The sequence below is a fragment of the Coregonus lavaretus genome (genome assembly GCF_964263955.1).
Source record: "Coregonus lavaretus genome assembly, chromosome: 2".
Classification (NCBI taxonomy): domain Eukaryota; kingdom Metazoa; phylum Chordata; class Actinopteri; order Salmoniformes; family Salmonidae; genus Coregonus; species Coregonus lavaretus.
In genome coordinates, this window is record NC_139989.1 from 14,636,993 (window position 1) to 14,709,081 (window position 72,089).

The following is a 72,089-nucleotide window of genomic DNA, read 5'->3' on the forward strand; positions in this document are numbered from 1 at the left end:
CGCAACGCTGCGTATTGGTCCGCTTCCTCAGACGATCGTGACAACTATGAGCCCAATGTATGTGCTTGTAAGTGGAGAGTCCCTGGTGCAGGATCTCTGGTTCAGCTCTTTCTCACGGTCACGCACCAAATTTGCTACACACACTTTCTAGCTATATTGACCTTACATGGTTCTCTTGATTAGCTATCTGTGTCAGTGGGATTTCAGCAGGCAGCTGAAGGCATACATCAGGGTGAGGATACACATATATGATAGATAGACAAATACAGTACATCTCCTCTCCACCCACCTCACCTCCCACACAAGTCATAGAACTACCCGGTGAATCACTCCACATGAAAAAAATACCATAGTATACCATGGTACAAGTACTATAGTATTCACTGTAGTGTTTTTGTGGACTTTACTGCAGACTTTAGTCCGCAAAAGCACTACAGTGAATATTGTAATATTTACTGTAGTATACTGTAGTATTTACAGTTAAAGGTCCTGAACAGTCATTCTGAAAAGTACTTTTTCTCTCATAGCTAACTACCAGGAAGTTTGAAAAGAAATGCTGAGGGGACGCGGATCTTATATTCATGAGTTCGCCTTGACAGACAGCTCTTTGAAACACCTATGTCAAGCAGCTTGGATGCATTGAGCTGTGTTGCAGTAAAATAACCTCAAGCAAATTTGTAGTGATGTTACGTTTGATACCGGAGCTCTGAGTCATGCATCAAATTCGCTAAGAAGTTTACTTTGAAGCAGTGTGCCAATGCTTGTATCACTTTATCAGAATCACGTGAACAATGACGTCCGAAGCTTCGTTTTGTCGAACAACCACCTGATTGATTTGGTATTGCTTTCAGTAGAAGACAAAAAGGCTCCCCTGCGCATGTGCTGCGGCGTGTGTGACGTCATCTATAATAATTTGGCTGTTTCACTAGCAGGTACCACTAGTGTACAATGTGTTGATCAAAGTGTCAAGTAACAAACACATTTTTTACACAATTTGCTGGAAATGTTGATTGCTTCAGGAAGCTTCGTTTCCCCATCACTATAAATTTGGTGACGCACAAAGCAACTAAAACAACATTGAAATTGCATGAAAGATAACAGTTGTATTTTTTATTTATTTTTACACATCTCCTGTTTGACATGTCTCTTGTGATGCGGTTCACAGCAGCACTGACGGATGTGTTGACTTGACAACTGCGTCTGAGTTTTGAATGACCCATCCCCCCTTTTGTTCCATGCTGGCTGAAGACCTAAATGGTCAGTAAATATATAGCTAACACCAGACACAGATGAAAGGGGAAACATATAAGTATCTTTGCAATAGATTAATAGGGTAAACTTTTAATTATATTTGCTGACACCCTGCAGTCTAATTTTGGCACCAGTAAAGTAGTTATCGAGCGATATTTATTTATGTATTTTTATTTCACCTTTATTTAACCAGGTAGGCCAGTTGAGAACAAGTTCACATTTACAACTGCGACATGGCCAAGATAAAGCAAAGCAGTGCGATAAAAACAACAACAACACAGAGTTACATATGGGATAAAGAAAAATGTACAGTCAATAACACAATAGAAAAATAGAAAATCTATATACAGTGTGTGCAAATGTAGTAAGTTATGGAGGTAGGCAATAAATAGGCCATAGTGCAAAATAATTACAATTTAGTATTAACACTGGAGTGATAGATGTGCAGAAGATGATGTGCAAATAGAGATACTGGGGTGCAAATGAGCAAAATAAATAACAATATGGGGATCAGGTAGTTGGGTGGGCTAATTACAGATGGGCTGTGTACAGGTGCAGTGATCGGTAAGCTGCTCTGACAACTGATGCTTAAAGTTAGTGAGGGAGATAAGTGTCTCCAGCTTCAGAGATTTTTGCAGTTCGTTCCAGTCATTGGCAGCAGAGAACTGGAAGGAATGGCGGCCAAAGGAGGTGTTGGCTTTGGGGATGACCAGTGAGGTATACCTGCTGGAGAGCATACTACGGGTGGGTGTTGCTATGGTGACCAATGAGCTAAGATAAGGCGGGGATTTGCCTAGCAGTGATTTATAGATGACCTGGAGCCAGTGGGTTTGGCAACGAATATGTAGTGAGGGCCAGCCAACAAGAGCGTACAGGTCACAATGGTGGGTAGTATATGGGGCTTTGGTGACAAAACGGATGGCACTGTGATAGACTACATCCAATTTGCTGAGTAGAGTGTTGAAGGAGAGTTTAAGGTCTAACCAGACACCTAGGTATTTGTAGTTGTCAATATATTCTAAGTCAGACCCGCCGAGAGTAGTGATTCTAGTCGGGCGGGCGGGTGCAAGCAGCGTTCAATTGAAGAGCATGCATTTAGTTTTACTAGCGTTGAAGAGCAATTGGAGGCTACGGAAGGAGTGTTGTATGGCATTGAAGCTCATTTGGAGGTTTGTTAACACAGTGTCCAATGAAGGGCCAGATGTATACAAAATGGTATTCTGTGTAGAGGTGGATCTGAGAGTCACCAGCAGCAAGAGCGACATCATTGATATACACAGAGAATAGAGTCGGCCCGAGAATTGAACCCTGTGGCACCCCCATAGAGACTGCCAGAGGTCCAGACAACATGCCCTCCGATTTGACACATTGAACTCTATCTGAGAAGTAGTTGGTGAACAAGGCGAGGCAGTCATTTGAGAAACCAAGGCTATTTAGTCTGCCAATAAGAATGCGGTGATTGACAGAGTCGAAAGCCCTGGCCAAGTCGATGAAGACGGCTGCACAGTACTGTCTTTTATCGATTGCGGTTATAATATCGTTTAGGACTTTGAGCGTGGCTGAGGTGCACCCATGACCAGCTCGGAAACCAGATTGCATAGTGGAGAAGGTACAGTGGGATTCTAAATGGTCGGTGATCTGTTTGTTAACTTTGCTTTCAAATACTTTTGAAAGGCAGGGCAGGATGGATATAGGTCTGTAACAGTTTGGATCTAGAGTGTCACCCCCTTTGAAGAGGGGGATGACCGCGGCAGCTTTCCAATCTCTGGGGATCTCAGACGATACGAAAGAGAGGTTGAACAGGCTAGTAATAGGGGTCCAGATTGTCTAGCCCAGCTGATTTGTAGGGGTCCAGATTTTGCAGCTCTTTCAGAACATCAGCTATCTGAATTTGGGTGAAGGAGAGGGGGGGCATGGAAAAGTTGCAGCGGAGGGTGCAGAGCTGGTGGCCAGGGTAGGAGTAGCCAGGTGGAAAGCATGGCCAGCCGTAGCAAAATGCTTGTTGAAATTCTCGATTATCGTAGATTAATCGATGGTGACAGTGTTTCCTAGCCTCAGTGCAGTGGGCAGCTGGGAGGAGGTGCTCTTATTCTCCATGGACTTTACAGTGTCCCAAAGCTTTTTGGAGTTAGTGCTACAGGATGCAAATTTCTGTTTGAAAAAGCTAGCCTTTGCTTTCCTAACTGATTGTGTATATTGGTTCCTGACTTCCCTGAAAAGTTGCATATCGCGGGGCGTGTTCGTTGCTAATGCAGTACGCCACAGGATGTTTTTGTACTGGTCAAGGGCAGTCAAGTCTGGGGTGAACCAGGGGCTATATCTGTTCTTAGTTCTGAATTTTTTGAATGGGGCATGCTTATTTAAGATGGAGAGGAAAGCACTTTTGAAGAACAACCAGGCATCCTGTACTGATGGAATGAGGTCAATATCCATCCAGGATACCCAGGCCAGGTCAATTAGAAAGGCCTGCTCGCTGAAGTGTTTTAGGGAGCGTTTGACAGTGATGAGGGGTGGTCGTTTGACCGCGGACTCATTACGGATGCAGGCAATGAGGCAGTGATCGCTGAGATCCTGGTTGAAGACAGCGGAGGTGTATTTAGAGGGTAAATTAGTCAGGATGATATCTATGAGGGTGCCCATGTTTATGGATTTAGGGTTGTACCTGGTAGGTTCCTCGATAATTTGTGTAAGATTGTAGGACGGCCGGGTGTTAAGCATATCCCAGTTTAGGTCACCAAGCAGTACGAACTCTGAGGATAGATGGGGGCAATCAATTCACATATGGTGTCCAAGGCACAGCTGGGGACTGAGGGGGGTCTGTAGCAAGCGGCAACAGTGAAATACTTATTTCTGGAAAGGTGGATTTTTAGAAGTAGAAGCTCAAACTGGTTGGGCACAGACCTGGATAGTATGATAGAGCTCTGCAGGCTATCTCTACAGTAGATTGCTACTCCGCCCCCTTTGGCAGTTCTATCTAGACTTACAGAGGAGGAATAGAATAAGGATACGGCTAAAGGCTTTAAGAACTGCTCTTCTAGTGCGTTGGGTACAGAGAATAAAAGGGGCAGATTTCCGGGCGGTGTAGAATAGATTCAGGGCATTATGTACAGACAAGGATATGGAAGGATATGAGTACAGTGGAGGTAAACCTAAGCGTTGGGTAACGATGAAAGAGATAGCATCACTTGAGGCACCGATTGAGCCGGTCTCAGCGTGTATGGGGGGTGGGACAAAGGAGCTATCTGAGGCAGGTTGAGCGGGACAGTGAAATAGTACAATAACAACTAACCGAAACAGCAATAGGCAAGGCATATTGAGAGAGGCATAAAGCAATCCCAGGTGTTATTCGAGAGAGCTAAGACAACAGCTGGTAATGGCGACGAAAATTTGGGCTGAGGCTAAACAGATAAACAGGATGGGGTACTGTATAAAGGAACAGTCCAGCAGGCATCAGCTGTGTAGCTGAGTGATCATAAGGTCCAGTGAACAGCAATAGGTGAGTCCGGGAGCAGTCGGTGGCTGCTACAGCACAGGCGAGCAGTAGGCACGGCTGTTGATTGCGTGTGCTAGAGGGCCGAGGCTAGCAGATGGATCCTCGTGGTCGTCGCAACGGGAAGCCCGTTGATACCACATCAGACGATTACATCGGCAGACCAGTCGGGATGGATCGGCGGGGCTCCATGTCAACACTAGGAGGTCCCGTCCGGTTGACAGAGAGGTAGATAGCCGGGAGATGGGCCTCGCTCGAGGCTAGCTCAAGGCTAACTGGTGCTTGCTTCGGGACAGTGGTGATTAGCCAACAACAACAACAGCCATTTGGTTGCAGCTAGCTAGTTGCGATGATCCGGTGTTAAGGTCCAGTGATTCAGTGATTCCAGCAGAAAATCCAATATGCTCTGGGTCGATAGCGCGCTGTGCAGACTGTGCAGACTGGCCGATATTTGTCCAGGCTAGAGCTGGCTGGTAGGTAGCGTGGGCCACTGACAATGGTGGCTAATAGCAAGCAGCTAGTTAGCTGGCTAGCTGGCTAATTTCAGCCGGAGGTTCTAGATAAAAAGGTATAAAGAAATAATAGAATCCGTTCCACATTGGGTGAGGTGGGTTGCAGGAAAATATATTTAGTTAAAAGATGGAAAGTGAAATTGAGAAATATATACGTAAAAGACAAAAAACTAACAAAAAAAAAACAGGCTATTTACCCGAGGACACTACAGAATACATGACCGCACTGCTATGCCATCTTGGATTGCATATATAGACCCCGCCCCTCGGCAAACACGCCTTCTCCGATTTTACCATTGGTGTATTAAAATGAGAGTTAAGGTGATGTCATCTTGTCGTAGCTCAGCTGGTAGAGCACGGCGCTTGTAACGCCAAGGTAGTGGGTTCGATCCCCGGGACCACCCATACACAAAAAATGTATGCACGCATGACTGTAAGTCGCTTTGGATAAAAGCATCTGCTAAATGGCATATTATATTATTATTATTAATAATGAATCCAAGTGTTTGACATGAGGGTGGGTACCAGTAACTTTATGATCAAACTTTATCAATGTAGAAGCAACAGTCATTTTTCATACTTTGGTCATCATACCATCATCTGTTTTCCTTCAAATATCATCCTATTTCATGAAAACAAGATTTTTACTCTTCATGACCTTTAAATATAGTATACATACTGTAGTAAAAGAAAACTGTAGTATATACTATAGTGATTAATGTAGTGTTTTTGCGGATTGTACTATACCATAGTATTTACTGTAAAGTTTTTGCGAACTGTGGTATACTGTAGTATTTACTGTAGTGATTTTGCGGACATTACTGTCTTATTTACTAGTGATGTTACGTTTGATACCAGAGCTCTGAGGCATACGTCGAAATCGCTAAGCAGTTTATTTCAACGCAGTGTGCCAATGCTTGATCGCTTTATCAGAAGCACGTGATGAACGATGTCCGAAGCTTCGTTTCGTCGAACAACCACCTGATTAGTTTGCTATTGGTTTCGGTAGAAGACAAAAAGGCTACACTGCGCATGCGCTATGGCGTGTGTGACGTCATCTATAATCATTTGGCTTTTCTAAATTATTTTGATAAGCAGGTAGCACTAGTGTACACTGTGTTTAGCAAAGCATCGTGCAATGAAGCTATTTTCAACACAATTGGCTGGAAATGCTCAATGCTTTAGGAAGCTTCATTTCCCCATCATTAGGACTTACAATACATAGTGTTTTTCTTTAATAATCTTTGACAGAAAATAAAAAACATATCCCATAACAGATATGTTAGTAGTGTGAATTGATAGTTCAGCACGTCTGCTCTTATTTGTAAGCTGCAGTGAACACAATATATGTTCTATACTTTGAATGTACGTTTCTGACTTATTGGTGGCAGAAATTGGGAAATGGGGGAGGGGAATGGGCAGGGTATATGTAAATCCAATACAGTAGCTTTTATTATAGTTTTTTAAAAAGGGTAGTGTTTTTACGGACTGTAGTGTTTTTGCATACATTATTGTAGTATTTACTACAATTTTTTGGGGGGTGGATAATACTGTAGTATTTAAAATAGTATTCTACAGTATACTACAACATTATGTAGTAAGTAGTACACATGTTAGAGGGATATGACAGAGTGTAGTATAGTATTCTACAGTATACTACAGTTCACTTCAGAATTCTATGGTAACTACTGTAGTATTCTATAGTAAACTGTACTATTTTTTTATGTGGGAAATAACACAATGGCCTGATGTAAATGACTTATTCAGACTGGCATTCATAGCTTGACTGTTTGCATAATCAATTCACTACAAGCACATACTGTACATTGTAATAGAATGTATAAACCCCCTGACATATCCGGATTGAGAGTCTGATGTACTGTTGAAATTCATCAACAGATGATGAACATAGGGGTCTGAACACTACTCCCCACTGATACAATGTCTCTGTTTTGAGTATGTGTGAATATGGCCCGAGGATATGCATTGAAATGTTGATGTGTAGTAGTGTCTCCGTGGTCTGTAGTAGTAAGAGCACATAGATAAAGAAACATACCGAGGGATAGACAGGGACTGACAAAATAGACTGACTCTAATAAGATGAATATTGAAGGCAACTCATACTCTCATTACCAAACACACCTCACGCCCCTCTTTTTTAGCATGCCCTATCACCCCTTTTGCTGAAGGAATTAATTATTAATATCTCTGCTAATTAATCTGTCTGACAGTGACCTCGTTCTGAACCCTGTACTCTCTCTCTCGGTACCGGCTGTACTCCTTAGTGTTTCATGTGAAACATTTCTCACCATGACCTTTTGTTCTGCCAGTGATAGGTAATGGAGTTGCCATTTGGTTCTCAAATATAATTTGTTGTCTCTTAATCTGTTCCCATATGCAATGTATGACTCCAGATGATATTGTGATGATATATAACTATCATTCCAGGTGCATCCATTGTTTTATAGTACCGAAAAAGAAAAACATTTGCTCATTATTGACCAAGGTTACAGGGCGTTAACAAACTGAGAAAGAAGCCCAAAGAATAAACATTTATTCTCCAGGTCCTTTCAAAACTTCCCAAATCATCTCTTTCTTTCTTGCTCAGGGACTAGTTCATTTCTTTGCATTTCTTGTACAACATACTGTATTTCCCCCCTTTTGTATAAATAAACTACATGACCAAAAGTATGTGGACACCTGCTTGTCGAACGTCTCATTCCAAAATCGTGGGCATTAATATGGAGTTGGTCCCCCTTTTGCTGCTATAACAGCCTCCACTCTTCTGGGAAGGCTTTCCACTAGATGTTGGAACATTGCTTCCATTCAGCCACAGGATCATTAGTGAGGTCGGGCACTGATGTTGGGCGATTAGGCCTGGTTCCAATTCATCCCAAAGTTGGGGTTGAGGTCAGGGCTCTGTGCAGGCCAGTCAAGTTCTTCCACACCGATCTCGACAAACCATTTCTATATGGACCTCGCTTTGTGCATGGGGGCATTGTCATGCTGAAACAGGAAAGGGCCTTCCCCAAACTGTTGTCACAAAGTTGGAAGCACAGAATCGTATAGAATGTCATTGTGTGCTGTAACGTTAAGATTTCCCTTCACTGGAACTAAGGGGCCTAGCTCCGACCATGAAAAACAGCCCCAGACCATTATTCCTCCTCCACCAAACTGTACAGTTGGCACTATGCATTCGGGCAGGTAGCGTTCTCCTGGCATCCACCAAACCCAGATTCGTCCGACGTACTGCCAGATAGTGAAGCGTGATTCATCACTCCAGAGAACGCGTTTCCACTGCTCCAGAGTCCAATGGCGGCGAGCTTTACACCACTCCAGCCGACGCTTGGCATTGCACATGTTGGTCTTAGGCTTGTGTGCGGCTGTTCGGCCATGGAAACCCATTTCATGAAGCTCCCGACCAACAGTTCTTGTGCTGATGTTGCTTCCAGAGGCAGTTTGGAACTCGGTAGTGAGTGTTGCAACCGAGGAAAGACGATTTTTTCACACTACGCGCATCAGCACTCGTCAGTCCCATTCTGTGAGCTTGTGTGGCCTACCACTTCATGGCTGAGCCATTGTTACTCCTAGATGTTTTCACTTCACAATAACAGCACTTAGAGTTGACCGGGGCAGCTTTAGCAGGGCAGAAATCTGATGAATTAACTTGTTGGAAAGGTGGCATCCTATGACGCTGCCATGTTGAAAGTCACTGAGCTCTTCAGTAAGGCCATTCTACTGATAATGTTTGTCTATGGAGATTGCATTGCGGTGGGCTCGATTTTATACACCTATCAGCAATGGGTGTGGCTGAAATTACCGAATCCACTAATTCGAAGGGGTGTCCACGTACTTTTGTATATCTAGTGTATTTTAGCAATATATATGGAGTACTTCTTGCTTGTACAATTTGAATTATGTTACAACAATCACTGAAAGGAATATATAGTGTATATTACAATATTATTGTATCAGTGTAAGTAGAGCACAGAGGGGTGTATTCTCCCCTTCTCATCTGAGCTGTTAAGCCTTCTGTACTCTTCCTGAACTTGCTCAGTAATCTCAATACTACAGCGTACGTTCACGGCCAGGAAATCATTCCTGCTATGAGCCAGGTGTGTGTGAATGTGTGTTTGCTTATGTGTTTGCCTATGTGGGTGTGTGTGTGTACATGTGTGCGTGGTGTGGGAAGGAGAGAAATATGAGAGAGTCAGGGGGGCATGGAGGAGTGCGAGAGATGCAGGAGAGTGTGAAAAAGAGTGAGCAAAAGAAAGGGGGGTTGAGAGGAAGACAGAGGACAGGATGCAGTCCAACTCACATACAGTATATGGCGAAAATAGCTATCCATGTAGCAATACAATACAATAACAAATGAGAATTTCTCTTCATAGGAGGTGATCTATTAGGTTTAAGTGTCACAATTCGACTTCTTCGTCAAATGACTGTGGGGGAACAGGGACCCTCTGGAGGTCCAGGTCCATTACACACCAGATTGATACAGTTACAGACAGAGTACAATCCATAAACTTAGGTCAATGATCAGGTGCTTTATCATTCAAAAATAGTTTCACATCTGGCGAACATGTCCAATGATGCAGATCTAGCATTGCACAAATCCATCAACACCGTCTTTATAAAATGTAAGAAGCATCATTTACTGTAGTAGCACCCATCCAAGCGGACAAATGAGATTCTTATGTACAGGAATCATCTGTGTCCTCAGTCAATACAGAAGGAAGCCAATATAGTCAAAGGGCTTTTCAAACTTCTTTCAATCAACACTTTGGAAACACATTGGAACCTCGTAAGCCTCATGTTTTTCATATTTTTTGGAAGTTATGGTTGCTTTAAATGTCTTTAGAAATAATTTAGACACCATGGCAATAAATAATTTTCCTGTAGCGTTTTATAATATCTTCAATATGCAACAGCCCTTCACTAATAAACAGCATGTAATGAAACAGAACGTTTGTTTGTTTAAAAACACTGCTGTTTAAAGAGCCGTGCATGTTCTTTTATTAGTTTTAAATGAAGTTCTCGCATCCTGACACTCACATCCAAGGATTAACATTTAGATGGTTATTATTCATTGTAGCATGCATTAGCCTGTGGGCACAGTGTCAAAATTGAGTCAACCGTCCAAATATAAATATAATTCCTAGCAAACAAAGCCTCTGTTAATCCAGTTTAGTTAGCTCTCGATACAAATCTGACTAATTTCCACTGTATTGTATTGAGAGGAATAATCAAATGATCCACCAGACACAGAATCAGTTCTCAATCCTTTTCAACACATTTATTTGACTGAGTGATCAGAATGTGTGTGCCTTTTGTATTTATAGTTTATACAGTAGCGGTACACAGCAAATTATCCAGTTCTGACAGTGTTAACTCAACACTGTTGAGTCTGTGGACCTATATAGACACAGGAACAGTGTTAAATTAACACACTGCTTAGTGTAAAGCCTTATTCAAATATTTCCCAGAGTGCCTTGCCTTTTGAGTACATTTTAGAGTTACCACCCATGACTGTATTCATCAATTTTCGGTACTAAGGACTTCACCAAGTGAGCTCCTAGGTGAATATGTTATAATAAAAAACGTGTGTATATATACAGCACGCATGCACGCACGCTACATGACCAAAGTATGTGGGCACCTGCTAGTCGAACATCTCACTCCAAAATCATGGGTATTAATATTTTGTTGGTCCCCCTTTTGCTGCTATAACAGCATCCACTCTTCTGGGAAGGCTTTCCACTAGATGTTGGAACATTGCTGCGGGAACTTGCTTCCAGTCAGCCACAAGAGCATTAGTAAGGTCGGGCACTGATGTTGGGCGATTAGGCCTGGCTCGCAGTCGGTGTTCCAAATCATCCCAAATGTGTTCGATGGGTTTGAGGTCAGGGCTCTGTGCACGCCAGTCAAGTTCTTCCACACCGATCTCGACAAATCATTTCTATATGGACCTTGCTTTGTGCACAGGGGCATTGTCATGCTGAAACAGAAAGGGCCTTCCCCAAACTGTTGTCACAAAGTTGGAAGCACAGAATTGTGATTCATCACTCCAGAGAACGCGTTTCAACTGCTCCGGAGTCCAATGTCGGCGAGCTTTACTCAACTCCAGCCGGCTCTTGGCATTGCACATGGTGATCTTAGGCTTGTGTGCGGCTGCTCGGGCATGGAAACAGATTTCATGACGTTCCCGACTAACAGTTTTTGTGCTGACGTTGCTTCCAGAGGCAGTTTGGAACTCAGTAGCGAGTGTTGCAACCGAGGACAGACAATTTTTAAGTGCTACGCGCTTCAGCACTCGGCGGTCCCATTCAGTGAGCTTGTGTGGCCTACCACTTCGCAGCTGAGCCATTGTTGCTCCTAGACATTTCCACTTCATAATAACAGCACTTACAGTTGACCGGTGCAGCTCTAGCAGGGCAGAAATTTGATGAACTGACTTGTTAGAAAGGTGTTATCCTATGACGATGCCACGTTGAAAGTCACTGTGCTCTTCAGTAAGCCAATTCTACTGCCAAGGTTTGTCTATGGAGATTGCATGGCTGTGTGCTCTATTTTACACACCTGTCAGCAAACGGTGGGGCTGACATAGCCAAATCAATTAATTTGAAGGGTTGTCTACATACTTTTGTATATATAGTGTATTTAAAGGTCAGGAACAGTCAAAAACATATTTTTTATAAAATTGGATGATATTTGGATGAAACCATATCAAAGTATGATGACCAAAGTATGAAAAAAGACGGTTGCTTCTACATTGATTGGTGAAGGTTGATCGTAAAGTTACTGGTCCCCTCCCCCATGTCAAACACTTGGATTCAGGAGGCGGGATTATTAAGGGGATAGGGTGACATCACCCTAACTCTAATTTAAATATACCAATGATATTCTCTTACCTAAATTAAATAAGTACTGCCTTGCAGTGGTGGAAAAAGTACCCCATTTTAATACTTGAGTAAAAGTAAAGATACCTTAATAGAAAATGACTCAAGTAAAAGTGAAAGTCATCCAGTAAAATACTACTTGAGTAAAAGTATTTGGTTTTAAATATATTTAAGTATCAAAAGTAAATGTAATTGCTAAAATATACTTAAGTATCAAAAGTAAAAGTAAAAGTATAAATAATTTAAAAAATCCTTATATTAAACAAACCAGACGGCACCATTTTCTAGTTTTTTTAATTTAGGGATAGCCAGGGGCGCACTCCAACATTCAGACATAATTTACAAATGAGTGTTTAGTGAATCTGCCAGATCAGAGGTAGTAGGGATGACCAGGGATAAGTGCGTGAATTGGACAATTTTCCTGTCCTGCTAAGCATTCAAAATGTAACTAGTACTTTTGGGTGTCAGGGAAAATGTATGGAGTAAAAAGTACATTATTTTCTTTAGGAATGTGGTGAAGTAAAAGTAAAAGTTGTCAAAAATATAAATAGTAAAGTAAAGTACAGATACCCCAAATAACTACTTCAGTAGTACTTTAAAGTATTTTACTTAAGTACTTTACACCACTGCTGCCTTGTAACCATCATCGGAGAAGGCGTATTTGAGTAGGGTTTATATAGCTAGATAGCTACTCAACTGGTGCCAAAATTTGACTGTAGGGTGTCAGCAAATATAATTAAAGGTTTACACTATTCATCTATGGTAAAGATACTTATATGTCTCTCCTTTCAGTTGTGTCTGGTGTTAGCTAGTTACTTGCTAGGTAGGTCTTAAGCCAGCATGGAAAAAAAGGGGGAGAAGGGTTGTTCAAAACTCTGACGCAGTTGTCATGTCAACACATGCGTCAGTACTGCTGTGAACCGCATCACAAGAGACATGACAAACGGACGATATATGAAAGAATTTACGTCATTGATGCAATTTCAATGTTGTTTGAGTTGCTTTGTGTATCACCAAATTTGCTTGAGATGATTTCACTGCTCACTGCATCCAAGCTTCTTGACATAGGCTTTTAAAGAGCTGTCAGTCAAGGCGAGTTCATTAATATAAGTTCCCTGTCTGTTCAAACTTCCTGGTAGCTAGCTTTGAGAGAAAATAACTAAAATGTTTTGCATTTCTATCCAAAACAAATATTCATGGGTGATATTTTAGTTAATCAAAAGGCTATTTTAAATGGAAATCAGAATGACTGTTCAGGACCTTTAATACTGTTCCGTTGTCTATACAGGTCCACAGACTTTGCTGTGTATATGCATCCAGTAGTGTAGGAACATATGGATAGGAGGCAATGTCACATATCTGTTTACTTCCATGTAAATGTTATGACCCCAATTTGTTTTAATGCTTCGTACTGCCATGACAGAGTAGTCCAAATAAGTCTAGCTACTCTCCGAGACGTCTTCCCAGACCAGCACCTCCCACGTATTTCGTTGGGCCTCCCTCTCCTGACAGACTGATCAGTACTGGAACATCAGTGCCAATCTGTTAGGGTTGTCTGTCAGACATTCCTCCTCACCCAGTTCCCTGTTATCTGTTGTGAACACATGTCCACCAGCACTATTACACACTGACTGCTAATGGAGGAGAGGACTGAGGACCTTCCTCTCTCTCAAACGGACATATACACACACAGGGATGGAGCTTCAATGTGAGGGGCCCCTAGGAACGTTTGTCATGTCATTGAAAAAATTGTCACAAGCAGAATACAATTATATTATTTTTGTTGTTGATTGCTACAGTGGGGAGAACAAGTATTTGATACACTGCCGATTTTGCAGGTTTTCCTACTTACAAAGCATGCAGAGGTCTGTCATTTTTATTATAGGTACACTTCAACTGTGAGAGACGGAATCTAAAACAAAAATCCAGAAAATCACATTGTATGATTTTTAAGTAATTAATGTGCATTTTATTGCATGACATAAGTATTTGATCACCTACCAACCAGTAAGAATTCCGTCTCTCACAGACCTGTTCGTTTTTCTTTAAGAAGCCCTCCTTTTCTCCACTCATTACCTGTATTAACTGCACCTGTTTGAAATCGTTACCTGTATAAAAGACACCTGTCCACACACTCAATCAAACAGACTCCAACCTCTCCACAATGGCCAAGACCAGAGATCTGTGTAAGGACATCAGGGATACAATTGTAGACCTGCACAAGAATGGGATGGGCTACAGGACAATAGGCAAGCAGCTTGGTGAGAAGGCAACAACTTTTGGCGCAATTATTAGAAAATGGAAGAAGTTCAAGATGACGGTCAATCACCCTCGGTCTGGAGCTCCATGCAAGATCTCACCTCGTGGGGCATCAATGATCATGAGGAAGTTGAGGGATCAGCCCAGAACTACACGGCAGGACCTGGTCAATGACCTGAAGAGAGCTGGGACCACAGTCTCAAAGAAAACCATTAGTAACACACTACGCCGTCATGGATTAAAATCCTGCAGCGCACGCAAGGTCCCCCTGCTCAAGCCAGCGCATGTCCAGGCCCGTCTGAAGTTTGCCAAGGACCATCTGGATGATCCAGAGGAGGAATGGGAGAAGGTCATGTGGTCTGATGAGACAAAAATAGAGCTTTTTGGTCTAAACTCCACACGCCGTGTTTGGAGGAAGAAGAAGGATGAGTACAATCCCAAGAACACCATCCCAACCGTGAATCATGGAGGTGGAAACATCATTCTTTGGGGATGCTTTTCTGCAAAGGGGACAGGACGACTTCACCGTATTGAGGGGACGATGGATGGGGCCACGTATCGCGAGATCTTGGCCAACAACCTCCTTCCCTCAGTAAGAGCATTGAAGATGGGTCGTGGCTGGGTCTTCCAGCATGACAACGACCCGAAACACACAGCCAGGGCAACTAAGGAGTGGCTCCGTAAGAAGCATCTCAAGGTCCTGAAGTGGCCTAGCCAGTCTCCAGACCTGAACCCAATATAAAATCTTTGGAGGGAGCTGAAAGTCCGTATTGCCCAGCGACAGCCCCGAAACCTGAAGGATCTGGAGAAGGTCTGTATGGAGGAGTGGGCCAAAATCCCTGCTGCAGTGTGTGCAAACCTGGTCAAGACCTACAGGAAACGTATGATCTTTGTAATTGCAAACAAAGGTTTCTGTACCAAATATTATGTTCTGCTTTTCTGATGTATCAAATTCTTATGTCATGCAATAAAATGCACATTAATTACTTAAAAATCATACAATGTGATTTTCTGGATTTTTGTTTTAGATTCCGTCTCTCACAGTTGAAGTGTACCTATGATAAAAATTACAGACCTCTACATGCTTTGTAAGTAGGAAAACCTGAAATATCGGCAGTGTATCAAATACTTGTTCTCCCCACTGTATATTTAGTTTAGAAAATAGGTATTTTGGCATTGATTTATATCTGTATTTGTTTAAGATATTACCACCCATATCATTTAGGGGGTTCGATTAATCTAGATTTGGAACCAGGCTGCGTCCCGGCGTGAGCCAGGTGCCCCGCTCTGTCTGACGGCGACGGCGGCTCAAAACAAAAGTGATGTTATTAAGCATGTGTAGTAATTAGTAGGATTCTGTGTTTTTGTGTGCAAAAGTGATTGCTTTTGATAAAAACGCAGTATCTGTCTTCCCAATGAAAACTAGTTATAACAATTCTAACATTTATTTTATGGAAAAGAGATGTTGTATGTTTCTGGACGATGATTCATGCTGCCTTGGTGACAAAATGACAAAACGGCGCAGATTACTGTTCGGGTTGAGAAGGGTGCTTCTCCCTCCCCGCTTTCGACCGATGACGTGACGGGCCTTTGCCCGGTTCAACCCCGGCAAACATAAAATAACTCCCTCACTGGCACATTTGTCCATTGCCATGAATTCACATAATGCATTTTAGGCAGTGGTGGAAAAAGTACCCAATTGTCATACTTAAGTAAAAGTAAAGATACCTTAATAGGTAGGCATCATTTACAAACAAAGCATTTGTGTTTAGTGAGTCCTCCAGATCAGAGGCAGTAGGGATGACCAGGGATGTTCTCTTGCTAAGTGCGTGAATTTGACAATTTCCCTGTCCTGCTAAGCATTCAAAATGTAACGAGTTGGGTGTCAGGGAAAATGTATGGAGTAAAAAGTACATTATTTTCTGTAGGAATGTAGTGAAGTAAAAGTAAAAGTTGTCAAAAATATAAATAGTAAAGTAAAGTACAGATTGTCAAAAAAACTACTTAAGTAGTACTTTACACCACTGATTTTAGCTAGCTAAAAATCTGAGCTCTGGCTAAAATGGAAGGTAGGTATAAATCTGGGACTCAAAAACAAAGAGAAAAGGAAGAACAGGATAAAAAGAGAGGTTAGGCATTGCCTTGTAACTGCAGGCACAACGCTTTTATTTGTTTTGTCTTTTTTTGTTTGGGTGGGGGGATACAGGTTCAATATCCATTTCAATTAATATATTCCGTTTATATCAAATGTAGCCGTGGGCTGCCACTCAAAAGAAATACAAAAGTAAGAAATACATACAGATTTTAAGTAATAATACATTCAGTATAAACAGGAAAAGAAAACAAAAAAAGTGGGCCTCCACCCCCAACCTCTCATCCCATTCCCCCAACCCCACCCAGCCAACCATGTTTCCCACCCCCACTAGCAACTGGGGATGCTTGTCAGTCACCCCCCAGACCCCACACCCTCCCACCCCTCCAGAGAAAACCCTCCCCATACCACACCTTCACCGTGGGCCTGAAAACAAACGATTAAAATAGGTATATATATACACTACCAGTCAAAAGTTTGGACACACCTACTCATTCAAGGGTTTTTACATTGTAGAATAATAGTGAAGACATAAAAACTATGAAATAACACATATGGAATCATGTAGTAACCAAAAAAGTGTTAAACAAATCAAAATATATTCTATATTTGAGATTCTTTAATGATAGCTTTGCACACTCTTGGCATTCTCTCAACCAGCTTCATGAGGTAGTCACCTGGAATGCATTTCAATTTACAGGTGTGCCTTCTTAAAAGTTAATTTGTGGAATTTCTTTCCTTCTTAATGTGTTTGAGCCAATCAGTTGTGTTGTGACAAGGTAGGGGGGGGGGGTATACAGAAGATAGCCCTATTTGGTAAAATACCAAGTCCATATTATGGCAAGAACAGCTCAAATAAGCAAAGATAAATGACACTCCATCATTACTTTAAGACATGAAGGTCAGTCAATACTGAACATTTCAAAAACGTTGAACGTTTCTTCAAGTGCAGTCGCAAAAACCATCAAGCGCTATGATGAAACTGGCTCTCATGAGGACCGCCACAGGAATTGAAGACCCAGAGTTACCTCTGCTGCAGAGGATAAGTTCATTAGAGTTACCAGCCTCAGAAATTGCAGCCCAAATAAATTCTTCACAGAGTTCAAGTAAGAGACACATCTCAACATCAACTGTTCAGAGGGGACTGTGTGAATCAGGCCTTCATGGTTGAATTGCTGCAAAGAAACCACTACTAAAGGACACCAATAATAAGAAGAGACTTGCTTGGGCCAAGAAACACGAGCAATGGACATTAGACCGGTGGAAATTTGTCCTTTGGTCTGGAGTCCAAATTGGAGATTTATGGTTCCAACCGCCGTGTCTTTGTAAGACGCGGTGTGGGTGAACGGATGATCTCCGTATGTGTATTTCCCATTATAAAGCATGGAGGAGGAGGTGTTATGGTGTGGGGGTGCTTTGCTGGTGACACTGTTTGTGATTTATTTAGAATTCAAGGCACACTTAACCAGCATGCTACCACAGCCATCCCATCTAGTTTGGGCTTAGTGGGACCTCATTCATTTTTCAACAGGACAATGACCCAACACACTTCCAGGCTGTGCAAGGGCTATTTTACCAAGTAGGAGAGTGACGGAGTGCTGCATCAGATGACCTGGCCTCCACAATCCCCCGACCTCAACCCAATTGAGATGGTTTGGGATGAGTCGGACGGCAGAGTGAAGGAAAAGCAGCCAACAAGTGCTCAGCATATGTGGGAACTCCTTCAAGACTGTTGGAAAAGCATTCCAGGTGAAGCTGGTTGAGAGAATGAACAGGCGGTCCCGTTCTGTTGTTGCTCCTAGACATTTCCATTTATAACAGCACTTACAATTGACCGGGGCATCCATGGAATATGCACAATTATCATATAATTCAAGTTTTAAAAATGTACATTCCAATTCCATTCCTAGGATGTTTTTATTTTCCAGTACAATTCTAATTCAGACAGTCTAAATTCCAATTCAATTCCAATTCCGTTCCAATTATGAGTTTCTTCTTCAATTCCAATTCAGTTCATATTCAGACAGTCTAAATTCCAATTCAATTCCAATGCCCAGGACAATTTTAATTTACAATTCCAATTCAATTCTAATTCAGACAGTCTAAATTCCAATTCAATGTTTTGAAGATTGTTGCAATTCAAATTCAATTCCAAGTAAATTCTCCACTTTCTGTTTGAATTCCAGAATTTAATTTGGAATTTGAAATTGGAATTTACCCTGCTAGTTATAGCTAGTTCTTAAGTCGTTATTACACATTTTGGTTCATATAACAATATAATGCGTTAGCAGGCTCTGATATGAGGTACAGAGGGATCCTACTGTACTTACAGTATCCTAAATCATAGTTCTTTCTCTCTTTAAGACCACAGATTTCTCTGTTCTGTTTCTTATTCCTCGCTACCAAAGATCCTCAGGGACACAGTGAGAAACCCAGTGCCATGGAGGGTTCTGCTGTTTTAAGTGTGCTGGTGCAACTGATCTGACAGCAACTTGTGATCAGACAGGATTCAAAGTCCCCCCCCCCCCCCCCCCATCTCTCTTCCTCCCTCTCCTCCATCATACTTTTTTCCTGCCTTCTCGATCTTTGTTCTGAAGTTTCTGCCCACCATCCTCTTTTTTTTCAAAAAAATTGCCTCTCCTCTCTTCTCTACTCCTCTCCATCTTCTTATTATACATTTATCTATTTCAGCAGATCAACTTTTCATGATGTCGTCTTCAGAAGTTCAACCCAGTAACTCTTTCCTCTTAGTATTTATGTGTGAGCCAGGCAGTGAGGTAGCCAAGCCACGTTGTACTCTCACTCTGAAGTTTCTCTTCATATTCATTTCAAATGCTTTAGATATAGGACACAAGAGGGGAACATTTAGTCAAGTTTCTGGTTTAGGGCAAGCAGTCACTGTCGATGGCATCTCATCAAAGGTAGAAAAACCTTTGAATAATGTTTTGATTAATCAAGGATTAACCAATGTTCCTGAGACCCTACGCTTCCTGCTTTCACCGTCAAATCTTTCTGAACTCATGAAACAGAATGTTATGAAAATTGGCCCTTGACTTAAAAGGATCATTTAATTGAAAAAGTCCCTCTACTCTCACGTTGTTTGTCTACCATATCAGGTTATTGACCGTCTTGGAACATTGAGTCCCATTCTAATGTCGTACTGCAGTCTCCTTACAAACTTAAGGTTGAGGGATTGTTTCTGCTAAAGAAAGTGCACTGGCTTTTTTTATTGAAAGGCAGTGCATCCATCTATTAGCAATCTAAAACTGTCTTAACATTTCCAATTCACCAATAGAAAAAATAGATTGTATTATGATAATTAGTGAAACAAAGAAGGTACATTTCTCATACAATTTTAGATAATCCTGCATTATTCTCTTTGCCAATAGAGACCAATAAGCCCAAATCCATTGTATTAGAAACACAAAACCTGGCTGGGTATAAAAAAACCTTGCCCAAGCTGCTGAATAGTGAATACAATTAGCAATGGAACGTAGATCAGGCTCCCAAGCCTAGTGGGGATTTGTCCAACCGCTAGCTGAACCAGACTGACTAATACATTTGGTAACGGTTTTGCCTTAGCTATCCAATCCGCCTGCAAAGATCATAGAAGGAATGGATCAAACACACAAAAAAAACTGCAAAAAGTTACACTTTCCATTTCCCACTCAAGCCCAAAACTTTCCAAAGCTTTCCAAAGCTTCCCAAAGCATCCCAAAGGCATTGAGACTCATCAAAGTGGTGGCGAGAATGCGAGATACAAACACCAACTGTTCATTTATTTGTGCGGGTGGTGAGCAAGAGAGGCTCTGATTCTCTGTCCAAAGTGGATGTGAGTTGCCCAGATGTGATGGGGTGGATGAGAGAGAAATAGTAGAGAGCCTTGACTGCCCTGACTGCCCTGACTCCTAATTAGTGTGCTCAGAGATGTGCTCTGTAAAAAGGTTTGTGAGAGAGATGTATAGAGGGTCGGGGGAAGATCATTTACTGGAACCAGACTTAAAGGGACATAGGAAAAGGTGGTAGCACTTTATAATAACTCCAAGTAATAAAGCATTTATAATGGATTAGTAAATAGTTTATTCATAATATATTATTCATTACTCCATTCATAAAATGTTTAATATAGGTCCTTATAAACCATTTACAAAATCTTTAGTAAAGTATTTTTGCGTGGCCTCATCTAAAGTGTGGGCTATTTATACTTTATAAATACTTTATAAATGTTTTGAGTGTTTTGAGTGACTAGTGTAATTTTTCACAAAAGATAGACATGCCATTGGTAGACATTCCAGCAGAGTTTCCTTTTGCGATGGAGCAGCCCTCTCAAACCAGAACTCCCATTTGTGACACGTATGGACCCAGAACTTAATCTGGCAGCTGACCAAATAATGAAGATTTGAGTTCTGTGTTAACCGAGATTAGACTGCTCTAAGGAGTGACTGCAATCCACACTTTGGTTTTGGTAGAAAAGTAAATGCCAAGAAACATTTATGTTAGCATTTTAGGACTAAAAACATTATTTTAATCAGAATATAGTGTGTCTGAAATTACACATCACAATATTAAAACAGTGTGACTGTTTTGGAATAAAATGTTCTATATATTTTTCTTAAACATATTGTTTAACCATAATCTAGGGACCATTTTCAGACCTTAAGGCACATCAAAAACTGCTGGAATGTCTACCAGTGGCATGTCCATCTTTTTGTGAGAAATTACACTGGTCACTCAAAACAAGTATTTATAAAGTATAAATAGCACACACTTTAGATGAGGCCATTCAAAAATACTTTAACTAATGATTAGTAAATGGTTTATAAGGACCTATATTAAACTTCTAATGAATGATATCATTCATCATTATTAAATACTTTAAAAGTTGTTTATAAATGTGTGAATAACTAGGTTACTAACATTTACAAATGTGTGAGTAATGATTAATAAAAGATGAATAAACTATTTATTAATCCATTATAAATGCTTTATTACATGGCGTTATCATAAAGTGCTACTGAAAAGGCATAGTCCCACTTTCACATACTATTTGTTGAAGTATATAAGGTAGACTAGCCAAAGGACATGTACTGAAAATGAATGCCTTTGCATTGTACATATCATACATATCACTAGTGCTTCTCAGTATCCGCTACATACTGTACTTCAAAGCAATGGTACACTCTTAGAAAAAAGGGTTCCAAAAGGGTTCTTTGGGGAGGGATAGGGTTCTACCAATAACTGTTTTGATCAGAAGAACCATTTTTGGAAGACAGGGGTTCTTTGTAAGGCAAAGGGTTCTACCTAGAACCTTTAACATCCTAAGAACCATTTTTGGAAGAAAGGGTTATTTGGTGATTCTTTGGAAGGCAAGAAGGATTCTTTGGAAGGCAAGAAGGGTTCTACATAGAACCAGTGGTGTAAAGTACTTATGTCAAAATACTTTAAAGTACTACTTAAATCGTTTTTAGGGGTATCTGTACTTTACTATTTATATTTTTGCTTTTACTTCAATACATTCCTAAAGAAAATTATGTACTTTTTACTCCTACATTTTCCCTGACACCCAAAAGTACTCGTTACATTTTGACAGGAAAATGGTCCAATTCACACACTTATCAAGAGAACATCCCTGGTCATCCCTACTGCCTCTGATTTGGTGGACTTACTAAACACAAAAGCTTCGTTTGTAAATTATGCCTGAGTGTTGGTGTGTGCCCCTAGCTATCCATCAATAAAAAATAAAAAATACATTGTGCCGTCTGGTTTACTTAATATAAGGAATTTGAAATGATTTATACTTTTACTTTTGATACTTAAGTATATTTTAGCAATTCCATTTACTTTTTATACTTAAGTATATTTAAAACCAATACATTTAGACTTTTTCTCAAGTAGTACCCTTCACAGACGGTTCTAGGAGGAACCTTTACATGATAAAATGATTCTTGGTAGAACCCTTCATAGAAGGTTCTAGGCAGAAACCTTCAGAGGCTTACAGGTAGAACCATATACAGGGGGTTCTTTGAAGAACCATACAAAGGTTATGCGAAGGGTTCTACCCAGCACCAGAAAGGGTTCCCCTATGGGGACAAACTGAAGAACCCTGTATGGTTCTACTTAGTACATTTTTTTCTAAGAGTGTACAATATTTGCACCCTATTTTCTAAGATGACTCATCAAACTGGACTAAACCTGCAATCCATCATATACAATGACAGTGCCACAGGGTTTAGGTTTTAATAAGATTGAGTTATGAATCTCCAACAGCCTATCCTTGAAGGTAAGGGATGGTGGTGTGCAATACTGCCTCAGACGAAAATCACAACTCTTACCTTTTAATGAGGTCTCGAGAGTTGCTCTCCATAAAACATATTGTCGCCCTCAGATACATTTCCTACCACCTCAGCATTGTCCACAGGCTGTTCTGGGCTGTGCTGGGCCAACACTTGCGTATTCATCAGCCTCCCTCTTGGATTCATATCCTTATTTATTTGCTGAGCTCAGAGATTGCATGGGAAATGTCAGCACTTGGCTTGTTTGGTCAGTTTTACATACACTTGAAGTCGGAAGTTTACATACACTTAGGTTGGAGTCATTAAAACTCGTTTTTCAACCACTCCACACATTTCTTGTTAACAAACTATAGCTTTGGCAAGTCGGTTAGGACATCTACTTTGTGCATAACACAAGTCATTTTTCCAACAATTGTTTACAGACAGATTATTTCACTTATAATTCACTGTATCACAATTCCAGTGGGTCAGAAGTTTACATACACTAAGTTGACTGTGCCTTTAAACAGCTTAGAAAATTCCAGAAAATGATGTCATGGCTTTAGAAGCTTCTGATAGGCTAATTGACATAATTTTAGTCAATTGGAGGTGTACCTGTGGATGTATTTCAAGGCCTACCTTCAAACTCAGTGCCTCTTTGCTTGACATCATGGGAAAATCAAAAGAAGTCAGCCAAGACCTCAGAAAAACAATTGTAGACATCCACAAGTCTGGTTCATCCTTGGGAGCAATTTCCAAATGCCTGAAGGTACCACGTACAAACAATAGTACGCAAGTATAAACACCATGGGACCATGCAGCCGGCATACCGCTCAGGAAGGAGACACATTCTGTCTCCTAGAGATGAATGTACTTTAGTGCGAAAAGTGCAAATCAATCCCAGAACAACAGCAAAGGACCTTGTGAAGATGCTGGAGGAAACAGGTACAAAAGTATCTATATCCACAGTAAAAGGAGTCCTATATCGACATAACCTGAAAGGCCGCTCAGCAAGGAAGAAGCCACTGCTCCAAAACCGCCATAAAGAAGCCAGACTACGGTTTGCAACTGCACATGGGGACAAAGATCATACTTTTTGGAGAAATGTCCTCTGGTCTGATGAAACAAAAATATAACTGTTTGGCCATAATGACCATCGTTATGTTTGGAGGAAAAAGGGGGTTGCTTGCAAGCCAAAGAACACCATCCCAAACGTGAAGCACGGGGGTGGCAGCATCATGCTGCGGGGGTGCTTTGCTGCAGGAGGGACTTGTGCACTTCACAAAATAGATGGCATCATGAGGAAGGAAAATTATGTGGATATATTGAAGCAACATCTCAAGACATCAGTCAGGAAGTTAAAGCTTGGTCGCAAATGGGTCTTCCAAATGGACAATGACCCCAAGCATACTTCCAAAGTTGTGGCAAAATGGCTTAAGGACAACAAAGTCAAGGTATTGGAGTGGCCATCACAAAGCCCTAACCTCAATCCTATAGAAAATGTGTGGGCAGAACTGAAAAAGCGTGTGCGAGCAAGGAGGCCTACAAACCTGACTCAGTTACACCAGCTCTGTTAGGAGGAATGGGCCAAAATTCACCAACTTATTGAGGGAAGCTTGTGGAAGGCTACCCGAAACGTTTGACCCAAGTGAAACAATTTAAAGGCAATGTTACCAAATACTAATTGAGTGTATGTAAACTTCTGACCCACTGGGAATGTGATGAAAGAAATAAAAGCTGAAATAAATCATTCTCTCTACTATTATTCTGACATTTCACATTCTTATAATAAAATGGTGATCCTAACTGACCTAAAACAGGGAATTTTAACTAGGATTAAATGTCAGGAATTGTGAAAAACTGAGTTTAAATGTATTTGGCTAAGGTGTATGTAAACTTCCGACTTCGACTGTATCTCACGCTTCTATGATACATATGTAACACAGACAGTGCCAATGCAGCTTATGTATTCAATTCCTTATACAGTGAGGGTAAAAAGTATTTGATCCCCTGCTGATATTGTACGTTTGCCCACTGACAAAGACATGATCAGTCTATCATTTTAATGGTAGGTTTATTTGAATAGTGAGAGACAGAATAACAACAAAAAAATCCAGAAAAACGCATGTCAAATATGTTATCAATTGATTTGCATTTTAATGAGGGATATAAGTATTTGACCCCTCTGCAAAACATGACTTAGTACTTGGTGGCAAAACCCTTGTTGGCAATCACAGAGGTCAGACGTTTCTTGTAGTTGGCCACCAGGTTTGCACACATCTCAGGAGGGATTTTGTCCCACTCCTCTTTGCATATCTTCTCCAAGTCATTAAGGTTTCGAGGCTGACGTTTGGCAACTTTTAACCTTCAGCTCCCTCCACAGATTTTCTATGGGATTAAGGTCTGGAGACTGGCTAGGCCACTCCAGGACCTTAATGTGCTTCTTCTTGAGCCACTCCTTTGTTGCCTTGGCCCTGTGTTTTGGGTCATTGTCATGCAGAAAAGCAGAACTTAATATTTGGTACAGAAACCTTTGTTTGCAATTACAGAGATCATACATTTCCTGTAGGTCTTGACCAGGTTTGCACACACTGCAGCAGGGATTTTGGCCCACTCCACCATACAGACCTTCTCCAGATCCTTCAGGTTTCGGGGCTGTCGCTGGGCAATACGGACTTTCAGCTCCCTCCAAAGATTTTCTATTGGGTTCAGGTCTGGAGACTGGCTAGGCCACTCCAGGACCTTGAGATGCTTCTTACGGAGCCACTCCTTAGTTGCCCTGGCTGTGTGTTTCGGGTCATTGTCATGCTGGAAGACCCAGCCACGACCCATCTTCAATGCTCTTACTGAGGGTAGGAGGTTGTTGGCCAAGATCTCGCGATACATGGCCCCATCCATCCTCCCCTCAATATGGTGCAGTCGTCCTGTCCCCTTTGCAGAAAAGCATCCCCAAAGAATGATGTTTCCACCACCATAATTCACGGTTGGGATGGTGTTCTTTGGGTTGTACTCATCCTTCTTCTTCCTCCAAACTCGGCGAGTGGAGTTTAGACCAAAAAGCTATATTTTTGTCTCATCAGACCACATGACCTTCTCCCATTTCTCCTCTGGATCATCCAGATGGTCATTGGCAAACTTCAGACGGCCTGGACATGCGCTGGCTTGAGCAGGGGGACCTTGCATGCGCTGCAGGATTTTAATCCATGACGGCGTAGTGTGTTACTAATGGTTTTCTTTGAGACTGTGGTCCCAGCTCTCTTCAGGTCATTGACCAGGTCCTGCCGTGTAGTTCTGGGCTGATCCCTCACCTTCCTCATGATCATTGATGCCCCACGAGGTGAGATCTTGCATGGAGCCCAAGACCGAGGGTGATTGACCGTCATCTTGAACTTCTTCCATTTTCTAATAATTGCACCAACAGTTATTGCCTTCTCACCAAGCTGCTTGCCTATTGTCCTGTAGCCCATCCCAGCATTGTGCAGGTCTACAATTGTATCCCTGATGTCCTTACACAGCTCTCTGGTCTTGGCCATTGTGGAGAGGTTGGAGTCTGTTTGGAGAGCTCTTTGGTTTTGGCCATGGTGGAGAGTTTGGAATCTGATTGATTGATTGCTTCTGTGAACAGGTGTCTTTTATACAGGTAACAAACTGAGATTAGGAGCACTCCCTTTAAGAGTGTACTCCTAATCTCAGCTCGTTACCTGTATAAAAGACACCTGGGAGCCAGAAATCTTTCTGATTGAGAGGGGGTCAAATACTTATTTCCCTCATTAAAATGAAATCAATTTATAACATTTTTGACATGCGTTTTTCTGGATTTTTTTGTTGTTAATCTGTCTCTCACTGTTCAAATAAACCTACCATTAAAATTATAGACTGATCATTTCTTTGTCAGTGGGCAAACGTACAAAATCAGCAGGGGATCAAATACTTTTTTCCCTCACTGTATATGAATTCAACATGTAATACAGTGGAAGTGTTGCATCTTTGAGCAACATTTGACTGTAAAATAGAATACTGTAGAATATTTTCAGGTTCATTGAACAGTTCTCACACATCCACATAGAAACACCCAGCTTTTACAGAACAATTCTCACGTGATAATTGTGGCAGACATACTCATTGACATTCCTATCCAATGAGTGAACCACAACCAAAAAATATTGTAGGCCCAGAGTTCCAAACGCTGAATGCAAGCAGACATAAACAACACTGAAAAGTGATGAAGCTGTAATTGATCTGCAAATGATCCACTTATGATGTTCCAAATCACTCTTCATATGGAAATTCAAATTGCTTTGGGAGCGAATTGAACAGCTGCTTTATGCGTCTTCACGATCATAAATAATAGACTGAATTGTGATTATCTTTTTTCACATTTTAGCTGCTTTGAACGAAGAAAATATACTAATAAGTCTTTCATAGGGTATACAGTGCATTTGGAAAGTATTCAGACCCTTTGACTTTTTCCAAATTTTGTTATGTTATAGCCTTATTCTAAAATGGATTAAATACTTTTTTCCCCTAATGAATCTACACACAATATACCATAATGACAAAGCAAAAACAGGTTTGTAGAAATTTTAGCAAATTTATTAAATTTAAAAAACTGAAATATGACATTTACATAAGTATTCAGACCCTTTACTCAGTACTTTGTTTAAGCACCTTTGGCAGCGATTACAGCATCAAGTCTTCTTGGGTATGACGCTATAAGGTTGGCGCACCTGTATTTGGGGAGTTTCTCCCATTCTTCTCTGCAGATCCACTCAAGCTCTGTCAGGTTGGATGGGGAGCGTTGCTGCACAGCTATTTTCAGGTCTCTCCAGAGATGTTAGATCGGGTTCATGTCCAGGCTCTAGCTGGGCCACTCAAGGACATTCAGAGACTTGTCCCGACGCCAATCCTGCGTTGTTTTGGCTGTGTGCTTAGGGTCATTGTCTTGTTGGAAGGTGAACCTTTGCCCCAGTCTGAGGTCCTGAGCGCTCTGGAGCAGGTTTTCATCAAGGATCTCTCTGTACATTGCTCCGTTCATCTTTGCCTCAATCCTGACTAGTCTTCCAGTCCCTGCCGCTGAAAAACATACCCACAGCAAGATGCTGCCACCACCATGCTTCACCATAGGGATGGTGCCAGGTTTCCTCCAAACGTGACGCTTGGCATTCAGGCCAAAGAGTTCAATCTTGTTTTTATCAGACCAGAAAATCATCTTTAGGTGCCTTTTGGCAAACTCCAAGTGGGCTGTCATGTGCCTTTTACTGAGTAATGGCTTCCTTCTGGCCACTCTACCATAAAGGCCTGATTGGTGGAGTGCTGCAAAGATGGTTGTCCTTCTGGAAGGTTCTCCCATCTCCAAAGAGGAACTCTGGAGCTCTGTCAGAGTGACCATCGGGTTCTTGGTCACCTCCCTGACCAAGGCCCTTCTCCCCCGATTGCTCTGTTTGGCCAGGCGGCCAGCTCTAGGAAGAGTCTTGGTGGTTCCAAACATCTTCCATTTAAGAATGATGGAGGCCACTGTGTTCTTGTAGACCTTCAATGCTGCAGAAATGTTTTGTTACCCTTCCCCAGATCTGTGCCTCGACACATACCTGTCTTGGAGCTCTACGGACAATTCCTTCGACCTCATGGCTTGGTTTTTGCTCTGACATGCACTGTCAACTGTGGGGCCTCATATAGACAGTTGTGTGCCTTTCCAAATCATGTCCAATCAATTACATTTGCCACAGGTGGTCTCCAATCAAGTTATAGAAACATCTCAAGGATGGATGATCAATGGAAACAGGATGCACCTGAGCTCAGTTTCGAGTCTCATAGCAAAGGGTCTGTTTTTTATTTTTGATAAATTTGCCAAAATAAAAATAAAACTGTTTTCACTTTGTCATTATGGGGTATTGTGTAGATTGATGAAGGGAAAAAAAAACCATTTTAATCCATTTTAGAATAAGGCTGTAACGTAACAAAATGTGGAAAAAGTCAAGGGGTCTGAATACTTTCTGAATGCACTGTACATTGTATACACTGTGCTTGTGCATATGTTTACAAGCACTGCTGTTCTTTCCAAATTCCTCCTCTGGTGTGGCTGGATAATTGGAACAGTATATTATGTTCCAAAACTCCCCCTTCTATAAATTCTTGTCTCATTAGTACAATGTCCTTGCTACATTTGTAGTCAAGCACACCACTCCACACTTCCAGACATTGTTATGCCAGGTTGGTTTTAAGTTAGCGCTTTTACTCAGAGGTCAGTGAGGGCTTGTGAGAGGGCAATGACTAAGGGAAAAACATCCAGAGTTTGTATCGAGTGCTTATAGATGGGATCAGCAAATTAATGAGTTTGTGATTGCATTCTCTTCATTTGATTTGAAACTTGCTTGTCTTAGCTTTTTTTCCTGTCAGCGAGATCTGTTTCCACTTTGCAACTATTTTGGGTAAATTCTAAACGTGTTGGTAGTTGACAACAAAAAATACTTGTTATTGAAGAGGTGAAAGAGAAATAAACAGAACTCATTATTGATTTGATATTGCTTCCTCTCAAAATTAGAGCATAGTCACTGGAATAACAGTGTTGCCTCCGGTGGTGAAATGCATCCAGAATAACAGCAATTGAGATGTATATTGGATGCAATTGCAGAGGAACATTAAATGCCCCTCAGAACGGATAGACGAATATGGAGAATGTGAAATTACTGCTACAGCATTTTCTAAAATGTGTTTTTGTTGTTGCTGATTAAATCCTCAACTGATTATGTGAGAATGACATTACATGGATGAGCAAACAACAGAATAAATAAAAGTTTTGTCAATGTTATTCCGAATCAGGTCCCCACATGGGTACCCATATGCCTCTGCATGCCTTGGTTTTCAAGGGTGCAGTCTCTGATAGACTGTTGTTGTGAATTATAATCTGTTTTCAATCAACTAGCTGTTAAAATAATAGGCGAATAGATTAAATATATTCAGCTCAGGGGTTTATATATGTGATTTGTTGTATAACTATGTACAGATTGCTGCTGCTTAACTGATTTTCCTTTACTAATGGATTTATTTGTATTCATTTACATGTTGAATGCATCATCAAGTACACCATAAAATAATGTATTGTCGTTTTTACAGTGGGTTACTGTACAGTAGGTTACTGTACATTTACAGGACCTATACTGAAACACACATTTACAGCATATTACTGTCACCCCTGACTACAGTAACATGCTCTATTTCATAAAAAAAAAAAATGCATTACTGGAAGCACAGCCGTTAGTAAACTGTAAAGCTGTTGGAGTGGTCGGGTGAGGTTGTGTCTCTCTCTGGCGGGAGGTAAGCTTGGCTTATATGGTGTCGAGCAGGGACGGCCTGTTCAATAGGGCGATATGGGCGACGCACTGCCAAACGGGAAAAGGAAGGGATTTTTTTTCTAATCAATTATATCACGGCAACAGTAGTTATCAGTGTTGTAATCTGATCTGACTGCCACTAAATGTCAAATCAGGCTAAAGTCGTGCTTCAAATGGCCCCGCCCGTTTTTGGGCGATTTCAGTCAGGTTGAAAATCGCCCAGAAGTCTCTCATAGCCTGTCATGTAAAATCTATTTTTTTCAAATTTCAAAGCTTTCAATACATTCTCTATGGGTGTCTGTGGGCTTGCACTTACGCGCTTTCGTCATACGTGACGTAACCATGAACGTAACTAAGCAAATAGCGGCTAGCAGCGTCTCTGTTGCGACCTGCAATGTGGCGTTATTTTATGTTTTTAATTTGTACACTTAGTGGCGTTATTTTATGTTTTTAATTTGTACACTTAGTTTACAAACATTCTGCCAACCATGGATTTCCAGTGGTGGGTTTTGGACTGATCTTGTTGATCGTGTACATACCCGCTACGAACGGACTAAATAATGAAAACGTTGCTGGCAGCGGAATCCAATACAGCTGGGAGACTTGGCTGGATGACAGAGTCCCGGACAGAGAAGTGGAGCCGGCCGGCTTCACCCTGGTCGGAGCGGACCTCGATCTGACAGTCACAGGGAAAATCGATCCTGGTAAGAGAGCGACTCTGTACCCCCGAGCCCCGACATTGAACTGCTTTCTGTGTCACTGCGACCTTACTATCTGCCCCGTGAGTTCCCCCAATTGTTTGTTACCGTTGTGTACTGTTGATAATCACAAGTTTACTGGAGAACTGAGACCAAGTAGAGACTTTGGACAGGGTGGATATGGTATAATAAAGGCAGTTTATTCAGAGGTAAAGATATCTGGAATCGCGTGCACGGACTCGTTCGTCAAACTCTTAGGGAGCTATCTGAAGAGAGCCCCGAAAACATTGTGTGCTGACATTTTATACAATAAATGATGTAGGTTGAATCTAGTAGTTCTGATCTTCTGATTGGTCCTGATGAGTTGGGCGAGGTCCCCTCCACTGTTGCATTGGCTCTGAGTCGGGTTCTCTGTCTTCAAATGTTCAGCCTAAAGAGAGGGGATTTGTGTGTGTGTGTGTGTGTGTGTTTAACAGTGATGATGTGTGTGTGTGTGTGTGTTTAACAGTGATGATGTGTGTGTGTGTGTGTGTTATCAGTGATGATGTGTGTGTGTGTGTGTGTGTGTCCTCAGAGCAAGAACTCGTGAGTTGGATGAACTGAGAGACCTATGGCGTGGGTGTTGTCCTTGGCCACCTGCTGACAAGGCTGACAAGATAGGACTCTTTTGTCCATTGTTATAGGATAGGAACAGCATTGATTGAAAACAAACGCCCAACACAAAATGGGTCATGCACAAGATTTTAGTCAGACCAAGCTATAACATTATATATTTACTACGACAGTACATTCAACCAAAAGCTAATATAACAAAGGCATCAGAGATTATTTATAATCTGTCACAGAAACTGGAATCCATCTCCCCAGATCAGTCAATAAATGCTTCTGGTATTGACTTATATGCTGCCCCTGTCTTCATGTTGTTGCTGGACATATCTTTTTTAAAATGTGTGTAGGTCACCTAAATCATCAGAAAAATTGCCCCTCCTGAGAATTTTTTCAGGAGCCGCCACTGGTGTCGAGTAAAGCTTAAACCATGTATTTAGATTGTAGTTAGGTATTGTAGGTAGTTTATCTAGGTAGTTATCGTAGGTTATTGTAGGTAATTATTGTAGGTAAGTATTGTATTCGGCTGAGCCCAGTGAAGCACGAGGCTAGCTAACCCACTACCTGGACTAGCTAGCGGGTAGCTACTGGTAACTATTAGCAACTGTGGATAGTTGTTTCCAATGTTATTTCACGCTTAAGAGTACCTGTAATTATGCCAGCTAGCTGCCTACCATTCAGCTGTTTTTCTAACCTCATTATCTTGTCATGAACCCTGCGTCCTGAGTCTGTTCCTGCCTGTGTTGCCGTTTTTCTGCTCTGTTTCCCGAAGGTGCCTGAACGCACCCTGTCCGGTTGCCGGGCGACGTTGCTAGGCGGGTGATCTCTCGATTACCCGCACCTGCTTCTCATCAGCTTCGGCACACCTGGTCCTGATCATCACCCCTTCATAAGCTCTGACCTGACATCCATTCCCTGCCGGATCGTTAGCCATAAACATCATTCTCCCGGAACCTTCACCCAACCCCTGCCGTGCCATCAGTTCATCTGCCACTTCACCACCACCTACTCATCTCCGCCACCCGCTCCGTCTCCTGGACTATTCTGCATCTTTTATCTGTAAATAAACACTCACATTCGTTCAACTCACCTTGTCCTGGTCTGCTTCTGGGTTCGGCCTTAGAGAACCGTGACATATCTGAAGCGTTAACGTTAGGTAGTTAGTAGCTACTGTACTCGAAATGTAGCTAGCTTGTTGCTACCTGGATAGTGAACTAAACAATAGCTGGAACGACCTAGCGAACAGACGCGAACTGGCTGAATCGATTCAGTGGCTAGCTTTGCACTTAACTGGCTAACTGTATCTACTAAGGGTAAGTTATAACCTACATTTGTGTTTTGTTTTTACATACTGGTAACCAGAGTCGTTCAAGGGATTTCGGGACATGGGTGACTAGTTAACGTTAGCTTGGCTCTCTCTGTGTGTTTGTGCCGTTGGAGGAGGGGTTTTTCATTGGCAGAGAGCAATGGCTAGCTAGTATGCTAACTATTCTAGCTAACTAACTGGCTGAATAAGTTGACGACGGACTCACTCAAACTGTCAAAACTAACCCAAAACTTTACACAACGTTAGACACGGACACGAATGATCTGCTTGGTGTGTTAACACACTGGTGGTTTGTTGTAACCGAGTATTGGTGTTAAACCGTATTGTTGGAGGCTGGCATGCTAGTTGGCTATGGCGTCATAGGATTCGGTGCCCTGGACGGTTTTCACAGAAGAATACTGTACCAAGTTAGCTAGCTGAATAAACTAAGTTAGTCTATTCCTAGAAAACATTGAACCGCTGTAGTTTACAACAATTATCATTTCTAAAGTGGAAGTTGGGAGAGTTATATTTGAGTGTTTCAGTGAAACGTAAGTGAGGGAGGCCCCGCTCTCTCGCTTTCCCAGATGTTTAGTTCATTTCATTCCGATCTCCTTTGCATTATTGTAGCCATTTTCTGTAGCCTGTCAACTATGTGATTGTCTATCCCTGTTCTCTCCTTTCCACACAGGCTATACAAATGCCTCACACCGCATGGCTGCTGCCACTCTAACCTGGTGGTCCCTGCACGCACGACCCACGTGGAGTTCCAGGTCTCCGGCAGCCTCTGGAACTGCCGTTCTGCGGCCAACAAGGCAGAGTTCATCTCAGCCTATGCTACCCTCCAGTCCCTCGACTTCTTGGCGCTGACGGAAACATGGATTACCACAGAAAACACTGCTACTCCTACTGCTTTCTCCTCGTCTGACCATGTGTTCTCGTATATCCCGAGAGCATCTGGTCAGCGGGGTGGTGGCACAGGTATCCTCATCTCTCCCAAGTGGACATTCTCTCTTTCTCCCCTGACCCATCTGTCTATCTCCTCATTTGAATTCCATGCTGTCACAGTCACTAGCCCATTCAAGCTTAACATCCTTGTCATTTATCGCCCTCCAGCTTCCCTTGGAGAGTTCATCAATGAGCTTGATGCCTTGATAAGTTCCTTTCCTGAGGATGGCTCACCCCTCACAGTTCTGGGTGACTTTAACCTCCATACGTCTACCTTTGACTCATTTCTCTCTGCCTCCTTCTTTCCACTCCTCTCATCTTTTGACCTCACCCTCTCACCATCCCCCCCCCCCCCCTACTCACAAAGCAGGCAATATGATTGACCTCGTCTTTACTAGATGCTGTTCTTGTACTAATCTCACTGCAACTCCCCTCCAAGTCTCCGACCACTACTTTGTATCCTTTTCTCTCTCGCTCTCCTCCAACACTACTCACTCTGCCCCTACTCAGATGGTAATGCGCTGTCGCAACCTTCGCTCTCTCTCTCCTGCTACTCTCTCCTCTTCCATCCTATCATCTCTTCCCTCTGCTCAATCCTTCTCCCTCCAATCTCCTGATTCTGCCTCCTCAACCCTCCTCTCCTCACATTCTGCATCCTTTGACTCTCTATGTCCCCTATCCTCCCGGCCGGCTCGGTCCTCCCCTCCTGCTCCGTGGCTTGATGACTCATTGCGAGCTCACAGAACAGGGCTCCGGGCAGCCGAGCGGAAATGGAGGAAAACTAGACTCCCTGCGGACCTGGCATCTTTTTACTCCCTCCTCTCTACATTTTCTTCCTCTGTTTCTGCTGCTAAAGCCACTTTCTACCACTCTAAATTCCAAGCATCTGCCTCTAACCCTAGGAAGCTCTTTGCCACCTTCTCCTCCCTGCTGAATCATCCTCCCCCTCCCCCCTCCTCCCTCTCTGTGGATGACTTCGTCAAACATTTTGAAAAGAAGGTTGACGACATCCAATCCTCGTTTGTTAAGTCAAATGACACCGCTGGTCCTGCTCACACTGCCCTACCCTATGCTTTGACTTCTTTCTCCCCTCTCTCTCCAGATGAAATCTTGCGACTTGTGACGGCCGGCCGCCCAACAACCTGCCCGCTTGACCCTATGCCCTCCTCTCATTTTACATTTACATTTTAGTCATTTAGCAGACGCTCTTAACCAGAGCGACTTACAGGAGCAATTAGGGTTAAGTGCCTTGCTCAAGGGCACATTAACGTCATTTAGCAGACGCTCTTAGCCAGAGCGACTCACAAATTGGTGCGTTCACCCTATAGCCAGTGGGATAACCACTTTACAATTTGGGGGGGGGGGGGGGGGGGTTAGAAGGAATACTTTATCCTATCCCAGGTATTCCTTAAAGAGGTGGGGTTTCAAATGTCTCCGGAAGGTGGTGAGTGACTCCGCTGTCCTGGCGTCGTGAGGGAGCTTGTTCCACCATTGGGGTGCCAGAGCAGCGAACAGTTTTGACTGGGCTGAGCGGGAGCTATGCTTCCGCAGAGGAAGGGGAGCCAGCAGGCCAGAGGTGGATGAACGCAATGTCCTCGTTTGGGTGTAGGGACTGATCAGAGCCTGAAGGTACAGAGGTGCCGTTCCCCTCACTGCTCCATAGGCAAGCACCATGGTCTTGTAGCGGATGCGAGCTTCAACTGGAAGCCAGTGGAGTGTGCGGAGGAGGGGGGTGACGTGAGAGAACTTGGGAAGGTTGAACACCAGACGGGCTGCGGCATTCTGGATGAGTTGTAGGGGTTTAATGGCACAGGCAGGGAGCCCAGCCAACAGCGAGTTGCAGTAGTCCAGACGGGAGATGACAAGTGCCTGGACCAGGACCTGCGCCGCTTCCTGTGTAAGGCAGGGTCGCACTCTCCGAATGTTGTAGAGCATGAACCTGCAGGAGCGGGTCACCGCCTTGATGTTGGCGGAGAACGACAGGGTGTTGTCCAGGGTCACGCCTAGGCTCTTCGCACTCTGGGAGGAGGACACAGCGGAGTTGTCAACCGTGATGGCGAGATCATGGAACGGGCAGTCCTTCCCCGGGAGGAAGAGCAGCTCCGTCTTGCCAGGGTTCAGCTTGAGGTGGTGATCCGTCATCCATACTGATATGTCTGCCAGACATGCAGAGATGCGATTCGCCACCTGGTTATCAGAAGGGGGAAAGGAGAAGATTAGTTGTGTATCGTCAGCGTAGCAATGATAGGAAAGGCCATGTGAGGATATGACAGAGCCAAGTGACTTGGTGTATAGGGAGAAAAGGAGAGGGCCCAGAACCGATCCCTGGGGGACACCAGTGGTGAGAGCACGTGGTGCGGAGACAGCTTCCCGCCACGCCACTTGGTAGGAGCGACCGGTCAGGTAGGACGCAATCCAGGAGTAAGCCGCGCCGGAGATGCCCATCTCGGAGAGGGTGGAGAGGAGGATCTGATGGTTCACAGTATCAAAGGCAGCAGACAGGTCTAGAAGGACAAGAGCAGAGGAGAGAGAGTTAGCTTTAGCAGTGCGGAGAGTCTCCGTGACACAGAGAAGAGCAGTCTCAGTTGAATGACCAGTCCTGAAACATGATTGGTTTGGATCAAGAAGGTCATTCTGAGAGAGATAGCAAGAGAGTTGGCTAAAGACGGCACGCTCAATAGTTTTGGAAAGAAAAGAAAGAAGGGATACTGGTCTGTAGTTGTTGACATCAGTGGGGTCGAGTGTTGGTTTTTTGAGAAGGGGAGTAACTCTCGCTCTCTTGAAGACGGAAGGGACATGGCCAGCGGTCAAGGATGAGTTGATCAGCGAGGTGAGGTAGGGGAGAAGGTCACCGGAGATGGTCTGGAGAAGGGAGGAGGGGATGGGGTCAAGCGGGCAGGTTGTTGGGCGGCCTGCAGTCACAAGTCGCAGGATTTTATCTGGAGAGAGAGGGGAGAAAGAAGTCAAAGCATAGGGTAGGGCAGTGTGAGCAGGACCAGCAGTGTCATTAGACTTAACAAACGAGGATCGGATGTCGTCAACCTTCTTTTCAAAGTGGTTGACGAAGTCATCCACAGAGAGAGAGGAGGGGGGGGGGGGGGGGGGGGAGGATTCAGGAGGGAGGAAAATGTGGCAAAGAGCTTCCTAGGGTTAGAGGCAGATGCTTGGAATTTAGAGTGGTAGAAGGTGGCCTTAGCAGCAGAAACAGATGAAGAAAATGTAGAGAGGAGGGAGTGAAAAGATGCCAGGTCGGCAGGGAGTTTAGTTTTCTTCCATTTCCGCTCCGCTGCCCGGAGCTCTGTTCTGTGAGCTCGCAATGAGTCATCAAGCCACGGAGCTGGAGGGGAGGACCGAGCCGGCCGGGAGGATAGGGGACACAGAGAGTCAAAGGATGCAGAAAGGGAGGAGAGGAGGGTTGAGGAGGCAGAATCAGGAGATTGGAGGGAGAAGGATTGAGCAGAGGGAAGAGATGATAGGATGGAAGAGGAGAGAGTAGTGGGAGAGAGAGAGCGAAGGTTGCGGCGGCGCATTACCATCTGTGTAGGGGCAGAGTGAGTAGTGTGGGAGGAGAGTGAGAGAGAAAAGGAAACAAAGTAGTGGTCGGAGACATGGAGGGGAGTTGCAGTGAGATTAGTAGAGGAGCAGCATCTAGTGAAGATGAGGTCAAGCGTATTGCCTGCCTTGTGAGTAGGGGGGGACGGTGAGAGGGTGAGGTCAAAAGAGGAGAGGAGTGGAAAGAAGGAGGCAGAGAGAAATGAGTCAAATGTGGACATAGGGAGGTTGAAATCCCCCAAAACTGTGAGGGGTGAGCCATCCTCAGGGAAGGAACTTATCAAGGCGTCAAGCTCATTGATGAACTCTCCAAGGGAACCTGGAGGGCGATAGATGACAAGGATATTAAGCTTAAATGGGCTAGTGACTGTGACAGCATGGAATTCAAATGAGGAGATAGACAGATGGGTTAGGGGAAAAATTGAGAATGTCCACTTGGGAGAGATGAGGATTCCTGTACCACCACCCCTCTGACCAGATGCTCTCGGGGTATGCGAGAACACATGGTCAGACGAGGAGAGAGCAGTAGGAGTAGCTGTGTTTTCAGTGGTGATCCATGTTTCCGTCAGCGCCAGGAAGTCGAGGGACTGGAGGTTGGCATAGGCTGGGATGAAGTCAGCTTTGTTGGCAGCAGAACGGCAGTTCCAGAGGCTGCCTGCGACCTGGAACTCCACGTGGGTGGTGCGTGCAGGGACCACCAGGTTGGAGAGGCAGCAGCCACGCGGTGTGGTGCGTTTGTGTAGCCTGTGCAGAGAGGAGAGAACAGGGATAGGCAGAGGCATAGTTGACAGGCTGTAGCAAATGGCTACAAAAATGCAGAGGAGATCGGAATGAAATGGACTAAGCATCTGGGAGCGGAGAGAGCAGGGCCTCCCTCACCAAAAACTTCTACCTCAGAAACTAAAATTGTTTCACTGAACCACCCGAACAAAAAACTCTCCCAACTTCCGCCTTTGGAAGTCAGAATTGTTGTGAACCACAGCGGTTCAATGTTTAAAGGAATAGACTCAACCCACTTTGTTCAGCTAGCCAACTATGACACCATAGCCAACTAGCAGACTAGCATCCAATAACAATAACACACCGTTTAGCACCAACACTTGGTCACAACAAACCACCAATAATGTGATAACACACTAAACAGATCATTCGTGTCTGTGTCAAGTTCCTTTCATGACGCAGCATGGTCTTCTCCAGACCATTTCCGGAGACCTTCTCCCTTACCTCACCTCGCTCATCAACTCATCCTTGACCACTGGCTATGTCCCTTCTGTCTTCAAGAGAGCGAGAGTTGCAACCCTTCTCAAAAAACCTACACTCGATCCCTCCGATGTCAACAACTACAGACCAGTATCCCTTCTTTCTTTTCTCTCCAAAACTCTTGAGCGTGCCGTCTTTAGCCAACTCTCTTGCTATCTCTCTCAGAATGACCTTCTTGATCCAAACCAGTCAGGTTTCAAGACTGGTCATTCAACTGAGACTGCTCTTCTCTGTGTCATGGAGGCTCTCCGCACTGCTAAAGCTAACTCTCTCTCCTCTGCTCTCGTCCTTCTAGACCTATCTGCTGCCTTTGATACTTTGAACCATCAGATCCTCCTCTCCACCCTCTCCGAGTTGGGCATCTCCGGCGCGGCTCACTCTTGGATTGCGTCCTACCTGACAGGTCCAAGCTCCTACCAGGTGGCGGGGCGAGAATCTGTCTCCGCACCATGTGCTCTCACCACTGGTGTCCCCCAGGGCTCAGTTCTAGGCCCTCTCCTATTCTCGCTATACACCAAGTCACTTGGCTCTGTCATATCCTCATATGGCCTCTCCTATCATTGCTACGCAGACGACACACAATTAGTCTTCTCCTTTCCCCTTCTGATAACCAGGTGGCGAATCGCATCTCTGCATGTCTGGCAGACATATCAGTGTGGATGACGGATCACCACCTCAAGCTGAATCTCGGCAAGACGGAGCTGCTCTTCCTCCCGGGGAAGGACTGCCCGTTCCATGATCCTGCCATCACAGTTGACTCTGTTGTGTCCTCCTCCCAGAGTGCAAAAAGCCTTGGTGTGACCCTGGACAACACCCTGTCGTTCTCCGCTAACATCAAGGCAGTGACCCGATCCTGTAGGTTCATGCTCTACAACATTCGCAGAGTACGACCCTGCTTTACACAGGAAGCGGCACAGGTCCTAATCCAGGCACTTGTCATCTCCCGTCTGGATTACTGCAACTCGCTGTTGGCTGGGCTCCCTGCCTGTACCATTAAACCCCTACAACTAATCCAGAACACCGCAGCCCGTCTGGTGTTCAACCTTACCAAGTTCTCTCACGTCACCCCGCTCCTCCGCACACTCCACTGGCTTCCAGTTGAAGCTCGCATCTGCTACAAGACCATGGTGCTTGCCTACGGAGCTGTGAGGGGAACGGCACCTCCGTACCTTCAGGCTCTGATCAGTCCATACACCCAAACGAGGGCATTGCGTTCATCCACCTCTGGCCTGCTGGCCCCCCTACCTCTGCGGAAGCACAGTTCCCGCTCAGCCCAGTCAAAACTGTACGCTTTTCTGGCACCCCAATGGTGGAACAAGCTCCCTCACGACGCCAGGACAGCGGAGTCACTCACCACCTTCCGGAGACACTTGAAACCCCACCTCTTTAAGGAATACCTGGGATAGGATAAAGTAATCCTTCTACACCCCCTTACCCCACCCCAAAGAAAAAAAAGAGAAAAAAAGAAAAAGAAAAGAAAAATATTGTAAAGTGGTTGTCCCACTGGCTATCATAAGGTGAATGCACCAATTTGTATGTCGCTCTGGATAAGAGCGTCTGCTAAATGACGAAAATGTCAAATGTAAAAATGTTAACTGTTGAAGATTTACAGTGCAGGCAGCTAGTGCCAATGATGGGCAGTGTTTGATATAGGAATTTCAATAGTTTCAATACCTGGTTTATATTTCACTGGCCTGAAGTACAATTAATGTACACTGAACAAAAATATAAATGCAACATGCAACAATTTCAAAGATTTTACTGAGTTACAGTTCATATAAGGAAATCAGTCAATTTAAATCAATTCATTAGAACCTAATCTATGGATTTCACATGACTGGGAATACAGATATGTATCTGTTGATCACAGATACCTTAAAAAAAAAGTAGGGTTGTGGATCAGAAAACCAGTCAGTATCTGGTGTAACCACCATTCGCCTCATGCAGCGCGACACATTTCCTTCACATAGAGTTGATCAGGCTGTTGATTGTGGCCTGTGGAATGTTGTCCCTCTCCTCTTCAATGGCTGTGCTAATTTGCTGGATATTGCCGGGAACTGGAACATGCTGTCGTACATGTCGATCCAGAGCATCCCAAACATGCTCAATGGGTGACATGTCTGGTGAGTATGCAGGCCATGGAAGAACTGGGACATTTTCAACTTCCAGGAATTGTGTACAGATCCTTGCGACATGGGGCCGTGCATTCTCATGCTGAAACATGAGGTGATGGTGGCGGATGAATGGCACGATAACGGGTCTCAGGATCTAGTTACGGTATCTCTGTGCATTCAAATTGCCATCGATAAAATGCAATTGTGTTTGTTGTCCATCGCTTATGCCTGCCAATACCATAACCCCACCGCCACCATGGGGCACTCTATTCACAACATTGACATCAGCAAACCCCTCTTCCTCACAACGCCATCTGCCCGGTACAGTTGAAACTGGGATTCATCCGTGAAGAGCACCATTCTCCAGCGTGCCAGTGGCCATCGAAGGTGAGCATTTGCCCACTGAAGTCATTTCTGACAGTTTGTGCAGAAATTATTTGGTTGTGCAAACCCACAGTTTCATCAGCTGTCCATGTGGCTCGTCTCAGACCATCCCGCAGGTGAAGAAGCCAGATGTAGAGGTCCTGGGCTGTCGTGGTTACACATGATCTGCGGTTGTGAGGCCGGTTAGACGTACAGCCAAATTCTCTAAAATGACATTGGTAGAGAAATTAACATTACATTATCTGGCAACAGCTTTGGTGGAGGTTTATGGCTTATGGTAGAGAAATTAACATTACATTATCTGGCAACAGCTTTGGTGGACATTCCTGCAGTCAGCATGCCAATTGTAAACTCCCTCAAAACTTGAGACATCTGTGGCATTGTGTTGTGTGACAAATTGCACATTTTAGAGATTACTTTTATTGTCCCTAGCACAAGGTCCACTTGTTTAATGATCATTCTGTTTAATCAGCTTCTTGATATGCCACACCTGTCAGGTGGATGGATTATCTTGGCAAAGGAGAAATGCTCACTAACAGGGACGTAAACAAATTTGTGAACAACATTTTAGAGAAATAAGCTTTTTGTGCATATGGAACATTTCTGGGATATTTTATTTCAGCTCATTAAACATGGGACAAACACTTTACATGTTGGTCTTCTCACAAAATCGTTTGTAGTGTCTGAACGGTTTGGCCTACAAACTATTATGACCCCTGTATGGAAAGATGAGACTCGTTTTGCTCTACGACCCCCACAAGGATCTTGGGACTCGTCTGAAGTCGGTACAGCCGACCTGCCAACTTCTGTCTGTAGCGTCCGAACAGTTTGGGCTAATATAAAGGTGAGACTCACAAACATGAACATGTCGGTTGTTTTGCTCTAGGAAGCCCACAGACCTCACAAGACTTGTCTGAAGGTCTCCCGGTACCAGTTGAACAAGTTTATGCAGGTATGGAGACTGTTTAGTGCCAAAAGAAGGGGTTAAATACATGTAAAAAAAAAAAGTATATATATATTTCCTGTTCTTTCTTATACTTCTCAGATATAGGACAGACACTTCTGAACAAACTTCCTTTAGATTTTTTTGGGGGTGAACTTTTTGTTGTTTCATATAGTTTGTATGGGCTAATAGCAGTAAGGCCAATAACATTTTTAATCAAATAATTTGTGTATGTTTAAAAAAAAATACTTAATAATAATAATATGCCATTTAGCAAACGCTTTTATCCAAAGCGACTTACAGTCATGGGTGCATACATTTTTACGTATGGGTGGTCCCGGGGATCGAACCCACTGCCCTGGCATTACAAGCGCCATGCTCTACAAATTGAGCTACAGAGGTCTTTAAATTAAAAATCAAATAGCAAAATGATCCTTGGTATGACCTTAAAACAATTCCATAAAGCTTAGTGCCAAAAATAAGGGGATAAATACATGTCAAAGGTTTGGACACATCTACTCATTCAAGAGTCTTTCTTTCTTTTTTACTGTTTTCTACATTGAAGAATAATAGTGAAGATATCAACACTATGAAATAACACATTAACACAAACACTTTTCCTTCACTCTTCCATCCGACTCATCCCAAACCATCTCAATTGGGTTGAAGTCAGGTGATTGTGGAGGCCAGGTCATCTGATGCAGCACTCCATCACTCTCCTTCTTGGTAAATAAGCCCTTACACAGCCTGGAGGTGTGTTGGGTCATTGTCCTGTTGAAAAACAAATGATAGTCCCACTAAGCCCAAACCAGATGGGATGGCGTATCGCTGCAGAATGCTGTGGTAGCCAAGCTGGTTAAGTGTGCCTTGAATTCTAAATAAATCACAGACAGTGTCACCAGCAAAGCAAACACCTCCTCCTCCATGCTTTACGATGGGAACTGCACATGCGGAGATCATCCGTACACCCACACCTCATATCACAAAGACAGGGCGGTTGGAAACATAAATCTCAAATTTGGACTCCAGACCAAAGGACACATTTCCACCGGTCTAATGTCCATTGCTCGTGTTTCTTGGCCCAAGCAGGTCTCTTCTTCTTATTGGTGTCCTTTAGTAGTGGTTTCTTTGCAGAAATTCGACCATGAAGGCCTGATTCACACAGTCCCCTCTGAACAGTTGATGTTGAGATGTGTCTGTGACTTGAACTCTGTGAAGCATTTTATTTGGGCTGCAATTTCTGAGGCTGGTAACTGTAATGAATTTATCTTCTGCAGCAGAGGTAACTCTGGGTCTTTAATTCTTGTGGTGGGCCTCATGAGAGCCAGTTTCATCATAGCACTTGGTTTTTGCGACTGCACTTGAAGAAACTTTCAAAGTTCTTGAAATGTTCCGTATTGACTGACCTTCATGTCTTAAAGTAATGATGGACTGTCGTTTCTCTTTGCTTATTAGAGCTGTTCTTGCCATAATATGGACTTGGTCTTTTACGAAATAGGGCTATCTTCTACCCCCCCTACCTTGTCACAACACAACTGATTGGCTCAAACGCATTAAGAAGGAAAGAAATTCCACAAATTAACTTTTAAGAAGGCACACCTTTTAATTGAAACGCATTCCAGGTGACTACCTCATGTAGCTGGTTGAGAGAATGCCAAGAGTGTGCAAAGCTGTCATCATTGCAAAGGGTGGCTATTTGAAGAATCTCAAATACAAAATATGTTTTGCTTTGTTTAACACTTTTTTGGTTACTACATGATTCCATATGTGTTATTACATCATTTTGATGTCTTCGCTATTATTCTTCAATGTAAAAAATAGTAAAAATAAAGAAAAACCCTTGAATGAGTAGGTGTGTCCAAACTTTTGACTGGTAGTGTATATGTTTCCTGATCTTTCTTACATCTCTCAGATATAGGAGAGACACTTCAGAACAAACATAAAATTATCAAAAATCTTTATGCAATGAGAAACCATGGCTCTTCTTGAAAATATATTCACTCCTAGGTCTGTTTAGGGTTGTCAGATGTCAAATGATTTCTGAGGAAAATGTGGTTTACCTTCTCCCTGTACAAACACAAACTCAAAATGAAGAAAAAGACTGAGGGCCAGCCATTAAATTAACAAGGTCCAGGAAGTGCCTTCACAAAATCAATATGGGGATATGCGGTTATAATAGGGCCCCACTTGATTTACTGTTTCCATAAAGGTGCTTTCAGAAACATTAAGAAGCAAAAAGGAATTAGACACATACTCTAAAAAGGCCTGAGTTAAAAATGACCCAATTCAAGTAAATATTGGACAGAACACGTTGGTTTATTTTGACCCAGCCAGTTGGGTCCTGGACAACCCATTGTTTTCTTTAAATTCGGTTGTTGATGCTGGGTTATTGAGCTATGATCCACCGGGTCAGATCAGAAGACTGGAGGCGTGGCTGTGTAATGGCGTGTTCAGATAGTTATTTTTGGCCCCTCGTGAGAGTAAATGTCATTCCAGTTAATCTGTTCTGTTTTATTGTCAACACATGTCAAGGTTGAGCGCTGACATTTTTCTAGCTTAATGAGTTCAAGTGCCAATGCATTTCCCAATATTGGGCCAGTTACCATGATTTTTTTATAAAACAATTTATGATTGTATATTTAAGTCTCTAATGTTAAAAACCTTAAAGGGAAATGTAATTTGCGGTGTTCAAAGATAACATGATGAACAGGAATGACATTTACTCTCACCAGTGGCCAAAACTACATACGTGAAAGCCACGACCTCAATATGCAACACCCCCTGAAAATATTCTATGGATTATATTAACAAATGCTGACAATACAACAAAACAGATTTACCGGAATTACATTTACTCTCAAGGGTGACCAAAAATCACTATCTGAAAGCCATGCCCCTACTAAGCCACGCCTCCAGTCTTCTGCTCTGACCTGGTGGATCATAGCACAATAACCCATCATCAACAACCCAACTTAAAGGTCATGAACAGTCAAAATCATGTTTTTCATGAAATGTGATGATATTTGGAAGAAACCAGATCAAAATATGATGACCAAAGTTTGAAAAATGACTGTTGCTTCTACAATGATAAAGTTTGATCATAAAGTTACTGGTCCACTCCCCCTTGTCAAACACAAAGGATTCAGGAGGCGGGATATTTTTTAAGGGGATAGGGTGACATCACCCTAACACTCTCATTTTAATACACCAATGGTAACATGTTATTCTCTTACCTAATTTAAATAAGTACCACCTTGGGGCGGCAGGTAGCTTAGTGGGTAAGAGCATTGTGCCAGTAACCGAAAGGTCGCTGGTTCTAATCCCCGAGCCGACTAGGTGAAAAATCTGTCGATGTGCCCTTAAGCAAGGCACTTAACCCTAATTGCTCCTGGAAGTCGCTCTGGATAAGAGCGTCTGCTAAATGACGTAAATGTAAATGTAACCAACATCGGAGAATGCGTGTTTCCAGAGGGGCGTTGTTTATATAGCTAGATAGCTACTTTACTGGTGCCAAAATTTGATTAAAAGTTTACCCTATTCATCTATGTCTGGTCTGGTGTTAGCTAGTTACTGGTTAGCTAGGTCTTCAGCCAGCATGGAACCAAAGAGGGGGAAGGGTTGTTCAAAACTCAGAGGCAGTTGTCAAGTCAACGCATCTGTCAGTGCTGCTGTGACTCACATCACAAGAAACATGCCAAATGTGAGATGTATATAAAAAATAAAAAAATGACATCATTGATGCAATTTCAATGTTGTTTGAGTGGCTTTGTGTATCATCAAATATGCTGGAGATGATTTTACTGCAACACTGCTCACTGCATCCAAGTTACTTCACATAGGTGTTTATAAGAGCTGTCAGTCATGGCGAGCTCATGAATATAAATAAGCTCCCCGCCCACTCAGACTGTTTGTTCAAACTTCCCGGTAGTTAGCAATAAGAGAAAAATATGTTTTTCTAAAATGTTGAGCATTTCTATCCAAAACAAATATGATGGGTGATATTAGTCAATGAAAAGGCTTCACTGGGCGAAAAGGGTCCATATCAGGGGATATCTTTCATGGCACGTTTTGATGTTCTACAAAATACAGACCATTTCCATTGCATATTTTGAGTTTTGTGGATATGCCCCATATCCTGACAAATTCTGAATCCAGATGTTACTTTTAGACATATATGACCAGTGGCGGCTGGCCGATAGAGGGCGCTAGGGCGCCGCCCCCTTAAATAAAATTATTTAAAAAAATAAAATAAAAAATAAATAAAAATAATAATAATAATAATAAAAACATCAGTATGTCAATATTTGTGTGTTTGAAATATGGAATGCACACAGTAATATGTGTAAGATATGATAGAAAATCATATTCGCAACCTTTCCTCTGCCTGTCAAACGCCTCGTCAGCTCTGGGCGATACAGAAAGTGCCCCGAGGAGGCGGGTCTACGTAGCAGTTAAGCCAATTGCTAATTTAAGATATGAATGTATGACATAAAATGTAGCCAATCAGCGATCTTAAATCGAATCCAAGGAGGGCGATTATTTTATCGCCCCAAGCTCGCCCCTGATAAAATAAGGACCGGGCTCCAGTGGCGCCATTTTTACTAGACGACAATGGCGAGCGCAAACGTTACTCCTCCAAGACCCAACCCTAACTCGGTGAAATCTCTCCTCCAAGATCCGTTTGAGAGGAGAACTTTGTCAGAGAAAGTTCGGGTGAAAGAGCTGGGCCCAGATCAACCTGACCTCTCAATCAGACAGCAGGCTAGCGAGAAAGGGAAGCAGTATATGCGCGGCTTCTCCCGTAGCTGGTACACCAGGAAGGCTTGGCTAGCTGGGTGCACTGATGCTAATGCTTTATTTTGCTTTCCGTGCTTGCTTTTTAAAACGACGGGGTCAGATTCAGCATGGACAGGTACCGGAGTGAGGGATATGAAGCACCTGTCAGAGAAGGTAAAGAAACATGAGAACACCAGGGCACACATGGACAACTCTGTAAAGCTAGCTGTATTAGGAAGGGTGAACATTGCTACGCAGCTGGATGACGGCCACAGGATTGCGGTGAGGAAACACAATGAGGAGGTGGATAAAAACAGGCACATTCTATCCAAAATTATCGATTGTGTGAAGTTCTGTGGGGCTTTTGAGTTGGCCTTGCGTGGGCACGAGGAGACTGACTCCTCGGACAACCCCGGCATTTTCCGGGGCTTAGTGGATTTTGTTGCCTCCCTCGACAGTGTGCTGGAGGAGCACCTGAAGACAGCTACCGTTTTTAAGGGCACGTCAAAGACGATACAGAACGAGCTGTTGGACTGTATGCTGTCAGTGCTTAAGGATTACATCCTGGAGGAAGTAAAGAGTGCTGATTTTATCGCCATTCAAGCTGACGAGACGACTGACGTTTCCACCCACTGCCAGTTGGTGCTTGTGATACGCTACATCGATGCTAAAAGTAACGTCCAAGAGCGTTTTTTCGAGTTCATTTTGATCGAGAACGCAACCGCCGACACCATCGCTACAGCGCTGCTGGAGAGGCTCAGCACCATACTCTCACATGGACAAAAGGCCAAACTTATTGCCCAGGCTTACGACGGAGCAAGTGTGATGAGGGGAGCCACCGGCGGAGTGCAGCGTAAAATAGTGGATGTGTACGAAAATGCGCACTACGTCCACTGCTATGCACATCAGCTGAACCTCATCATGCAGCAGGCTACTTCACGCATCCCCAGGATCGGCACTTTCTTTTCCGACCTTGCAGGATTTTCTGCTTTCTTCTCCAGGTCTCCCAAGCGAACCACCGTGCTTGACGAAGTGGTTGCGCATAGACTCCCCAGAGCCTCTACAACACGGTGGAACTTCCACAGTCGCGCTGTAAACACTGTGTACGAGTACAGGGATGACCTCCTAACGTGTTTCCAGACCATCAGAGACTCTGGGAACTTTGATGCCCCGACTGTCAGAGAGGCGGGGGGCTTTGTGAGGATGCTCGAAGACGAGGCTTTCTGTTTTTTCCTGGCACTGTTCCACAAGATCATGCCAAATGTGGACATGCTTTTCAGCCAGCTGCAGAAGAGGAACATCGACCCTGTCTTCATTAAAGCACTTGTCCAGAGGTTCACAGACAGCATGCTAACAATCAGGTAAATAACTATATTTACTATTGGCTGATAAAGATGTTGTTAGAAAGATGAATAGTTCACTTACAACAGTTTAAAAGCCTAAATGTGTCTGGTCATCAAAGTGAGTGATTATCATAGAGCCGTCACAATTATATTTGTTTTAGTATTTTAAAAGGAAAGAGAAGACACAATCAGACGTTGATAATAATGCAGGAAAGTACTACACAGTTTGTAATAATTATTCAGGTGTCCACCAGGTCAATTTCTAGAAGAGGCCTAGTTGTTATTGAAGATTAACTTTATTGCTAAGTGCACAGCAGAACAAAATGATGTTGCATCCCTCTCACAAATGTAATAGAAAAAGGCTTTAAAACGTAAAAACATCAGTTAATTATGTACATCACAGGTTAAAAGCAGTTACTAGACATAGTTTGTGTGTATATACACACTATCTGTCTGTCTGTCTGTCTGTCTGTCTAGTACTGGTTGTGTGTTGAGGGGGAATTACAGTGAGTTAAGAAGTCTGATTGCAAGTTATCAAATTAAACTTTATTTTTTGGACCCAGGGCCTCAATTCCCTCTTTGTGTGGGGACAGCGCATCTGACGAGCAGCAACAGCCCATCAAGCGACGGAGGATGCTGGGACCAGGAGAACAACAGAGGTTGGCTATAGAGGTAAGTTGTGATGTAATTGTCAGTGTTTCCCCCTAGAACTTTTTTCAGGCCTGGTAGTATGTAGCCAAAACCCTGAACAATCAGCACCTTGGTAATCATATACTTGAGTTGGACATAGGCATGTGTCAGTCAGGATCACTTGCATCAAAATAGCTTAATTGCAAATTAAAGCTGATGATGTATCTTTTACAGGTATGTGATACCATCCTGAGTCATGCCAAAGAGAGGTTCTCCTTCACCCAGCACCTCATCAGCGCAACACTATTGCACGGAGAGTTGTTCCCACAACACAGTGTGAAGTTCCCCGATACAGCGCTTGAAACAACCGTGGAGGCGTACCCCATGTTGAACAAGGCCAAGCTCAAAACCGAACTGTCCCTCATCTATGAGAACAGTGAGTTCAAGGCTTGTAGTGGTGCAGTGCCCCTGTACCAGTTCTTCATGGAGAACAACCTTCAGAGCACTTTCACAGAGACTGCCAGCCTCCTCAAGATCCTCATCACCACACCCATGACAACTGCTGAGTCAGAAAGGTGCTTCTCTACACTGAAAAGGATCAAGACCTTCCTGAGAAACAGCATGACACAGGATCGCCTGAACGCTCTGGCCATGCTCTCCATGGAGAAGAAACTTGTCAGGGACATTCCTGACTTTAATCAAAGGGTCATTGAGAGGTTTGCCACTCAGAAGGACAGACGGGCAAAATTCCTGTACAAATAAGATGACAGACACACACACACAGAGCAGCTCTGGCCGCATGTTTCTTTGTATATAGTTGACCTTAGCATAAAAAATCCAGTTATATATGGTACTCTAGAAAGTCTTAATAGTGTCTTTGCTAATATTACTGTATATATGTTGTTTTGTATCAATTAATTGTTGCAGTTCTGGAGCACATTAACAATTAGTCACATTTAGTATGATCATAAAATACTGTATGCTATTCTTCCAGTCAAAGGTTTGAGTTCATCCACTTGATATCCATTTCTATATTATACATCCTTTTATACAGTGTAAGATTTCCTATAAACTTTATAATAATTTCATGTTATTGTCCACTTTCCACTCTGTTCTGACAGCATGCCTGTTGCGTTGCCTGTTTACTACCAATGGTGAAAAGTTCACTTTAAATGCAAATGAAAGGCTTGGGTTTGTGTAATATGTTTTTGTGTAAGAATGCCTCAACTTTTTAATATTGGCATTAAATAATTACTGAATGTTTCACTGAGCACTGCTGTCCTGCAGTTTGTGTTAAAATATATCGCGATGGTTACAGGAAAAAAAAAGTATGGCACAGCCCCACCGAGAATATTTTTCACCAGCCGCCACTGTATATGACATTGGGATTACTCCAAATATCACACATGGACATTTCCTATGGCCGGATATGGACTCATTCAATATCCTGAGGTATACACTCGCTCTGGATAAGAGCGTCTGCTAAATGACGTAAATGTAAATGTAAATGTAATACACTGAGTATACAAAAAATTAGGAACACCTTCCTAAGAGATATACACTGAGTATACCAAACATTAGGAACACCTTCCTAATATTGAGATGCACCCCCCCATTTCGCCCTCAGAACAGCCTCAATTCTTCGGGGCATGGACTCTACAAGGTGTCGAAAGCGTTCCACAGGGATGCTGGCCCATGTTGACTGCACAAACTGATGCGCCTGGCACCTACTACTAAAGGCACTTCAATCTTTTGTATTGCCCATTCACCCTCTGAACGGCACACATACACAATCCATGTCTCAATTGTCTCAAGGCTTAAAAATCCTTCTTTAACCTGTCTCCTCCCCTTCATATACACTGATTGAAGTGGATTTAACAAGTGACATCAATAAGGGATCATAACTTTCACCTGGATTCGCCTGGTCAGTCTATATCATGGAAAGATGTTTGTATTTACACTGCTCAAAAAAATAAAGGGAACACTAAAATAACACATCCTAGATCTGAATGAATGAAATAATCTTATTAAATACTTTTTTATTTACATAGTTGAATGTGCTGACAACAAAATCACACAAACATTTTCAATGGAAATCAAATTTATCAACCCATGGAGGTCTGGATTTGGAGTCACCCTCAAAATTAAAGTGGAAAACCATACTACAGCCTGATCCAACTTTGATGTAATGTCCTTAAAACAAGTCAAAATGAGGCTCAGTAGTGTGTGTGGCCTCCACGTGCCTGTATGACCTCCCTACAACGCCTGGGCATGCTCCTGATGAGGTGGCGGATGGTCTCCTGAGGGATCTCCTCCCAGACCTGGACTAAAGCATCCGCCAACTGCTGGACAGTCTGTGGTGCAACGTGGCGTTGGTGGATGGAGCAAGACATGATGTCCCAGATGTGCTAAATTGGATTCAGGTCTGGGGAACGGGCGGGCCAGTCCATAGCATCAATGCCTTCCTCTTGCAGGAACTGCTGACACACTCCAGCCACATGAGATCTAGCATTGTCTTGCATTAGGAGGAACCCAGGGCCAACCGCACCAGCATATGGTCTCACAAGGGGTCTGAGGATCTCATCTCGGTACCTAAAGGCAGTCAGGCTACCTCTGGCGAGCACATGGAGGGCTGTGCAGCCCCCCAAAGAAATGCCACCCCACACCATGACTGACCCACTGCCAAACCGGTCATGCTGGAGGATGTTGCAGGCAGCAGAACGTTCTCCACGGCGTCTCCAGACTCTGTCACGTCTGTCACATGTGCTCAGTGTGAACCTGCTTTCATCTGTGAAGAGCACAGGGCGCCAGTGGCGAATCTGCCAATCTTGGTGTTCTCTGGCAAATGCCAAACGTCCTGCACGGTGTTGGGCTGTAAGCACAACCCCCACCTGTGGACGTCGGGCCCTCATACCACCCTCATGGAGTCTGTTTCTGACCGTTTGAGCAGACACATGCACATTTGTGGCCTGCTGGAGGTCATTTTGCAGGGCTCTGGCAGTGCTCCTCCTGCTCCTCCTTGCACAAAGGCGGAGGTAGCAGTCCTGCTGCTGGGTTGTTGCCCTCCTACGGCCTCCTCCACGTCTCCTGATGTACTGGCCTGTCTCCTGGTAGCGCCTCCATGCTCTGGACACTACGCTGACAGACACAGCAAACCTTCTTGCCACAGCTCGCATTGATGTGCCATCCTGGATGAGCTGCACTACCTGAGCCACTTGTGTGGGTTGTAGACTCCGTCTCATGCTACCACTAGAGTGAAAGCACCGCCAGCATTCAAAAGTGACCAAAACATCAACCAGGAAGCATAGGAACTGAGAAGTGGTCTGTGGTCACCACCTGCAAAACCAGTCCTTTATTGGGGGTGTCTTGCTAATTGCCTATTATTTCCACCTGTTGTCTATTCCATTTGCACAACAGCATGTGAAATTTATTGTCAATCAGTGTTGCTTCCTAAGTGGACAGTTTGATTTCACAGAAGTGTGATTGACTTGGAGTTACATTGTGTTGTTTAAGTGTTCCCTCTATTTTTTTTAGCAGTGTATGTTTTGTATACTCAGTGTATATATGCTATTTTCTCTCATTATGTTGACAAATACTGACTGTATACATTGCATATATGAACCTATATTGATATGAGAGATGCTTTTCTTGGCTGAGGTCCATATCCGGCTATTGATATGCATTTTTTCTTTCATGCACAAATCTTTTGGGATTCCCTCTGGATAAAGCATGCGCAAACCGCAAGCTAAAAGCACTGTAACTGGTAGCCTAGCAAGAGGAATCAATATTTTTTTATGTCGAGTTCCAACTGTCATTTTTGAAGTTGGGTGCCACAAATCATTGAGTAAATGGTGTGTAGTCGAACTGACAACTGGAGAAACAAAGAAGTGAGAAGCTGTTCAGAAAATACCTCAAAGAAGTTAACGCTAAAGTGAGTCGCTAATTTGAGATGTTTGATTTATCTTCGGAACTGCAATCAAGAACATTAGCTAATTTGGCCAGCAGACAGTAGGGCTAGCTAGATAGCTAGGCTTGATAGGGGGGTTAAACCTAACTGGTAGACTAACTAGCTAACACATAACGAAAATGCCTTCCCTCCAGGGATTTTTTTTCAAGCCTCAACATTTTCAAATGTTTAGGCTTATTTTGTATTAGCTAGCTAGCTTGTTCCAGTTAGTTTTCTTCTCATGAATGAAGCAGGTAGAGTAGCTACCTTGTGGTATAGTTATGTGAAATGACATCCCCAGGATCAACAGACTGCTGGTACAGTTGTGGCAATTGCACTCCAATGCCACAAATGAGGAATGTTTGTACTGCATCTAATTCAAATACTTGACTACAATTCTTACAGAAATGAAGGAAGGTAATGATGATGAGGAGCAGTTAGTTTCCTTTTCCGACCATGGGGATATTGCTTCCCACATACACTCTGGTGTCCTGGTGGAACGCACCCCAGTTCCAGCTGGGCCAAATGGAAAGTTATCTAACGAGTAAGTAGCTAAACTTTACTTTATTGAATAATCACTTATCATAAACCTCTGTGAACTGGGCCTTTAGTGGGTTTTATGTTTTTACATTAGGCCAAAACACGATATAGCCAATGTTTTCTGGATATTCTATTCTGCAATGTAAGGTGAAACAATGTCTATTGTCTCTCACCATATCCAGTCCATGAAAACACAGTAGCAACAGCTGTATCTTTTAGTATCCTTCGGTCTCCTTTAACCCAGCATTTTTAAGAGTGCAAGCTACTATATGCAGAATAGTTCTGTCTTACTCTCTTTCTCTATCCCTCTCGCACACACTCACTCACGAGCAAGATGTTTTTATGTCTAATTATATTATTTATGTTGGCTTATTGAAGCAGAGGCTGTGGAAATACTAGAACACACATTAACACTGTATATAGCCTCCCTACTGTTTTTTAATTATACTGCTGCTTTTTAGTTATTTGCTTTTATTTTTTACTTATTTTTTTACTTAACACTTATTTTATTTTATTTTTTATTTTAAAAACTGCATTGTTGGTTAAGGGCTTGTAAGTAAGCATTTCACTGTAATGTCTACACCTGTTGTATTCGGCGCATGTGGCAAATACAATTTTATTTTATATTATTTTACTCCCTGCGTTCCCTGTAGCTATAGAGCAGTTGAGTGTGGTGCAGTGCTATGTTAACCCTGAGTGAACTTGTGGCAGTCTGCCATGCATTGAGCCTCTCTCCACTTCTCTCCCTTCTCCTCCTGCCCCCTCCTTCTCTTCCTCTTTCCCAGACCAACAGCACAAAACTGTCAGACATAAGCACCACTGACAAGGAAGATGAGAATGAAGCAAAGCATTCCATCTCCCTCAGAATGAGTAAAATAAGAGCTCTGTATACAGCCTCCATGCAACCATTTGTGCACGTTTATATGTTCAATTGTATTTGCTAGCAGTGTGTTAGTATGTTTCTGGCTGTGATAATATTGACAGGCACTAGAGCTTGTCTCTAAATGTTGCTCAAGGTGCACTCTATCCATGCTTTACTTCCCCTTGTCTGTGCCTCAAAGTGTAACCTTCCCACGTAGGACCTATTTTTTAGGAAGAAGGAGATTTGGTAGCTTTAGGGTGGTATTTACCCCGACTGAACAGGAACCTGACTAAGAATAATACTATTCAGTGATGCAGTACGGCTGTCTGCGTTGTTGTGTACAACACCATTTATTAACTTATTTCCTGACTAATGGCCACTTCCCCTCCCTAAGAGAAGAAAGTGAATCTCTATCAGATACATCACCCTCTCCCCTCCAGAGATGTAGCTAAGGTCAAAGAAAGGTATCCCTCCACAGATTCTGACTTAATATAATATGCCATTTAGCAGAGGCTTTTATCCAAAGCGACTTACAGTCATGCGTGCATAATTTTTTTTGTGTATGGGTGGTCCCAGGGATTGAACCTACTACCTTGGCGTTACAAGCGCCGTGCTCTACCAGCTGAGCTACAGAGGATGTGGACAGGAACGTCTACTCCTTGGGATATAAAACTCTTAGTTTCCATTAGCCTTGTCATCAAGATGGGCCAGATTTAGACTAAAAAATATATATTGTAACACACACTACCATTAAAAAGTTTGGGGTCACTTAGAAATTTCCTTGTTTTCGAAATAAATGCAATTTTTCTGGCCATTAAAATAACATCAAATTGATCAGAAATACAGTGTAGACATTGTTAATTTTGTAAATGGCTATTGTAGCTGGAATTTTAATGGAATATCTACATAGGCGTACAGAGGCCCATTATCAGCAACCATCAGTCCTGTGTTCCAATGGCACGTTGTGTTTGCTAATCCAAGTTTATCATTTAAAAAGGCTAATTGATCATTAGAAAACCCTTTTGCAATTATGTTAGCACAGCTGAAAACTGTTGTGCTGATTAAAGAAGCAATAAAACTGGCCTTCTTGAGACTAGTGGAGTATCTGGAGCGTCAGCAATTGTGGGTTCGATTACAGGCTCAAAATGGCCAGAAACAAATAACTTTCTTCTGAAACTCGTCAGTCTATTCTTGCTCTGAGAAATGAAGGCTATTCCATGCGAGAAATTGCCAAGAAACTGAAGATCTCATACAACGCTGTGTACTACTCCCTTCACAGAACAGTGCAAACTGTCTCTAACCAGAATAGAAAGAGGAGTGGGAGGCCCCGGTGCACAACTGAGCAAGAGGACAAAAACATTTGTCATGAACCCTGCATCCTGAGTCGGTTCCTGCCTGTGTTGCCATTTTTCTGCTCGGAATCTCCAGTTTCCTGAGGGTTCGTGAACGCTCCCGGCCTGGTTGCCAGGCGACGTTGCTAGGCGGGAGATCTCCCGATTAACCGCACCTGCATCTCATCAGCGGTCTGCACACCTGGTCCTGATCATCACCCTTCTTAAGCCCTGACCTGACATCCATTCCCTGCCGGATCGTTAGCCATGAACAGTATGTTTGTCAGTGTATCAGCCTTGGAGTTTCTAGCGTTAGTTTTGTGGTTTTGCACCTTGTTGGCTTGCCGTGTACTTACCTCCGTTTTGTTTCTATCTGCAGTCAATCTCCCGGAACCTTCACCCAACCCCTGCCTGGTTGTCGGCGGCTGCCGAGCCATTCTTGGATCTACCACTGCACCTCCACCAACTCATCTCCGCCGTCCGCTCTGTCCCCCGGATTATTCTACATCGGTTTTTGAATCTGTTAAATAAATACTCACCTTCGTTTCAACTCACCTTGTCCTGGTCTGCTTCTGGGTTCTGGCTTAGTAAACCGTGACAGAACGATCCGGCCAGAAATGAACCCAGCGGACCTGGACTCTGTTCGCCATGCCATTACCCATCAGGAGAAGATGTTGGGACAACATAGCACGGCGCTACAGGAGATAGCTTTGTCCGTTCGGAACTTTTCTACCAGTCTGACGAAGATCCAGGCTCAGCTCAGTTTGCCGGTGTAGAATCCAAGACCGGTTTCACCCATCTCGCCTGCCGCTTCTGGAGCTGTGCCCTTCCGTGAGCCCAAGGTTCCGACGCCTGATAAATATGAGGGGGAGTTGGGAAGATGCCGTTCTTTCCTTATGCAGTGTGGATTAGTGTTCGATCTACAGCCCCACTCTTATGCCACAGACAAGGCTAGGATAGCCTTTGTCATTGAGTTGCTGCATGGTCGAGCTCTGGAGTGGGCTTCAGCCGTTTGGGAACAACAGGACACCTGCATGGCCTCATACCAGGAGTTCACGGCCGAGATGAGGAAGCTATTTGACCATCCCGTCCGAGGTATGGACGCAGCTAGGCGCCTGTTTTCGCTTCGCCAAGGAACTCGCAGTGTTGCCGACTTCGTGATCGAGTTCAGGACTTTGGCTGTGGAGAGTGGGTGGAATGAGGAGTCTCTGCAAGCGGCCTTTTAACAGGGGCTGTCGGAGCAGCTCAAGGATGAGTTGATCTCCTATCCGGAGCCTAGTGACCTGGACAGCTTGGTAGCCTTGTCTATTCGGGTGGATAACCGAGTTCGAGAGAGAAGGAGGGAGAAGCAATGGGGCCCGTCCACTTGTTCCCGGCGGTCGTCAAACTGCTCGGCTCGCTAAAGTTGGGAGGACTTTTAGCGAGCCAGTTTCAACCTCTCAATACCTCTGTCAGACCCCGTTTCCCGGCTACCCTCATGAACAGGAATCAGAGTCTAGCGATTAACGCTTTCGTCGATTCAGGTGCCGATGGAAGCTTTATTGATGCCGAAGTGGTGGAACAGCTGGGGCTTTCCAAGGAGCGATTACCGGAAGCCATTGAAGCTACCACTCTGAACGGCAGTAGTCTGGCACGTATCACGATGAGGACTGAACCGGTTAAGATGCTGTTGTCAGGGAATCATTCTGAGGTGATCTCAGTCTTCATTCTGCCTTCTTCCCATGTTCCTCTGGTCCTTGGATACCCCTGGCTGAAAGAACACAATCCCACGTTCGATTGGGTGACTGGCAAGGTAACTAGTTGGAGCCTTGAGTGTCATGCTAACTGCCTCAAGACTGCCTGTTCCCATTCTGTTCCCAGTCAGTTGATTGAGGCTAGACCCCCAGATTTGTCCCTGGTTCCCGAGACATATCACGATTTGGGGGAAGTGTTCAGTAAGCAGAGGGCTCTGTCACTCCCTCCCCACCGACCATATGACTGTGCCATAAACCTGTTCCCTGGAGCTGTCTATCCCAAGGGACGGTTATACAGCATCTCCCGACCTGAACGTGAGGCTTTGGAGACCTACATCAAGGAGTCCCTAGCGGCTGGTCTCATTCGTCCCTCATCATCACCCCTGGGGGCAGGATTCTTCTTTGTGGGTAAGAAGGATGGCTCTCTTCGACCGTGTATTGATTATCGGGGGTTGAATGATATCACGGTCAAGAACAAGTATCCCCTGCCCTTGATGAGCTCTGCCTTCGACTCCTTACAGGGTGCTACTGTGTTCACCAAGCTAGACCTACGCAATGCGTATCACCTGGTCCGGATCAGAGAGGGGGACAGGTGGTTGACGGGTTTCAATACACCGATGGGTCACTTCGAGTATCAGGTGATGCCGTTTGGACTGACCAATGCTCCAGCAGTGTTCCAGAGTATGGTGAATGACGTCCTGAGAGATATGATCGGTCTCTTTGTGTTTGTTTACCTGGATGACATTCTTATCTTCTCGAAGGAACCTTCCAGCCACGTCCAGCATGTCAGGCAGGTTCTGCAGCGATTGTTGGAGAATCGCCTGTTCGTGAAGGCCGAGAAGTGCGAATTTCACGCCCACACTACATCCTTCCTCGGGTACATCATCTCCAGGGGAGAGATCAGGATGGACCAGGAGAAGGTTAGGGCGGTTCTGGAATGGGCCCAGCCCGGTACGAGATTGCAGCTCCAGAGGTTTCTGGGGTTTGCGAATTTCTATCGCAGATTCATCCGGGATTACAGCCGTGTGGCCGCTCCTTTAACTGCCCTGACTTCCAGTACCAGGACCTTCAGTTGGAACCCTGAGGCGGACCGAGCGTTCCTGGATTTGAAGAGGCGATTCACCAACGCACCGATTCTCTCTCAACATGACACGGCCCGTCAGTTCGTCGTGGAAGTGGATGCGTCTGATGTGGGGGTTGGCGCCATCCTGTCCCAGCGATGCTCCACTGACGGGAAACTCCATCCCTGCGCCTACTACTCTCGTCGTCTTTCGTCTGCGGAGAGGAACTACGATGTGGGTAACCGGGAGCTTCTCGCTGTGAAGCTTGCCTTGGAGGAGTGGCGCCACTGGTTGGAGGGGGCGGAGCAACCGTTTATTGTCTGGACCGACCACAAGAATCTTGCTTACGTGCAATCGGCTAGACGTCTCAACTCCCGTCAGGCCAGGTGGGCTTTGTTTTTCGGACGCTTAAATTTTTCCCTGACGTTCCGACCTGGGTCTAAGAACGGCAAGGTGGACGCCTTGTCCCGGATGTTCTCCAAGACGGAGGAGAGTGGGGCCAAGACCGAGACGATTCTTCCCCGGAACTGTGTCGTGGGAGCAGTTATGTGGAGGATTGAGGAGGAGGTTATGGCGGCCCTTCGGACGCAGCCCGGTCCCGGTAACGGTCCACCCGGTCGTTTGTTTGTGCCTGAGTCGGTCCGTTCTGCTGTCCTCCAATGGTCCCACGCCAGCAAGATGGCTTATCACCCTGGTGTGGCCCGGACGATGGCGTTACTTCGCAGATGATTTTGGTGGCCGGCCATGGGAGAAGATACTCGGAGGTTTGTTGTTGCCTGTCCAGTGTGTGCGCAGAATAAGAGTGCCAACCGGCCCAGCTCTGGACTACTTCACCCCCTCCCTATTCCCCGGCGACCATGGTCGCATCTGGCCCTGGACTTTGTCACTGGGTTGCCCTCTTCTGAGGGGAACACGGTCATTCTGACTATCGTGGACAGATTCAGCAAGTTCGGCCACTTTGTGCCCATTTCCAAGCTTCCCTCGGCCTCTGAGACGTCCGAGATCCTGGTTAGGGAGGTTTTCAGGGTCCACGGGTTGCCCAGTGACATAGTTTCCGACCGTGGGCCTCAGTTTACCTCTGCTGTCTGGAAGTCTTTCTGTTTGGCCATTGGAGCTACAGTCAGTCTCACATCTGGTTTTCACCCCCAATCTAATGGTCAGGCGGAGAGAGCCAACCAGAAGATGGAATCCACGCTACGCTGCCTTGTCTCCTCCAACCCCACCTCCTGGGTCTCTCAGTTGCCTTGGGTTGAGTATGCCCACAATACTCTCCCTACATCTGCCACTGGGATGTCTCCCTTCCAGTGCCTGTATGGCTACCAACCTCCCTTGTTTCCTTCTCAGGAGAAGGATCTCTCAGTGCCCTCTGTTCAGGCCCACATTCGTCGTTGCCACCGGACCTGGCATCGGGCCAGAAAGGCCCTCCTTAGAGTTTCTGACCGGTATCAGCTCCAGGCGAATCGTCGCCGGATTCCCGCCCCCACCTATACCATCGGAGATAGCCTTGCTGCTATTCCAGTTTCAACTGTTCTGCCTGCGGCTACGAAACCCCTACCTGTCCCAGACCTGCTGTTTTCAACTCTTAATGATCGGCTATGAAAAGCCAACTGAGAGACCTGAGCCCTAGGACCATACGTCGGGACTACCGGCCGTGGTGACTCCTTGCTGTCCCCAGTCCGCCTGGCCTTGCTGCTATTCCAGTTTCAACTGTTCTGCCTGCGGTTATGGAACCCCTACCTGTCCCAGACCTGCTGTTTTCAACTCTTAATGATCGGCTATGAAAAGCCAACTGAGATTTATTCCTGATTATTATTTGACCATGCTTGTCACTTATGAACATTTTTGAACATCTTGGCATGGTTCTGTTATAATCTCCACCCGGCACAGCCAGAAGAGGACTGGCCACCCCTCATAGCCTGGTTCCTCTCTAGGTTTCTTCCTAGGTTTTGCCTTTCTAGGGAGTTTTTCCTAGCCACCGTGCTTCTACACCTGCATTACTAGCTGTTTGGGGTTTTAGGCTGGGTTTCTGTACAGCACTTCGAGATATTAGCTGATGTAAGAAGGGCTATATAAAATAAAATTGATTGATTGATTGATTGGTCTGGTTGGCCACACGGGATCTTCCTCTGCGGACTGAGTCTAAGAAACTGTCACCGAAGTTCATTGGTCCGTTTGTGGTGGAGAAGGTGATCAATCCTGTGGCAGTTCGACTCAAGTTACCTAGAACGCTCAGAGTCCATCCCACCTTTCATGTCTCCTGCCTCAAGCCTGTTCTCCTCAGTCCTCTGTTACCCCCTCCGCCTCCTCCTCCTCCCCCTCGGATGATCGGAGGTGGTCCTGCCTACACGGTGCGCCGCATTATGGATTCCAGACGGCGGGGCCGGGGTTTCCAGTATCTCGTGGACTGGGAGGGGTATGGTCCTGAAGAGAGGAGTTGGATTCCTCGGCGCCAGATCCTGGATGCTGACCTCCTTCGTGACTTCTACCGCCTCCATCTTGGCGCTCCGGGTAGTCCGCCCGGTGGCGTTCGTCGGAGGGGGGGTACTGTCATGAACCCTGCATCCTGAGTCGGTTCCTGCCTGTGTTGCCATTTTTCTGCTCGGAATCTCCAGTTTCCTGAGGGTTCGTGAACGCTCCCGGCCTGGTTGCCAGGCGACGTTGCTAGGCGGGAGATCTCCCGATTAACCGCACCTGCATCTCATCAGCGGTCTGCACACCTGGTCCTGATCATCACCCTTCTTAAGCCCTGACCTGACATCCATTCCCTGCCGGATCGTTAGCCATGAACAGTATGTTTGTCAGTGTATCAGCCTTGGAGTTTCTAGCGTTAGTTTTGTGGTTTTGCACCTTGTTGGCTTGCCGTGTACTTACCTCCGTTTTGTTTCTATCTGCAGTCAATCTCCCGGAACCTTCACCCAACCCCTGCCTGGTTGTCGGCGGCTGCCGAGCCATTCTTGGATCTACCACTGCACCTCCACCAACTCATCTCCGCCGTCCGCTCTGTCCCCTGGATTATTCTACATCGGTTTTTGAATCTGTTAAATAAATACTCACCTTCGTTTCAACTCACCTTGTCCTGGTCTGCTTCTGGGTTCTGGCTTAGTAAACCGTGACAACATTAGAGTGTCTAGTTTGAGAAACAGACGCCTCACAGGTCCTCAACTGGCAGCTTCCTTAAATAGTACCCGCAAAACACCAGTCTCAATGTCAATAGTGAAGAGGCGACTCTGGGATGCTGACCTTCTAGGCAGAATTGCAAAGAAAAAGCCATATCTCAGACTGGCCAATAAAAATAAAAGATTAAGATGGGCAAAAGAACAGACACTGGACAGAGGAAGATTGGATAATGTGTTATGGACAGACAAATCGAAGTTTGAGGTGTTCGGATCACAAAGAATAACATTTGTGAGACGCAGACCAAATGAAAAGATGCTGGAGGAATGCTTGATGCCATCTCAAGCATGGTGGAGGCAATGTGATGGTCTGGGGGTGCTTTGGTGGTGGGAAAGTGGGAGATTTGTACAGGGTAAAAGGGATCTTGAAGAAGGAAGGCTATCACTCCATTTTGCAACGCCATGCCATACCCTGTGGATGGCGCTTGATTGGAGACAATTTCCTCCTACATCAGGACAATGACCCAAAGCACAGCACCAAACTATGCAATAACTATTTATGGAAGAAGCAGTCAGCTGGTATTCTGTCTATAATGGAGTGGCCAGCACAGTCACCGGATCTCAACCCTACTGAGCTGTTTTGGGAGCAGCTTGACCGTATGGTACGTAAGAAATGCCCATCAAGCCAATCCAACTTGTGGGAGGTGCTTCAGGATGCATGGGGTGGAATCTCTTCAGATTACCTCAACAAATTGACAACTAGAATGCCAAAGGTCTGCAAGGCTGTAATTGCTGCAAATGGAGGATTCTTTGACGAAAGCAAAGTTTGAAGGACACAATTATTATTTCAATTAAAAATCATTATTTCTAACCTTTTCATTGACTGCATTTCCTATTCATTTTGCTATATTTCCTATTCAAACTCATTTCATGTATGTTTTCATGGAAAACGAGGAAATTTCGAAGGACCCCAAACTTTTGAACGGTAGTGTACATTGTCTGTCATTTTAGTATCCACTAGTTAAAGTCTTGAAAATAGGGACTTCTACAATAGAGAATCAAAGTTCTTATTGGAATAGAATCACCATAAGAAAGACAGGAAAATGGCAAAGCTAAAATAAACACAGTGGCTGTGTTTAGCCCTCTTCATTTTAGATTCAAATGATCGTGTGTGATCACTATTCCCTGCAGTCACTCTACACAGTCCCACACCCAGATCTCTTAATGCTTCTCTCATCCTCCCCCTCTCATTCCTCTGCCTCCCCATACTAGAACATAACCCTTACCGCATCCCCATGGGTCTATTGCACCACTTCTACTCAGCACTTCCACTGTAATTCGTTAATTATCCACCTCTTACTGATTTCCAACAGCATGCAGCCATGCACATGTTCACACTGTGAAACTAAGCAGAGTTAGTGTTAAATTGTAATGCTACACTAACTTTTCTTCAAAACCTCTAATGAAAATCTCTAATTCCGTCATGTCCATGCCATTTCCGTGCCAAGCAGCAATTTATGTATGTTTACAATGTAACGGTCAGATACAATATGCATGATTTTGTGGCAACACCGTTGCATTCAAAACTAATTTGGAAATAAATGTTCTGCATTAGTTCTCATTCTAGCTGCATGCATATTCATCTACTGTGCATATTGTTTGTCTTTGAGACATACTGTATTTGAAGTGGTTTTACCAGACTTCACAATAGTTGGTCATCAAAAGTGCATGACGCAAATCCAAATTGTTGTAGACACAAAGCAGAAAGTCGAGGTATTTAGCCTCTTGCGTCTGAATGTATATCCCTCCCTAAACAGACTGAATATTTCCTGTTTGTCTATTCTCATCTGTAATCCATATTATCAGCCTCAACGGGCTAAATAATCAGTTATACACTGAGTGTACAAAACATTAGGAACACCTTCCTAATATTGAGTTGCACCCCCTTTTGCCCTCAGCACAGCCTCAATTCGTCAGGGCATGGACTACAAGGTGTCGAAAGCGTTCCACAGGGATGCTGGCCCATGTTGACTCCAATGCCTCCCACAGTTGTGTCAAGTTGGCTGGATGTCCTTTGGTTGGTGGACCATTCATGATACACACAGGACACTGTTGAGCGTGAAAAACCCAGCAGCCTGGTACCTACTACCATTCCCCATTCATACCACCTACTACCAAAGGCACTTCAATCTTTTATCTTGTCCATTCACCCTCTGAATGGCACTCATACACAATCCATGTCTCAATTGTCTCAAGGCTTAAAAATCCTTCTTTAACCTGTCTTCCCCCCTTCATCTACACTGATTGAAGTGAATTTAACAAGTGACATCAATAAGGGATCATAGCTTTCCCTTGGTCAGTCTATGTCATGGAGAGAGCAGGTGTTCCTAATGTTTTGTGCACTCAGTGTATGTTTCCACACATACACGCAAACAAATGCCTCTCCTGAACATGACAGATGGGCATGACAAATTATCCTCCCTTGCAATCTGATGAAGCCTTAATCACAACACAAGTGCACAACAACAGTATAATCAATGTCTGATTGAAGGATGTTTCCTCTCCTCTATAAGCAGAAGTGAAAGTAAACGTCTGAACAATGGTGTTGATCCTCAACAGTGTGATGATGGAACTAATTATAATGTTTTCACCATAAACCCCAAACAACATACTAATTAAATTGTAATTCCATGTAATCAATATCAGAAATGTGTTGATTGGCTGAAGACAGGACATTGGCCTAGCGCAGCATTAGATACAGCTGCGGTCAAATATATTGGCACCATTGGACGATTCACTATTTCTTCTAAAATAAGTTAAAATTGAAAAAACGTTGCGTGTTCACAAGGGTATTTGTTTGATTTACAACTGCACAGGATCAATAAATAAAAAATCTGAACTGAAATTGAGATTTTTGACTTCAAAGTTAAAAAATAGACTGGAATAAATTATTCAGAATTCATATTAATTTGGTTGCAGGCAAGTGATGATTGATTACTGTGTAATCTATCTCACCTGTGGTAAGTTGCAGGTGCCTACAGGGTAAAAATATAAATTCAACCAGTTTTGGAAAGAGAACTGAACATTCTGCTCTATTGCACTCCATTGTAAAGTGCAAGGGTGACAATATATTTGACCGCAACTGTATGTATAGTCTAGTGATGGGTCTTTTATGTGTCATAGTTGCGACCTATTTGCTAGTACTACTGAACAGAGGATGAACATTTGAAACTTGTAGCTCAGACACACGGGTAGGATTGTCAAACGTTTGCCTGCCGACAGTCCTTAGCACCTCTGAACGGTGTCAGCAGTCAATCTCTTTTGTGTTCACGCAGCAAAGACCTTGAAGTCGACAGCCACTCAGACTTGTTAAAATACTCCAAACCAGTAGCGTTGTTTGGCAATGCATGTCGGTGTGTGTTGCTTAGTTTATGGTTTAGATTCCAATGTTAGCTAGCTAGCTGTGCTAATGTTGCTATTTTGTAGAAAGCTCTTATTGATACTAGCCAGATGGCCAGAGCTAGATAACTACCTAGCAAGATGACAAAGAAACAATTTAATTCACTCTCCATAATCACATACTGTCAGTGCCAGCCCATTGCCAAATGTTTAGCTAGCTAGCTAACATTAGAATTTTCGCTAGCTAGCACAACATAGCTAGCTAGCTAAGGACACTGCATTAACTTGGCAGCTAACACAGGCAGCTGTTTCATGGAAACTAATCCATTTTGATTTAATTATATTGTCAATACTAGCAACAGTGGTTAACTAGCTTGGAGGAAGCATTTAGTGTTGTGTGCATTGCATCTGTGCACTTAGCTAGCTACCATCCCTTAGCCTACATTGCATATGAAGTGTGACTGGCTCATGACATTTAACCATGGCTCTACGGAGAAAATGCCCTCATTTTTCATTTTTGTAGTCACTTCTGTTAGCTTTCCCACGTGGGGGTTCGTGCTTTCTGATTGGCTCAAAGTCAAGTTGTTGGCCACTGATGAGAATTGTGATTCTACAATTAGAAACGGCAGGTTCGTCGCTATCGCGTTGGTATGCAGCAGGTACAACTTTTGTTCTAGCAAGAGAAGGATCGGCCTCCCACTGGGATAAGTACCTATCAGCAGTCTATCGGCAGTGAGATTCTCTGTGTGTTTCATGCTTTAAAAATAATTGAGAGTAATCCAATAATCTGACATTATTAAAACTAGACTTCCCTCCATCTGACATTGGTACAGTAAATCCATAACAGTGATGCTAATGATACACCATCACACCATTCCTATCTTCTACTATCCTGGTCATAATCAGATAAACCCTAAATGCCATCTATGTACACACTGGCCTCCTGTCCTAGATTACTTGGAGGGGCTGCCAACATTCCAGAACAAAATGGAGGAACAAACAGGGGTGAATACAATGGATTGGGTTCTATGGGGAGCTTTGTTCAAACAATACCAGATTTCTGTTGTTATGACGAGATTAAGACACTGTAAATGCCCAATCAGTCTCGATTGCTTAGAATCACCGAACCTGTGTTGCTTGAGATGGGCATATCTCAACTACGAAAATGTGCACTGGAGAGGGAGGACATTTTTTGACATAGGCATAGGCATCAGTCTGGGCCCTGATTTAGAATGGCAAAGGGAAAACACCTGTGGCATCCCTGCATCTAGAGTTTTCTCTGTTTTCCCCTCTTGTTTTGTCATCCATGTAATGCCATTCTCGCATAATCCGTTGAGGATTTAATCTTGGCAAAAGGATTCAAAACAAATGGCGCAGCAGTCGTTTCGCATTCTCCATATTCATCTATCTTCGTCTCGTATTAGAAATCGTTCTGTGGGGCCTCTAGCTCTCCTCCAATCCAATACACATTTAATTTGTAGTTCCTCTGGATACCTGTTGAATTTTAACTCTGCACCTGAGACAGGATATTCCAGCAATAATGCACTCATTTTGAGAGGAAACCATATCAAATAAATAATAACTCCTGTTTACAGCTCTGCCTCTCCGGCTCAACATATTTTTCACTGTCAGTTACTCACCAACAAGTTTAAAATGTACCTGAAGGGTTTCCAAGTGGAAACAGATCCGGATGACAGGGAACCAAGGTAAACACAGCCGACTGTCAAATCAAATGAAAGGGAGACTGAACGCAATCACAAACTCATTACAAGGCTGATCCCACCTTTAAGCACTGCTGGATACAAACAAGGGCTGTTTTTCCCTTCCTCATTGTCCCCTCACAAGCCCTCACTGACCTCTGAATAAAAGTATCCTCTTTGAGATATACAGTGCATTTCAAAAGTATTCAGACCCCTTGACTTTTTCCACATTTTGTTACGTTACAGCCTTATTCTGAAATGTATTAAATTGTTTTTCCCCCTCATCAATCTACACAATACCCCATAATGACAAAGCGAAAACAGTTTTTTAGAAATTTTAGCAAATGTATTAAAAATAAAAAACAAACACCTTATATACATAAGTATTCAGACCCTTTGCCATGATTCTTGAAATTGAACTCAGGTGCATCATCTTTCCATTGATCATCCATCCTTGAGATGTTTCTACAACTTGATTGGTGTCCAACTGTGGTAAATTCAATTGATTGGACATGATTTGGAAAGGCACACAACTGTCTATATGAGGTCCCACAGTTGACAGTGCATGTCAGAGCAAAAACCAAGCCATGAGGTCAAAGGAATTGTCCGTAGAGCGCCAAGACAGGATTGTGTCGAATGGCACAGATCTGGGGAAGGGTACCAAAACATCTCTGCAGCATTGAAGGTCCCCAAGAACACAGTGGCCTCCATCATTCTTAAATGGAAGAAGTTTGGAACCACCAAGACTCTTCCTAGAGCTGGCCGCCTGGCCAAACTGAGCAATCGGGGGAGAAGGGCCTTGGTCAGGGAGGTGACCAAGAACCCAATGGTCACTCTGACAGAGCTCCATAGTTCCTCTGTGGAGATGGGAGAACCTTCCAGAAGAACAACCATCTCTGCAGCACTCCACCAATCAGGCCTTTATGGTAGAGTGGCCAGACGGAAGCCACTACTCAGTAAAAGGGACATGACAGCCCGCTTGGAGTTTGCCAAAAGGCACCTAAAGGACTCAGACCATGAGAAACAAGATTTTCTGGTCTGATGAAACCAAGATTGAACTCTTTGGCCTGAAAGCATCACATCTGGAGGAAACCTGGCACCATCCCTACGGTTAAGCATGGTGGTGGCAGCATCTTGCTGTGGGTACGTTTTTCAGCGGCAGGGACTGGGAGACTAGTCAGGATTGAGGGAAAGTTGAACGGAGCAAAGTACACAGAGACCCTTGATGAAAACCTGCTCCAGAGCCCTCAGGACCTCAGACTGGGTCGAAGGTTCACCTTCCAAGTGGACAACGACCCTAAGCACACAGCCAAGACAACGCAGGAGTGGCTTCTGGACAAGTCTGAATGTCCTTGAGTGGCCCAACCAGAGCCCGGACTTGAACCCGATCGAACATCTCTGGAGAGACCTGAAAATAGCTGTGCAGCGACACTCCCCATCCAATCTCACAGAGCTTGAGAGAATCTGCCAAGAAGAATGGGAGAAACTCCCCAAATACAGGTGTGCCAAGATTGTAGCGTCATACCCAAGAAGACTCGAGACTGTAATCGCTGCCAAAGGTGCTTCAACAAAGTAGTGATTAAAGGGTCTGCATACTTATGTAAATGTAATATTTCCGTTTTTTTATTTTTAATAAATTAGCACAAAACAATAAATACCTCTTTTTGCTTTGTCATTATGGGGTATTGTGTCTAGATTAATGAGGGGGAAAAAACTATTCAATCAATTTTAGAATAAGGCTGTAACGTAACAAAATGTGGAAAAAGTCAAGGGGTTTGAATACTTTTCGATTGCAATGTATCATATAAACTTTAAGACAAAAGACACAATTGGACTGGCTATTGTTTGGGGCGAGTATAACAATATTCCATCTTTCGTCAGAATTCAGAATTCAACATCGATCATTCTTCCTCATTAAAACATCATCAATCACCATTGTCACATAAACTATAGCATGACAAATTAAATGTCACCTGCAAATGGTGAAATGAAAATACTGTGCTCGTAGACAATTCTCCAGTGTTAAATCGCTTTGGATAAAAGCGTCTGCTAAATGGCATATTATTATTAAATCAACACTGACAGTGTTCAATTTAACACTGGTCCAGTGTCTATGTGTTAATTTAACACACAGCTTAGCATTTCTACTTTGCCAAGATAATCCATATCAAGAAGCTGATCATTACACAGGTGCACTTTTTATTTTTATTTTTTTTATTTCATTTTTAGTCATTTAGCAGACTCTCTTATAGTTAGTGAGTGCATACATTATTATTATATTTTTTTCATACTGGCCCCCCGTGGGAATCAAACCCACAACCCTGGCGTTGCAAACAACGCTCTACCAACTGAGCTACATCCCTGCCGGCCATTCCCTCCCCTACCCTGGATGACGCTGGGCCAATTGTGCGCCGCCCCATGGGTCTCCCGGTCACGGCCGGCTATGACAGAGCCTGGATTCGAACCAGGATCTCTAGTGGCACAGCTAGCACTGCGATGCAGTGCCTTAGACCACTGCGCCACTCAGGGGGACAATAAAAGGCCACTCTAAAATGTTTAGTTTTGTCACACAACACAATGCCACAGATGTCTCAAGGTTTGAGGGAGAGTGCAATTGGCATGCTGACTGCAGGAATGTCCAACAGAGCTGTTGCCAGAGAATTGAATATTCATTTCGTTTTAGAGAATTTGGCAGTACGTCCATCCGGCCTCCTAAACACAGACTACGTCTAACCACGCCACCCCGGGACCTCCACATCCGGTTTCTTCACCTGCGGGATCGTCTGATTTGGGGGGTGCTGCTGAGGAGTATTTCTGTCTATAATAAAGCCCTTTTGTGGGGAAAAACCCATTCTGATTGGCTGGGCCTGGCTCCCCAGTGGTTGGGCCTCTGCCCTCCCAGGCCCACCCATGGCAGCACCCCTGCCTAGTCATGTGAAATTCATAGATTAGGGCCTAATTAATTTATTTCAATTCTATGAACTGTAACTCAGTAAAATCTTTGAAATTGTTGTATGTTGCGTTTAAATATTTGTTCAGTTTACATGCAAAAACATAGAAATTCTAAAAATCAACCTGCAATAGGGAATGTTCGGAAATGATAATGATGGTCGTGGTTTTGCTTTAATACTGGTTAGTAACACCAACACTTGGATACTTTTACACCAATGAGTGTTAATTTAACACTTACAGAGTAAACTTAACACCTGAATCAACACTAGGAATGTTACACAGAAAAATAAACACTAGGTAACAATTTGCTGTGCTGAATTCCATGGTCAAAGACACATTGAATGAAAAAGTCATTTTCAGACAGATTCGTGTCTTCCCATCCTCAACGATATACCTGCACTCAGAAGTGGCTCATTGTGCACTCTAAGATATTCTCTACTAATTATGGATTTGATGGCCATTTTCATTAGTTATATAAATGCGAGCAGTTAATCTTCATTATGCTCTTTGATTATTTGCATGGTGATTTTCTGTCTTTAAAAAGCAGTATATGTGTGTAGCAGAGATTGTGGCTCTGTGTGTAAGGGAATATGGTTACTGCTTTTCTTTACAGTCCTTTTTCAACGGTTACTTCATGGTATCTACAGTACTAGGAAATTATGCGGTTACAATGGATACTTAATTATTTTTCCTTAAAAATAAGAACTGTCTGGGATTTACTTCAAAGAATTCAATGAGATTACTAATCAAAGTCAAATCGAATCAAATTGTATTGGTCGCATACACATGTTTTGCAAATGTTATCGCGGGTGTAGCGAAATGCTTATGAACCTAGCTCCAATAGTGCAGTAATACCTAACAATATAAAACAATACAGACAAATCCAAAAAGAAAAAGAAAGGAATTAAGAAATATAGAAATATTAAAACGAGCAATGTCAGAGTCCGGAATATAAATATATATGTATATGATGTCATGCGTCATGCTATGAGTCATGTGAAGATACCATAATATGGGTATATTTCACTTTTTCAAACAACATATTTTTCATCCACTGTGTTGATGCATTCTCAACAACCCAATAATATGACTACAGTTTTCAAATTATACTTCATTATGCAGAGGGATTCCCTCGACTTCACAAGCCCTCATCAGAGAGGCAATTAACTGTGCAACTAAGGAATTTTCTGATTGTAATTAAATTATTAATGGCTTAGTGTTCCATATGGAAGTTAAAATCATTGCTTGTTTAGATGCAAGTCTTTTGGAATAATTAATGGCACCCATATGATTTAGGCTTTCACTCAGTGTGTAAAATAATGCTTTATCTATGAAGGTGATTGTTCTATAATTTCAAAGGGAAAATGTTCACTGTAATCCCTCTTTGCAAAGATCAGCACTCCTACTATGAGACACTTTATGAATCGGGATAGAGTTCTAATTTCCAACGGGGCCGATAGGGCCTGATGTTCTTATACCGAGCCGGCCTCAAATTCTGAAAATGTATTTGGGCCGGGCGGGTTTCTGGCTTGCCGTGCTATGTTATGAAAATAAAAATGACTGTCCATGTCTGCGGACCTTGTACAACTGCTCTCTCTCAGCAACAGCAGCAGCAGTTGCAGCCACTAGTGGCGCCAGGATTCCAATATTGGGCCAGAGACATTTGTGGCCATGATTAAACTTATTTCTCTGATGATTGAATTGTTTCAAATTGCCATATGAGTAGGCTGGATTGCACTTGGGAGAATGATGATCCACGAGACCATGACAGGCAGCGCATCTCAGAATCAGGAAAGGCCCATATTCCAATTGCATTTGTTAACGGTGATACATCCTAACAAAATACACCTTATGACTGCCCTGGCTGCTAATGTGCCTGTAAACTGAGGAAAGTAGACCCATAACTGATCGAAATGTTTTCCTAATCAGGCATAGGCTTGATGCAGTTATTTCAGAAGGAAACATTTATTCAAAACACAGGACTTTTGAGCAAAATTGTTATGATGTTTGGCACAAAATCAAGGTATTTCTTTATTGTTTAATTATTGAAGGCTCCCTTTGTTATTTCATTTCCGAAATAAAATGCTTTATTATTTTTAAAGGCATGAATGACTTGTGTGCAGTGTGATGACATGAATGAATGAATGATTGATTGAGATAGGCCTATAAATTACGTTAAGAAACAGGACGCGCTCTCAGCTCGATTGTGGATAGATTTTATAAGGCTTCTATATCCTATAGGCCTAACAATGATCATAATAATAATACGTTTAAAAAAAAACATTTAGCAGACACTCTTATCCAGAGCGACTTACAGTTAGTGAGTGCATACATTTTTTCATACTGGCCCCCCGTGGGAATCTAACCCACAACCCTGGCGTTGCAAGTGCCATGCTCTACCAACTGAGCCACACAGGGCCCATAATAATAATAATTGTAATACTAATTATAACAAGTTTTAAAGCCTTTATATTGCATTGCAAAGATTAAAAACAGTCACATTAGTGAGCTTTAGCATATTGCGGTTGCATGAGGCTTGGAGTTCACAGAATCAGTTTTTACTCAAAAACAACAGCAGGATCTGTCTAATTTCTAAAGCTATGTGGATGTTTTATAAAGCCTGTCACATTTAACAGTTGTTATCATACGTTTTTCTTTCTCCTCACTTTTTAAGGACAATGGCTGTTTCCTCGTCTCCTCACTCCGCTGCCATCCACCTCCGCCACATTGTTCTCAACACCAGTTTAAATCAATATTCTGTTTTCTAGAAGTCTGAAATATTATTT

The 72,089-nt window shown here is 43.6% G+C and overlaps 1 protein-coding gene across 1 annotated transcript; it reads left to right on the forward strand.

Moving 5' to 3' along the window:
- The first annotated feature begins 46,812 nt into the window (after positions 1 to 46,812).
- Positions 46,813 to 49,935, forward strand: LOC311144073 (zinc finger MYM-type protein 1-like). The gene is made up of 3 exons (XM_084180026.1): positions 46,813 to 48,054; positions 48,600 to 48,708; positions 48,901 to 49,935. Exons 1-3 carry the CDS (start codon positions 46,847 to 46,849, stop codon positions 49,426 to 49,428), a joined length of 1,845 nt encoding a protein of 614 aa, XP_084036152.1. The 5' UTR covers positions 46,813 to 46,846; the 3' UTR covers positions 49,429 to 49,935.
- Positions 49,936 to 72,089: the final 22,154 nt, after the last annotated feature.

Bases quoted from the DNA above. Each gene is read 5' to 3' on its own strand.
- LOC311144073 (XM_084180026.1), top strand. From the start codon at position 46,847: ATGAAGCACCTGTCAGAGAAGGTAAAGAAACATGAGAACACCAGGGCA. The intron at 48,055-48,599 runs GTAAATAACTAT...TTTTGGACCCAG, and splicing joins GACAGCATGCTAACAATCAG to GGCCTCAATTCCCTCTTTGT. The intron at 48,709-48,900 runs GTAAGTTGTGAT...TATCTTTTACAG, and splicing joins AACAGAGGTTGGCTATAGAG to GTATGTGATACCATCCTGAG.